At 31.4% G+C, this 60,926-nt stretch overlaps 1 protein-coding gene across 1 annotated transcript; it reads left to right on the forward strand.

Moving 5' to 3' along the window:
• The first annotated feature begins 17,978 nt into the window (after nucleotides 1–17,978).
• Nucleotides 17,979–33,954, forward strand: LOC139519407 (SKI family transcriptional corepressor 1 homolog-B-like). The gene is made up of 8 exons (XM_071311460.1): nucleotides 17,979–18,229; nucleotides 24,731–26,116; nucleotides 26,962–26,986; nucleotides 27,289–27,405; nucleotides 28,963–29,022; nucleotides 29,522–29,596; nucleotides 30,523–30,588; nucleotides 33,720–33,954. The coding sequence occupies exons 1-8, from the start codon at nucleotides 18,224–18,226 to the stop codon at nucleotides 33,785–33,787; spliced, it is 1,803 nt and encodes a 600-aa protein (XP_071167561.1). The 5' UTR covers nucleotides 17,979–18,223; the 3' UTR covers nucleotides 33,788–33,954.
• Nucleotides 33,955–60,926: the final 26,972 nt, after the last annotated feature.

Below are 60,926 nucleotides of genomic sequence, written 5' to 3' on the forward strand. Positions count from 1 at the left end.
TACTTTTGATAAGAGTCCATTTTATATTTAATTCCATTGGGATAGTTGTTTCCATGTAAAAGGTTAATTTATAGTGATCGAAAGACTAAACGCTGTACATTAACACGTTTTAACTAATTGTCATCCTTCCAGAAGGGTCATTAATTTGGACAAAAAAAATAATAGTTTCATATAGAATTATTTGTTGTAAGTTACTGGAGATTTAGTAATTGTACAAATAAATCTTATTGTTGACATTTTCTGTAAATACAGGTATTTATTTCATTGATATAATTGCAAATATTGACAGCTCTTGTTAATAACACAATGACATCTTGCTTTTTATTGTTCACATGTGATTTGCAATCAGTTCTAGAAAAAAAAACAAAGTAACGTAAAGGCTTTAGAAAGATAATAATGTATAAATATCTGTAAATGGATTCAATACAAAAAATCAAAAACAAAAGTACTTGATTGGAACCATCTCGCATGCTTATAGCATGAAACCAACATATAAAAAAATTGAATTGAAAGTCCATACCTCATATATGATCTAAAACAAACAAAACTCAGGCACTGATTTTTTTTAAGTATCCCGTTTGTTTATGGAAACATACCTTATTTGAAATATTTCAAAATATTAAGATCATATGAAACAGAAATCAAGATACTATCTGATTTATATCATTTGACAAAATGCTTCCTTTTCCTATATTTCGTTTCTTCTGCCAAACACATGGTCTTTTTTTTTCTTTTTTTTTTAACTTTAATACTTTTAATACAATTCAGACCAAATACAACCCTCATATCGATAGTTTTTTTTCCAAATGACATATCTAAGAAAATAAAGGGGTACTTCGCTAAAAAATGTGTTATCGGTGATGCTTGAAGTTAAAATATTTTAAAATTCGAAGCTTATAAAAGAATAAGTTGCTTGTGAACCAAAAGGGACATAGAGGTATAGCAAAAGATGAGCAATAATAACAAATAACTTCAAGCTACAACTACTGTTGCAAATATATATATAAAAAAGGAGAGTATTTATCAGTGCATTGAATCCTTTTTTAACAGCGTTTGAAGTTTAGTTTTAAGTACAGACACATCTTCAATATATTATTAATTATATGGAGAATATGTTTTTATTTACAAATATGTTAATGTTATCTGTTTCTATGTTTCTCTTCTCCATTTTCCAGGATCCAGCTTAGATGTAAGATGGATTTTTCAATTATATACATGTATGGTCTTGTATCTTAACTTTATAAAGTTATCTTTCATTTTGACAATCATTCTGTCTACAGTAAAAGAGGCATGCTAAATGTTGACTGATACCTACACAAAACGAACTATATTCAATATAAGCAATTTTGAATCAAAGGTACCAGGATTATAAATTAGTACGCGAGACGCGCATTTCGTCTACATAAGACTCATCAGTGACGCTCATATCAAAATATTTATAAAGCCAAACAAGTACAAATTTGAAGAGCATTGAGGATCCAAAATTCCTAAAAGTTGTGCCAAATACGGCTAAGGTAATCTATGCCTGGGATAAGAAAATCCTTAGTTTTTCTAAAAATTCAAAGTTTTGAATACCGGAAATTTATAAAAATGACCACATTATTGATATTGCATAAGATATAAGCACCCTCTCTGCTGTTTAATCCCCAAACAGCAGTGTCAGTAAATCCCCCAAAAGTACGAGAGGAAAATACATTTTTTACTTGTTTTGGGTCCTGCTAAATCTTACTTTTTAGCAAACCACGATCATAATAACCATCGTCTCCAAAAGATATCAATCTGCTGAATTTTTGGTCGCAAACATATTTTTAAGTATAAATATTTCAACAAATCAAGCAGAAATCATAAAACAATCTACCAAAACAAAAAGAAACGGCTTCTTGTCTTTTCAGTCGCTTTTTAAAGTCGTTATCTACATCTTCTCAATTTTTGTCAAAAGTTGATGGTAAACTTTTATATTCATTTCAAAATATATCTTCTTTGAAAAGTAGGTTTAATTCATATGCTGATAATGCTTAAAATGTCATAAATACGCATAGATGTATTTTGATATCTAGTTTGGAAAAACATTCTTCATTATTATTTTTTTTAGTTAGATTTTACTGGTCACCTTGAAATATTTCAAGATTACATGAAAGATACATACTACACAAAATTAAGAACCAATTTTATGCATGTAAGCTGTAATATAACTGTAATCAACATATAGAGTGCCCTAAAATAATTTGAAATTCTAACAATGTCCTCCTTGTTTACTTTATGTTTTTCACTTTATACGTATTGGCAGCTTTTTCTTCTAATGTGACCTAACATATTTGACCTATCGCCGTGTTTGTACTTACATGAGCAACATGATAGACGACACGTGAGGATGAAGATGTGCCTACCCTTTAGGAAAACCTGAGATCACCCCCAGTTTTTTGTGATTCGTGTTGCTTTGCCTTTAGTTTTCTATGTTTTGTTTTCTGTACTGCTGTTTGTATTTTTGTCTTTTTCATTTTTGTCATGGTGTAATCAGTTTATTTTCGATTTGGTATCCTTCATCTCTCTCTTATTTGCACTTTAAAGTGTTTTTAAGATAATGAACAATTTATTTCATGATTAATCTTTAATCTAGAAAGCATTTTCTCTCTTTTTTAAAGGCAAATATATCGTATAGAAATATACTCTGAGGAGTTTTTGACATGACTTACTCAAAAGCATTAAGCATTAAATGGCAAATGCAAGCTTTATATTTAAGTAAAAACCAGAATTTTTATTTTTTTTCGCTTTTTCTACACTTAATCATGTTATCAAATAGATCATGTACACTGTCCAATGTTATTATTAATACAATGTGGTATTAAAATAAAAAATCATATGTTTCCGTTGATTTTTCATTAATGTTGCAAAAAAATTACTTTACAACTCTGAAAATTACATTTTAATTGCAGCAATGATAAATAATTACGTACAAATCATGCATGAAGTCAATACTTCAAAGAGATCCTTCATTTTTGACCTTCCGACAAGTGAAATCAGGTATCAATTACCTCCTACTGATCAGAATAAAATGCTTCAACAGTTATTATTCCTGTTTCTTCCACTACCTTTTGAACAACATTAACAAGACAAAATTTTAAATTATTTCCAGGTTTTGCATATATCCTCTTTAATCATCGTTAAATTGACGCTTCAGTGTTAAAAACTTCTTTTGCCTATTCCAATTACTACCTAATTTCATTTCCAATAAGTTAGTTATTTATGATGTTTTGAAGTTGATTAGCACCCAAGACTTAATTTAACCGGAAAATTTAAAGATATTTTTCATAGATTTTAAACAATTTCTTTGATCAGAAATTTTGAATAATATAATGAAGGAGCTAGTTATATATATTGATTATAATTTAATTTAGCAAACATTTCTAAACGCTTAAATTATTGACAAACTTTTTAAAAGTCGAATATTCAATATTAACGAAATTTTTTATGTAATGAAGGTGTGACAAAGTAGTTATTTTGATAACCGTATGATTGTTGTATTCAATTATTTATGTCATAAAATACAAAGGTGGTAACTTATTCTTAACAATTAAAGTGTAAACGATGGGGTAATATCTAGACTAATGCATAAGAACTCGTAGGTTGAATCAGCTGTGTCGTTTAGTTAGTTTTTTCAAATTTACATCATAATTATCTTTAATATAACGTTTCTTTAAATTGCATGCTCAAGTTTAACTCTTCATTCGAAATATTCAAATGCTATTTTCACGCCTGCCTTATCATGAACTTCTTACAGGGAATAAATAAACTCATCATATATACCAAGATTAAAATTTTGTATTTGCACCAGACGCGCGTTTTGTCTACAAAAGACGACGCTCGAATAATTTTTTTTTATCAAAAAGCCCAAATAAAGTACTAAGCGAAAGAGCATTAAGGACCAAAAATCCCAATCTGTTAGGCCAAATACAGCTAATCTATTACTGAGGTAGTTTTTTGGTTTCAAAATCCAACATGACCGTGTTTGAAGCATAGAAGCAAATCTACTGCGCTTTGATCATTGAAATACATGGTCATCTTTTGAATATATTATTGTCATTCAAATAAATCAACAGAATTACCACACTGTTAGTCACGGACATCACCAGTAGAGGTAATTGCACCATCTTTACTTTGTGTTTTCTTAAAAAAAAAAAAAATTTTAAAAATGAGTTGTCGTATTTGTTAAGGTCTGTAATATGTTTTAAACCCAATTTAATATGTTTTTGCTGATGTTGTCACATTGTTTCAAACTGAAATAAATGTAAATATAAATATGTGTAACATTGAACAAATCTCAGATCTAACATAATCAAATAAAATGTAGGCTTAATTCAGAAAATTATATAGCTTTAAAACTGGATCAATTATTTAAAATATTAGTAAATGCTTTTACCAATGCTATTTAAGGAACATTCTGAAGCTATAAAGCCATCACAATATGTAATTAACTTTCAACATATTTAGCTAAATTGACGCATCATAATGTATTTATAATTACTTCTAATCGATTCAAAGATGACTCCTGGGGCCAGTTCTCGTGTCAACGGATCATCACCGTGGCTTCGTCATTTGCGATTTTCAGTGATCGCTGCAAGCTACTGAATAAATAACGAAAACTGATCATATCTAGTTCAGATGTAGTAATTGTTGAGAATTTGTTGCTTTAAACGTCGGTGCAGAAACAAATACCCGCAGGTCGAATTAAAACGCTTTGCTGGTTCAGGCCAGATTTGTGACAAGATTATTTAACGGAATTGCTTTACCGTTGTATTAAATGAATAAATGTACCCACTTAATCCACTGTAAATGAAGTTAAGCAAATATTTGTCAGACATTGTTGTGTACAGTTAATTTAGAAAACGACACATTAGCTGTAATTGAATGAGAATTTCACCCTAGACTATTTGCTTAATTTAAGTGAAATTTCCAAGCAGCTTGCCTCCCAAATTACTTTAATGATTTACAATTCACTTAATAATAAACTGGACTATGACTTCACAGTTGATCAATGTGTATGAAACAATTAAGATATTTTATTTCATATTTTGTTCCTGTAAGCTTCGGTGATTTTTAAAAGAATTAATGATCCAGGCTATACAAATTTACTTTTCTTTTCTATGATTTCGTTTTTGATTATACAATGTATTTATTCTTTCTGTCAATTGTTAATTAATTGTATTTTGCCTCCATGTTTTTTTGAAATCTAGTATGTATTGCATAAAATAGCAATGAATCGGTTTTTGTAATTTTTTACGTAAATTTCAGTTTGTACAAAACATGAGGTTAACTCCTCGTGTATAAATGTTGCCATCAGCGGTTTTACAGTTCTGTTCAGACCCTTTTGATTTCAATGATCTCAAAATGTTTTATAGATTTGGTTTGTCGAAAATTTGGTCAAGAAAGTAAGCGACGACGCACCAACGAACACTGTGCTGTCGCATATCATACGTTTATATTATTAACACTACTAAAATGAGACCTCGTTAAACAAGTCATGTTCAAATAAGTGTACACTGATACAAAAGCTGATCCATGAGGATAACGACATTACCAAACTTTTACTGCGATCAAGTGTCATATTCCTGACTTGGTACCGGCATTTTCTTATGTCGAAAACCACCGATTCAAATGTATTCTTAATATATGCATTCTTTGATATTCCTAGTGATATCAAAACATAAGATACGGATCCATACCTTCCCTATAGTGCATGTGTTTGATAGTTACTAGTAGTTTAGTTTTAAAGTTAAGAGTAGATATTCAAGTTTAATATAATATAACAATGGTTTCACTGTAATAGTAATAAGTGTAAACTTATCAATCGTTTGAATAAACTTATTCTTAAAGGTTATAAAATAATAAACACTGTACTAAGTATATAAATAATGTATTTAACGGTTGCTAAATAAACTCAGCATAGATATGAGGATTAAAATTGTTTACGCCAGACATGCGTTTCATTCAAAAAGGACTCATCAGTGGTGCCCGACTTAAAACAGTCAATAGGCAGAATAAAGTACGAAGTTGAGAAGTATTCAGGACCAACAATTATGGCGGGAGTAGTTTACCAATGTTTAAATCTCGATTACGAAGAGACAAATCCAGGTATAATAAAAACTAAGAAATTGAAAAGAAGCGAGACCAGTTACGTTTAAGGGTAAACATATACAACTATGCATGGATCACTCGCTTTACAAATCCACACTTCATCAAAACATCACAAGCGGGAATAAAACAAATTCGTACAATTTACAGAATATACGAATTTACTGGATCTAAGATCGCAAAACTTTTTGTAACAGAATTGAGACAACGACACATCGTATCGTTTATCAAATTCGTGATGTTCATCATTAAACTTCTGTTTTCATTCGTTCTTCCTCGTTACTCTGTTGGAGCAGTTTTTGTGTACTTATATCAAATTCCCTTAAGATATTGATGTAAATGTCATAATAACAATGATATTGCTTTTTCAAAGAGTAAAAAAAAGTTCAAACAGTATTCCTATTCAATTATTAATAAATATCGTTCATACATCCGGTTGTAACTTATATTTTGGCATTGCACAAAGTCAAGTTTTTCTTTTACTGTTTATGATGTCTTTATCCTTAATCTCTGAGATATATGCAGTCAGACATTCCGTTTTCAATATTCCTTGGAGTCTAGTATTTCTTTTGTAGTTTACTTTTTGAATCGGTTCTGTTTTCCTCTTTTTGTCTTTAAAACTTTTTGTCGCTCTGATGAGTGAAGCCTAATTTATTAAAACATTTTTCTATGTATGTTGCGTTATGTTGTTCTGCTATAACACTGTCCCAGGTGGATAATGTGGTTCAGAATGCAAAGTCTGTACGCGCGTCTGGCGTATATACAAAATATAGTCCCGGTATCTATGATGAGTTTATTTATTAGCAACACCTTCTATATGTACATGTCGCTTGTCAACAGCTTGTAATTCACGTTTGAATGGCCTCATGTCTGTTATTTTGTTCACACATCGTTTTTAACATAATGGAATTTGATGCGACTGTCATACAAGTGAGAGGATTAGCTAGCTATAAAACCATGTTTAATCCACCATTTACGACATGAAAAAATGCCTGTACCAAATCAGGAATATGACAGTTTTGTAATCTATTCATTCGATGAGTTTGACCTTTTGATTTTGCTATTTCATTAGGGACTTTCAGTTTCGAATTTTCCTCGGAGTTCAGTTTTATTGTGATTTGACTTTTTACATATTGTCTTGTGGGAGTTTAAAACTTACTACATTGTTGAAGGCCTTACTATGGTCAATAGCCGCTAACATCAACGTTATATGGTCTCATTGGCAATCATACCATATCCTCTAATTTTTTTCGCCCTGAACATGCATGAAATGTAAGCTGTTGTACTTTATCCAAACAATAATCAATCAATCAATATTATTTTCACATTTGTTTTTTACATTGAATCGCATTTAAATTTGAAAGACAGCATATATCTCTTGTTTTTTTTTCAATCTTTAATGGACTTTTTGTTATGTTAGTTGTTTATTGGTCGCTTTTCCTCTAGGTGGTATCGAAAAAAATCAGTTAAATGTTTTTTTTTATTAAGACCTTTGAATTGTCTTCCCCTGTTTTATAGTTTATAATTGAAATAGTTTACACTTTGATTTTATAAGATTCAATAAATGCTGTCATACCTTGTTGCAAAACCCTAATCGCACATTTAAAATACAAACGATCGTTTCCATCCACTAAAAATAAACTTTTTTTTATTGAAGATTGTCTTTATTTACTAAAGCAGTTACTATTCGAAAAAGAAAAATTGAATACAATAATTGTTGTTCAACTTCCAATGTTGGAGTACAAGGCTTGATTCTTATGGTCAAGGAAATAAGTTGAGAACTTTTAAATTGTTTAAATTATCATACTCTTCTGAACAATATTTGTTGCAAAATATACCTATTCGAAATCGCAGTGCATATGCTAAATTAAGATGTGGAGTAGCACCTTTAAAAATTGAAACTCAACTTACGAAAGATTAGATTAAGATAAAAGATAATGTTTCATTTGTGATGATTGGGAGGAGGAAAAACATGTACTGTTAACATGTCCATTATATGAAGATCTAAGACAGTCTTTATTCATTGATATAATTTCATCAACATAATAATATGTTTTTAACTTTATCAGATGATGAAAAAATTATATTTTTGTTCAAAAATGAAAATGTTTGTAGTTTTGTTTCCAAAACCTGTCATGATATTCTATTTCGACGAAATACTATCTTATACTGATGAAAAATTATCATATTATTTTTTTATGTACATGTATCAATTGTGCATGGTGATATTGCACTTTTATGTTTTGTGTAAATAACAAAATTATGTTTTATTCTGATGTTTTATAATTGTATATAACAGTCTCTCAAAGTTCTTTTAAGAATGGCACATACATTCTAAATTTTTATATTGTGTATTTAATATTATATTGTGTTTATACCTCTATGTATGTGGTGAGACTATAATAAACTATTGAATCTTGAATCTGTTAATTCAGGTTTAACTTAATTAAATGCATTATTAAATCATTAGAGGAAAATCAAAGTAATTTAAAAGTGTAAAAGTTTAACTATACATAATTAATGTGGATGATCATATGGGTTGAGCGTCATCTGGGATTTTTTAATATAAATTCCGTTACTTTTATATCACCATATCCCGTTAAATGTAACATACGACTTTCATATACTGTTCAAAAATTCTCTTTAGACATTGATGTTAATCAAAGCAAAGCCTAACTGTTAAAAGATAAAACCGTCAACCATCAAATATAGCAGAAGCTCTTGAATTAGTTATGCCTGCGATAATCGTTTGGAAGCTATAGTTGTTCAAGTGTAAGAAGCGTGCCTTAAAATGTTTAACAAAAAATTAATTGCAAGTTGATAAACCGTTTAACCATTACATTTTAAAACAAAATCTTAAAACGTGTGCTTTGATCTTTACAACATTTAAACATTGTTTCGTGGACTCTATAACATATGCTATCCAATTGATTGAATGGTGAGAGAGCTTAGGACTATATAATTGTTTAAGAAATGAACATGCTTGATATGGATTTGAACACTTGACTAGATAAAGTTGTGTACTTGGATGGCCTTTTTTAAATACTCTGAACATACATATTTTTGTATGTTTAAAAAACAATTAACCATTAAATAAGTTCTAGCGTTTAGTTTTGGGAAAATAATTTAAATATCATAACTTTTTTCTTCAAATTTTTAAGTATTGTTACTGTTTATTTCATTAAATTTCTCTCCAAGTTTAAGTACAAAATAATTAATTATTCATATGTGATCATTTGGTTTTGGAGCATCTCTCAAAACTTAAATAATTCATACATGCATTAATAACTGAATCTGTATTTTAATTCAAGGAGACATGTAAGAATTTATTATAACGGTAATTTTTTACTACCAATTTAAAACTTATGTTTTATCATTATTCTATAAATTTAAAATTATACTGAACATCAACTGTAAAGTGATTTTGATGCCATATCAATACAAAGCGATCACTTTATTTATAACTTCTCTCATCATCATCTTTCAATGTGTGTCTAAATTCTCCGTCAGATTTTCTTTTTATAATTTACAGAAAGATAAAATGACCGTGTAATAGTCACAGTCCATTTTCGTAAGAGTTATTAGCATAAATCTAAAAGCATCCGAAGAACGTTTAACCAAAACAATTTTCGAGAAACAGCAATTTTGGGTTTCGCGTGTGGTGTTTTTCTGTAACTTGATGTTATTTCTGAACGGCAACCGAATAAAGATAATTTCCAAAACATACGCATTTTTATTTTTACATGGATTAATAAAATATTGAATCCTGAATCCTGGATTTCAATAAAAAAATATTTCTCCCCATCGCAGATAAAATAACTCGAAATCTTTCACTACCAACTTTTGATTTTATATGCAAACTTTGGTACTATGCCCTTTCACGCACATTTTCAAAATTTGCTTTTAAAAAAATATAGAAGCACACCCAAACAAAAATATAATTCTTCTAAGGATCCTTTGAAACTGTTGCGTAAACATCGGTCATCTAAATATTATTTCTTCGGGAAAATATAGATTATGCCAGTACCCGATCAAGGATATAAATATACAACGAGATAATATTGATACAAAAAAGATTTATGACCACAATTTTTTATCAAGAACCCGAAGAAAAATATATGGTGTTGGCCAATTTGCTTGAAAGTCCTTATGTTTACCTCAACCGTTCTATAATCTTCTCCAATTTGCTAATCTTTGGAAATAAACTCATCATAGATACCTGGGGCCTGTTTATCGAAGCTCTCTTAGGATTAGGACGTGTCCTAAGACCAACTTAGGACACTACTTAGTCCTAAATGGGTTTATCAAACATGTTGCAACTTAGGAAAATCCTAGAAATTGTCCTAACTTTAGGATACCAATTTAGGTGTCTTAAGATGGTCTTAGGATGGTCCTAACTTTAGGATACATTCGAATTTCGTCTTTTGTTCATTTTCACGCGTCTTATTTTTAAAGCAGTAGAAAAAATAGTTGAAATTCTCCGTAATGATATGAATAATGCACGAGATTTGCATTTGAACTGTTAAAGAATGAAAATGTAACACTTCGAATTCAACTCACTCAAAAACATGTTATGATTTTTACGTATTATATATCTTGTTTACAGTTAGTTTGTTGATTTTTTATTTTTGTGTCATGTTTTGTTTCATACAGTTTAAATGTACAATTAGTTTGCAAAAAAATATTTATTACCTTTAATTTAAAACTACATATTAGTTATTAGATTCTAATTAACCATATTTGAAATAAAGTTATTGATAAAATATGATATCATAATTTTTTTTTTTCATATTCGGTTTGTATTTTCTTTTCCGCTAATACTTAGGACATCAGTTAGGACGTCCTAGCTAAGATATTCCTAAGATAGTTTCGGTGTGCATGCTGAGACGTGTCGTAAGTCGGTCCCAACTTTATCCTAACTTCTGTCCTAAGAATTTCTTAGGACCGATCTTAGGACAGTTTCGATAAACAGACCCCAGGATTGAAAATTTATATTTGACCCAGACGCGCGTTTCGTCTACAAAAGACTCATCAGTGGCGCTCGAATAAAAAAATGAGCTTCTACGGTTTTTTTTAAACTGTTGCTTTGAGATAGATAGACAAAATTATTATCAACCAAGTTGGAGATTTTTAGAATAAATATAAATGTAAAATGTTAAAAATAAATATTTAAAATAAAATATGGAAATGTATTAAAGTGATTCAGTAAAAGATTAGGGCAAACAAATAATTTTCCTTGAACTCGGTTGCATAAGAATGAAAGTTAATTCCTTCTTCACGTGTGATACGGTATTATTACCCATGCTAAGTGTTAATAATGACAAAAAACGAAATGTACTCTATAACAGTGAACATACAGTAAAATGGCAATAATATGCGATTTTTTCTTATTTATAATCAATAAGTAATTAATCGACACTGTACAAAACACAAATACATGTATATACTTTACATACTAAAGATTGTATTCATTCTTTTTTATATGGAATTCCTTATTTTTCTAATACTTAGATTTTTACAATAATGCAATAATTGGTAAAATACAAATCCGAAAAACGTGGAAGAAAATATGAACCGTTGTCTTTGTGTAAGCTTAAATTAGCAAGTATTAATTCAAATTTGTATCTAACGCAACACTTCACTCAAAGCAAGCAATCATCTATTGTTAAAAGTCAGTAATTATATTCAATTACAGGGATTTAACGGAAGCACCAACGTCCAAATTGATATTTTGAATGGCTTTCGAATATGATCCCATATGTTTGAGTGTATCACTGTGAGCGAAGAAAGACTGAGTGACAGTGATTAAAGCTTTCCAAACAACAATGAAATATAATTTAAGACTGAAGATTTGGTCCATCGTTATTTGTCGCATGAATAACAAACTACGTATGATAAAGTTCAGCTGTTTTAATGAAGCATCACTATAGAGAACGGATAGCTACTAATCTAGCTCTAATTGACTTCAATTTCTACCATCAATATCGTTTTTGCTCCTATTTTGATTTCATATTAAATATCTAAACATTGTTTTAATTGAAGAAGTATTTCATTCGGTAAAAGTGTTTATGAAAGTTTTCTATAAAGTGGATATGAATAAAATGTTCATTTGTTGTCGCTTTAGTATTTTAGAAAAGCTACGTGTCTTTTAAAGAAAATGTAAATAGATATAATGAGTTTAAGACGATCTGTAGAATAAGATGTTGCTTTAGATTAACAATTTTAAATGCATTATTAAAAAGTTTCCTTTCAATATATTCTTTTTTTATTTAATGCAACGAAATAAGTACGAAAGTGCTAAAGTATCACAGAACCGAGAAAAAAACTCACAGAAAAACAATCTTTTTTCTAAATTCCTTCTTTGGTTTTACATTTTCTATGAATGATATATATATATAAATTTGGAAGATGATTTGAAACATGAAATGTATTTGATCGCTTCAAAATTTGTGTAACAAAAAGTAACATCACAAAAATACTGAACTCCGAGGAAAATTCAGAAAAGAAAGTCCATAATCAAATGGCAAAATAAAAAGCTCATACGAAATGCTTGCTTGAATAAAGTATTAAAAGTTGCATGTGTATCAAGTCAGGAATATGATAGTTGTTATCCATTCGTTTGATGTGTCAAAGCTGTGTTCACAAAAAACATGTTCCTCTTGAGATTTTTTTTTTGGTTTATCTATCCAATAAATACCTTTATAGATTATCTATATACAAAAACAATGATGTTGGTTATTTAATATGATATAAAAAAAAACATTCTCACTCCAGGCATATTTGTGACATTGCAATCAAATACCCGAAACAAACTTTAAAGTTACCAAATTTCCGTACTATAACATATTATTCTAAAAAGTGAAATCACAAAAAAAAATCGAACTCTAAAGAACATTCACAACGGAAATTCCCTTATCATATGGCAAAATCAAAAGCTCAAACACATCAAACGAATGGATAACAACTGTCATATTCCTGACTTGGAATATGCATTTTTTATGCAGAAAATGGTGGATTAAACCGGGTTTTATAGCTAGCTAAACCTGTAATTTCTATGACAGTCACATAAAATTCCACTATATTGACAACGATGTGCGAACAAAAAAACCAGACACAACAGGCAAAATTGTGAAAATAGGGGTACAACAGTCAACATTTATAGTATAACTAATCGCCGTATTTGAATATCAAAAATAAGACAACGCGTGACCGAACGACGCATGGATTAAACGAGTGCGCAGCACGAGTTTAATCCATAGCGGCGTTTGGTCACAAGTTGTCTTATTTTTGATATTCAAATACGGCGATTAGTTATTCTTTTTATTACATTGGCAAAGGTTTTTTTTTTTTTATGAAATTAATGTAGAAAATGTAAGGAACTATATCTTTTTCCTACGCATTGACAATTTGTTTTGATCCGACGTTATCAACGTCTTGACAACGCCTATTGTTGTATGACGTCAGAGAGTGAAATAACCACGTTTATTTCACATGTGAAATTATCGGTTTTTATCTAACTGGGAAATCAATGTAATTCATTGCAACCAATGTAATAATGTGTTATAATATTAACCATCAAAATCAAACAAACATGTTATAAAGAAATCCAAAAAGGCATAGAGATAAAGCACACAAACAAAAATAAAAGACAAGAATACCAAAAAATACCATAGCACAATATCACAATGACGGGATGTATATAACTATTAATATCGAGCCATGTCAAATGGATATCACCAAGAATAGACCAAACAGTTAAAGTAATATTCAAAAAGACAAATATGAGAACACTATATATGTATACAACACATTATCAAGATGATAATGACGTCGGTACCTAGAATCTATACTTCAAGACCATCCAGTCATTTTTGTGAAGTTGAGACTGAATATTTATCAACAAGGTCTTGATATCTTCCAATGAACTTTTTTAGAAAAAGGACGAAACGCTCTTAGACATACACCTGGTTCATCAACTTTCTGCTCTGACACTGGTGACATTTTACAAAGTCTGAGTATATGCAAGCTCTTGGATACCGAATAACATGGTCTTGTTTTAAATAGAGTAATGGATATTCTTATTATATTAAGAACAGTATGAATATATATATGTGATCAAACAAAGATAAATGTACTTAGTATTTGTTTTCTTTAAAACATAAGAATATTTGAGTTGAAGATATTGCTGATTTTATTGTTAAGCAAAATTTTAGAACGACACAAATAGACAGTGTTTAACATTTGTAAATGTATCAAGTATATTTTCAAGCAATATTTATCGTACTAGTACAATTTCGGGGAATATTGCAAGGAATATGACAGTTGTTGTCAGGAATATGACAGTTGTTGTCCATTCGTTTAATGTGTTTTGTCATTTGATTTTGACATTTGATTAGGGACTTTACGATTGAATTTTCCTCGGAGTTCAGTATTTTTGTGATTTTACTGTTTGCACACTTGCATTTAGTTGGCTGCCTAACGTTGACTCACAAATCTTAAGACTGTAAATCGAAACCCAGAGCAAGATGAACTAACAAAAAAATGTCAAAAGTGACATGTTGAGACAAGCAAAACAAGACAACGGGTCATGATAATATTGACAAGTCAGTGTACAGACAAACAAGACTTGGCAACAGGTCATGTATACAGACAATCAAGACAAGTGACAAGTTAGGTATACAAAACAAAACCAATAAAAGGCAACAAGTCAAGTATATAGACAAACAAGACAAGACGACAAGTAGTGTGTTCACACAAACAAGACAAGACAGCTACCAAGTAAGGTGAAACGACAAACAAGACAAGACAGCTACCAGGTAAGGTGAAACGACAAACAAGACAAGACAGCTACCAAGTAAGGTGAAACGACAAACAAGACAAGACAGCTACCAGGTAAGGTGAACAGACAAACAAGAAGACAACAAATCGTGTTTACAGACAAACATGACAAGACAGATTTATTTAGACAAAAAGACAAGACAACAAGTCAAGTGCACAGACATACAAGACAGAACGTTTAACTAAAATAAATTGGGCAATGTAAATTCGCACTATAGAGCTGTCAAATACCTACCAGTAATTGCATAAAGATATAGAATGAAAATGTGGCTGGTTGCAATGAAAAAACTCTCCATCCAATTCATTATTTATAAAAGTAAACCATTATATATGAATAACATATTCAGCATTGGTATTTTATCGTTCCTGTTACACGAATGGTCCATTCGATGATACTCAAATTAAGTCAATAAAAGGATAAGAAGTACGTAGGAGAAGCAATTTACGCCATTCAATAACGTTGTCTAGTCTAATCCTGATATATGTACAGTATAACTTCTTGGGTTATTTTCGTTTCGAAACGCATTTTCATAGTAAATCCTGTCGTTTCATAAAATAAAACGAAATGAAATGAAATAAACTAGGATGAGATACAATGTGTCCTAACTTTGTTATTCAAATTTCAGAACTAATTTTAAATGCATTTTTTAATTAGTGACAAGCTTTCTCCTTCTACTTGTTGTAGTAGTAGTCACCAAAGAAAACTCACCGATATAGGTGAAACACCTTTGTCTGTGCATGTAATACAATCATTTGACAATCGTATAGTTTGACAGATAGTGAGATTAGAATAAAACAAAATTACATTTTCCTTATTTTGTCAATAAATTTAATTACTTTTATAATAATTGTTAGTATTAAATTGTTTTCCTCTTCCGAATTAAATGCATATTTTGCTTACGTTTATGTCAACCTGTGGTAATTATTGTAAATTGACGCAGCCAATAATTAATTGTGTCAGTTAGAAAAAAGATGTTAATTAATTAATGACTCATATATCAAATGATTTAAAGATGCGACCGCTATCATGTATGTAAGAACACATGTATATTTTTCTCTGCATTTACTGTCGTTGACTAGGAATGAGCTTCTATAAATATATATATATAAATTGTATTGGACATATTTAAATTTTTTTAATTACATGCATGATTGTGGTTTTGGATATTAATTACTGTTTATTAATGTCAATGGTTCAAAAAAGTAAAATTTGAATGACAAATAGAGGTTTGAATTAGAATACATACAGCGGAACATGACCTCTCTGTTGTAAACGGTAATCAGTCTTCTTCTTCTTTGTATTATTTATCTCACCATCTTATTACCATGCATTCATATTCACCAGTCTAAAAATAAGAAAACACAATTGAAAGAATTCTTCTGTATAATTATAGACTTAATTATCCCGTATTTTACATAAAAGTGTTTTGAAGTAATAGTTTTCTAACAAATATAAGACCACAAAACAATATCTTTAAAAAATTGAGTGAATGTCTCCTAAAACAAAACTTAGATAAAAGTATGGTTTGTGAAACAAGTGCCATATTGTTTTTGAAAAGAATTTGCATCGTATTAAAAATGGTGAATAATCTGTACTTGTACCCTTTAATAATACTTTATTTAGGAACATATGGAATGTCTTTTTCTTTCATAAAGATGCACTATCCGTTTCTTGATTAATATCAACATCATCTTCTTAATCCTCTTTTCTTTGACAATGATTGTCAGTAACTACATTATAGACATCTAAACAATAGATTATTTTATCCTTCGCTGAGATGAAAGACGGGACATACAAACCCATATTGACTCTGTGGTTTATCATGGTGAAAACAACAATGTCCTTAGAACTGTAAAAGGTATAATTTTCAATTAATAGGATTAGGGAAATTATATTTATTACAGATTTGTCATTTATAATTTTATGTGACAGAAGTTTTGCAAATGTCTTTACGAATCTTTATGTGTTTCGTTGTTTTCAAAAGGACGAGAGGTTCACAATTACAATTTATCATAGTGTCAACTCTATGTTTCCATTCATAATAATCTTGTTCATATATATGTATATAGATATAAGAAGATGAGGTATGAGTGCCAATGAGACAACTCTCCATCTAGGTCACAATTTATAAAAGTAAACCATTATAGGTCAAAATTGAAATAATGAGCTTGTATATATCTCTCTCTTCAGTTGATGCTAACTGACTTTTACTTTTATAATGATAAATTTCAGGTTCATTTATTGCTAGTGCAGAATTTCTAAGTAATTGATACTAATGCCACAATAACTGTATTGCAATAAATATATATATGTTTTGCAACATTCAGTAAAGAAACAGAAGTTAATATATAACCTTGATACGATATATACAATATGATATTAAAGGGACGTTACTGTGACTCATTTCTCAACGGCACGTAGCTGTAAATAATTGAATATTTAATGGTATAAAAATAATCCAATTTTTCACCAATTTCAATCAAAATGGAAATTTACTCTTTTTCAGTTTTATATAAAACTTGATCTTATTGTTCCTAAATTTTGTGATAGAAATTTTGTCTTTCATCTCCTACCTCATATATTCGATGCGTTCTTTTTCAATGAATTTTAGTTATACTTTAAACACTTATTTTACGGTAATAAATTGTTTAAAAGACTTAATGGCTACAGTGGAAAAGTTTTATTTACTCTTATGAACGAAAGTAATTTATTTTCTGAAAAATATTGGAATATAACTGATCAAACGAAAGTGTAAATAAATGTCTTTGTCCATTATCAAAACTGAAAACAAGTCAAATTCACGGAATGTAAAGTATTTAAATTTTTTATCCATAAAGTAGCAAAATTACAGTATAAATTTAAACACATTCACATCAACGTTTACCGAAGTCATCCTGAGCGACAGTTTGATTGGTAATTGTCAGGAATAATCAACCAATGAACCATCACATTTGGAATATGATTAAACATCATCCCGCCCTCATCTGTTCCAGTCTATAGTGTTTGGACTATAATCAAGGCCTTTCCATTCCTAACAGAATATGATAATCATAACATTTACATCTGATCGCTTCCCATATGTTCGTGTATAATTGAACTGTCATTAATTATGCTACAGCAGCCATATAAATAACGGAAGACACGCTACACCTGTAAATTACAGGTGATTCTGTCACAAATAACAATATCAGTGTTAAACAGAGGATTTTATGCATTTTAAATCAAAATAACAGAAGAAACAAGAAAGACAAGAAGATGCTGGTATGAAATTTATATTTATATTATTTATATTTGTATTTTTTCATTTTATAAATACAAGTTAAGTTTGACCTCCATTTTTTAATAAAGAAATTATAACAGATTCGTCATCTAAAGGGTTAAAAAGTCAACCTAATATTTCTAGACATGCAGTACATTGAATATTTATTAATTAAGCAGAATTTTAATTACTCTTTCTATGTCCTACCTATCGGACAAAATACCTACAGTTACAACCTACAGGTACACCATGCAGGTACGTATATTATATTTGTTTAAAGTAATAGCAATACAAACTATAACGTTAGCACACTTTTAATATTGACAAATTAATTTATGTTTGATGCGTTTGAGCTTTTGATTTTGCCATTTGATTAAGGACTTTCCGTTATGAATTTCCCTCGGAGTTCAGTATTTTTGGGATTTTACTTGATATTTTTATGAAAATGTTAAGAAATTCACTGCTAGTAGATCATACAATTTTAAGAATCGAATACTTCTTTTAAAAATCATGTTCTGGTATAAAAAAAGTGGACTGGCTCATATTTTGCACGAAGTGCTTACTTAAAAATTGAGGAAAAGGAGATATGGTATGACTGTCAATGAGACAAATATCCACTTCAGACCTTTAATAGTTAGCTATAGGAAACCATGGCATGACAAAATTTGTTTCGATTCACGGGAAACCCTACGTTTTATGCGCAAAACACTATATTTATCTAAAAACTTATAATAACTTGTTTTTGCTTCAACTACGAAATTACGACTTAAATCACATTTTGTATGTTTTCTAATGGGTTGTTTCAAAATTGTCATGGATAGCACATGTAGTAATGGGTGCCGTAGTAATGAATGTTGGATTTTATTGAAAAACTTAACTGTGGAATGCCAATGTGATTGTTGTCTACCCTTCAAAATTAAGGAATCTTATACAATATCTTTTTTGAAGTATTATATTGTGAAATGATATTTCCAGCTGTTTTAAACGTAAAATCGGTACTACAATAACTGCTTGTGGAGTTTTTAAAGTCCATTTGTTTTAATAAATAGATATAACGCTGCATGAGTAATTTTTTAGAACTCTTGTCTTATCTTTAACTTTCTCAAATTTTGCTCTTGGTGAAGGTAAATTCAAAAAAGCATCAAACACAACAGAAAAAGTATACATGTACAGTTCATTTAACTTAATTTTGTTTAGGAGTTAATAAATGTCATTTCAGACGTATAATTTTTCATTATTATTATTTTGTTGATTATTTCCTAATCATGTCAATGATAAAACCAAATCAAATAGTTATGTTCAATTAATGTCTTTATAATATTGCATTGAATACCAATATTTGATTTTTTTCCACCTAATTCTAAGAAAAAAATCGTAAATATTATTATGCATGATATTTATTATTTAAGAATTTCTGTGAACTGTAATATATATATTTTTTTAATTTGAATACATATACTGCTTCATTTAATTCAATACACATACAATAAAATTGTCTTGTTACAAAACTGTCTTTCTATATTGACTTTAAAATATGGTTCGGATTTCAGGAAACACTATTCATAATTAAAAAGTAAAGTCACAAAAATACTGACCTCAGAGGAAAATCAATTCGGAAAGTCCATAATCACATGGCAAAATCAAATAACAAAACGCATCAAAAAAGAATGGACAAGAACCAAGGAATTAATTTGATTCTTAAAAATTTAAAAACATACTTTTATAGAAATTGACATTAATTTCTTTGTCTAAAAATATCAAAAAATATTTCCAACAGTCTTTGGTTTTACCAGGAAGACTATTTAAAAGAAGAACATCATTGACGTAATCCATATTTTTTTTTCTAAGGACACCGTTATTTTAGTCACAAAATTTATCCTAAAGATTCGTCAAGGAATATAGCCTTCCCTTCTGTTTCCAATCGATTATATTCATTTTTAATGCCATCTTATACTTTTTAGTTTTGCCTTCATATCGCTTATTGTCATCTTTTTTCTCAAGTATTCCCAAATAAAACCGTTACGATACATTAAGGAAATAATTTTTGAACAGATATGTAGCGAATAAATTGCTACATTAAATTCAATTATGTTTTCTTTGATTATTGACCAAACCATTCAAGCTTCATAATATGAATAATATTAAAAAGATACGTTTTTCTTTCTTTTCTGTTTTATTTGATTCATTCTCCTAGCTAATTCGTTGTCAATTTTTTTTCTTTCAAAAACTCCCGAATTTTTAAAGTTTATGAAAGCTTTAGACTGTTAGAGTTTGCTGAATAGTATTGAAGAGGGAAAGGATATGTTATGATATTCTAAGTTTTATAAAAAGCAAACCAATCTTATCTATTATTTACAGATGAAAGTCAGACAAATAAAACTTTTCAAGGTGTGCTTTGACGTTAAATTAGAATTTGCATCAACTTTGCGCATTTTGTAAATCATTCATACGATTTTTTTTATCTTTTCTTAGTACTTGCTGTCAATATTATAGAAAACAAAATGAGTGTTTATTTCATAATTGTTGACCGTAATTCTTAAATGATTAGGTTTTTAATATTAATGTGAAGATTGCATGAATAGCTTTACCTTAATTATAAGTCACTATTAGTTTTTCAATATCGATATGCATTTTGTTTTGAATTATGTAATAACTTCTAAGATCTCAGTCCTTAGGGTCATGTTAAAATCTATACTATAGAACATGAATTTCGTCTAGAAATGCGTCCAATGTTCCGGCGGAATAATTTAAATACTGAATAGGCAAACCACAACAAAATTTTCTTCAACTTTATATAAAATAGTTACGCATTAATAAAAATTAAATTGAGAATGGAAACGTGAAGTCTTTTCGACCAAATAGCAGAAAACAGCCCAAGGCCAAAAAAACATTGATATAATATACATATATGAGCAGCGTAGAATTGAAATCGACCATATGCAAGCTCGCGTACATATGTACGTGTACAAGACATTGATTGATTTAAGAACATTCAAATACGTAATAAAAGACAAATTATTGTCAGTTTTGTATAGGGTTCTCATAACAACTCAATTTTCAAACAGTTACAAACCTTTTCATAGATTTTGTTTTCAACCCGAAAAAAAGGTTAACACACGTATTGATATTATTATCGTTCATGACCGGTAGTCTATCGAAATATATAATTCCTATGTCGCATCATATCGAGCTGTAATTCCATTAGCTTTTAATGTGTTTGTATGGAGTTTTCAAATGTTAATATTTCACGTTTATTATTTAGAATTCTTTGAGTTCTTATTTTGAATTTCTAAAATAACGGTACAAAAGGATGTACTTCTTTACTTCCTCTATCGAACAGAAGCATGGTTTATATGCAGCATCCTCCTTACAGGACATTCTATCTTTCTACCTAAAGTTTTTATTCACGGTTTATGTAGATGTTCGATATCCTCCTTATCCATCCTTTTATCCTGTTACATGGTGTATGTAGCGGGTCGGCATTCACCTCGAAGGCCACTCAATCCTAATACCTAAAGTATCGCATCGTCCGTATAGGCCCTTTTCCCAATTACTCAAAGTAACATGGTCTATGTAGCATCCACCACGAAGGCCATTTATTCTCTTGTATTACATAAAGCATGGCTAATTAGCATAGATATTTCTAGACCAGTTCTTTTTTTATCTTATCTGTATAGGTCCAAATGCATTTGTCACTTAATGTGGATGCGATGCATATTTTCATAATAATTTTTACAGCGGTTGCCACTCAATTAAAAGAGTATCTATAAGCCTCAAGTCTATTACATACTCGTTTTGTTTTAACTCCGTTTTTTTCTCTTGCATAATAATTTTGAAATGTTTATTTGTTTGCGTACAAAACGCCGAGTAGTTTAAAATCTTCAGACGGTAGAATTAGATGTACGAAACAAATAAACTTACAGAAAGAATCATGTCTTCATTATTTTTAATAAAACAATCATTTATTTCGGTTAGTCGTTTGAAGCAGATTATGCCAAAGTAGGGTGAATTTGTATACACGCTGACGGGGTTATTTGTAAATGCTATTTATAGTACTATCTCAAAAAGGTAAGGATGTTCCGAGAATTAACATGCGACTTACAACAAAAATACCATAAAGATATAAATCATTTTGAAACATGAATGAAATATTTTTAAATTACTTTATAATGATCTTAATGGAAAAGAAAGAATATTACTAGGTGATATGGAAAAAAGGTAAAGGAATAAAAAAAAAATCAGTCTTTTATAATACAAATAAAAAATTATTTCTCTGTAGCATGAATAGTTTACGGTATTAGTGCACTCATGTTTCTCCAAACAATGCAACGGATCGCAATGTTAAATAATGTATATCATTATGGAAAGTAGTGTTACACGTCTATGATCTTTCTTGAATAATTATTTCTAAAAGTTATAAATGAATTGTTCAATTTTAATAAGTTTTAAATTCTATTGAAATTCAATCCTTGACGCGGCTTTGGGTTAAGGTTAAGCATATGTAGATTCACTAAACATGTACACATAGTACTGAACGACATATGTGAACTGTCTACTAAGATTGTTCCTGTACAGTAAAATTAAACCTTTAATTAAAGCATTGACGACTTGAAGTTTTATTTCCTAACGAACGTTTCAATCCATCTTCTGAATAATGGCGTCGAGATGAAGTAAAATGTAAGCATGCAATACGTTAATGATACTTTGCATAATTATCAACCTTCAGAAGATGTTGATCGGAATTATAAAACCTCAGAAGATGTTAATCGGAACTGACGTGAAAGGAACAAATGATTAGTTGTATAAATGTGATTAATATGATGGAAATAAGGAAAATAAGCTACGTTTATAAAGCTTTACATATCTTTTATGTTTTTACTCTATTGTTTAACTAACGTGTTTCACGCTACCGGGCCTTTATAAATATTCTAGAAAGGCTAGCAGTTTCTTTCCAGAGGGATTTCATACGATTGTCTTTTTGTGAATTAATTCAGTTTGAAATCTTCATAGCGGACTGTCTATTATATTTAAGGCGAATTCGTCAGAATATTGAAAGACATCAGAGATCTTCTCTCAGAAAAGATACATTTCCTATATTATGACTATTTAATCTGCTATTCTATTGGTATAATCTTGCTGATAAATAGCCCTCACGCAAACTAATCAATTGGTATTCATACCCAAGATGTTTTGCATCTACTTTGTAAAATTTTGATTTAACAATTCTTTTGATAAAGCCGTAAATCACCTTGTAAATTGAATAGATGTCATAAGTGAATTCAAACAGTACCGGATTTATCATAATGCTCATCAGACCTCAACAATACCGATGATTAGAGTTCGTATTTCATCCGACAACAACTAGTGTTTCCGTTGAGGATTGGGATAACCATTGATTTAAAAAGATTTAGTTAGACTATCCAGTGATCTCCGTTCGGAATTAATTAAGTAATCGGTACTGATGCTTTACACAGAGGTAAACAACTGTAATTTCCGGACGGAAGACTTTATCCTTTACAGGAAATAATCAGTTTCCAAACAATGCCATCAAATTTACATTTAACGATATCATCATTTAACGCCACCCGAGGTGAAATGTAAAAGCTATTTGTCAATTAATTATTGATAATATGGGGTTTTCATGATAAATGGCTAGCGTTTTGTTTTAATGCTGTAGTTTATATAATGAATACAGAATAAGGACACTTTGGATGATTCATTCCACATTCATTATAGAAAGTAGTGTCGGAATATTGCAAAACTTCCTGTCAGCCAAAAAGGCCAGAGGAAAGTTTATTTTGTACCACTAAAGTTAAATGGGGTACTAGTGGATGTTAGCAATTGTAGACAATAGTACATCATTTAACAAATTCAGATATTTTGCATCCTCCGTAACATAAAATCAAAAATATATAAATGATTAAACCTCTCCTGATTTATTAATGTTTGTATTTTTCAGAATACAAAGTCTCGATAATTTTCTTTTTGTGTAAATCATTCTGATTTGGTTCTGACTATGATAGACAAAATACTAAATTATGAAAAAAGTGAGGCCATGTCCATTTTTTTTAAAAATGTCTTGAGTCTTTGAAATAAATCCATTTCATCATCACAAGAGGTAGACAAACAAGCAACGTTATGGCAAACATTTAAGTAATATATAAGTTGCAGCTTAGAAAGTTAAGGAATAAAAGAAAGATTTGAAGACAAATTAAAACACACAGCTTATACAAATAAAAAAACACCGACAACACCAGCTATAAACAGATAAAAAAAAAACACCAACACATTCATGTTTAAGTCCATGCATATTCAAAAAAAGGCAACAGTGAATGAAAATTTTGTCGGAATAAAATTCAGACATTTTACATTCTTCATAACATTAACTTTAACAAATGTTTCAGAAAGATGCGCTATTTATGATTAAATAAATGACTCTAAATAGTACAGTATTACATTACATTATACATCTGATTGATTTTTTTATTTGATTTTATTTCCAGAACGAGAGCAGTCGAGATCTTACTCAAATTCCACCGACTCCTCAAAAGAGAACAAAACCAGTGATGTATGTCCGTAATAATCACGTGACAACAGTTATGTTACATGGTGTATCCATTGTATGTCTTACAATCGAGAACAAAGAAAGATTGTGTCTTGCACAGATATCCAATACGCTGCTTAAAAGTTACAGCTATAACGAAATCCATAACCGTCGGGTAGCTTTAGGAATTACGTGTGTCCAGTGCACGCCAGTTCAGCTCGAAATTCTACGACGAGCGGGAGCGATGCCTATATCATCCAGAAGATGTGGAATGATAACGAAACGTGAAGCTGAAAGACTTGTTAAATCATTTTTAGAAGATAATTCCCCTCCAAAACTACCTGAAAATTTCAGTTTTGATGTTTATCACGAATGTGGATGGGGAGGGCGAGGAAAGTTTGAACCATCTAGATATAACAGTTCAAGAGCAAAATGTATCAAATGTATCTATTGCAACATGTACTTTTCTCCAAATAAATTTATTTTTCATTTTCATAAAACTCCCGAATCCAAATACAATCACCCAGACGCCGCTAATTTCAATTCATGGCGCCGCCATCTTAAACTAGTCGACTTTGACGCAGACGATGTTGTGCATGCCTGGGAGGATGTCAAAGCTATGTTTAATGGCGGAAGCAGAAAAAGATTATTGTCGTCTGCTATAAGAGGACCGTCACAAAGTCAGACAAATCACAGTCAAAGCAGCGTTAAAAAACCACGTGTTAATGTAAGCAGTGGAGAAAACATTGATTCATGTCAAAATTCGTATCCGCCCTTCCCTTTCTTATCCGTCCCCGGAAAATCGTATCCAATAAGTCCGTTTAACCACTCGCCTCCATTTGGCATTGGATTGCATTTGAATAAGGACAATTTTGATGCTAAAACGTCATCTGGATTCCAGACAGGATGGGGACTACCAAGTTTTATGCCTTCCTATGGTATGATGTGGAATCATGGTCTCATTAATCCAAATCGTCTCCCAGTTACTAACAATAATTGCTATTCCTCAAAAGTAACGAACAATGACAAAACAAGACAAGCATGCGAGAAAGAACACGGCAGTCCTTCATCACTTGAAAGTAGTCCATCTTATTGTGACAAAAACGAAAGATTTTCCGCTTTCAGACCAGTCGGTCGCAATGTTACTTGTCGTAGTACTCCAGATTCTACCAAGTCTGATGATAAAATATCTTGCGATGAAGAAAATGATGAAATCAACATTACAGATGAAATAGTTGAAACTGAAGGAGACGAAAAAGAAGAACCCTTACCAACCACAAGGGAGACCAAGAAGGGACCGTTATCTCCTTTTATTTCCTTTGATGGCCAGTCATCTACTGAACATGTAAGTTTGTTTTTAATTACATTAATTTAAATCTATAGGTCTTCAATCGTTATAGAAAGCATACGATGTAATGAGATTTAATATTGTATTTAGTCATTTTCCGAAGACTGATATTAAATTGTGTCATGCATGTCACTGTTTATTATCAGTTGATAGCTCTCTTGGTATGTGTTTTATACAAATTATTTGTTTTACATTTATATTTTCAAAATATGAATTGTATTCGTTTATCTATCTATGTGTCTTCTTTTATTAGATAACAAATGGCTATTGAGGAAGTTCATCACATTTTCATTACATTTATTGTATAATGTTTAATTAAGTGTTCTGACAGATTTCAATTTTAACTAATGAATAACATGAATTATTTATCCTTATACTATTTTATAATTTTAAGTATCACAAGTTTTGAAAAATGGTCCCAAAAGTTCGTATTATTTTTCCTATTTTCATGAATATTTCAAACGAAATGTAAATTTAGCACAAACAGCAAATAAAATATTTAACTGGTACTTAATAATTTTGACGCTTTGCAAACAATCGTGTCGTGATATTGATGGCTGGTTTCAGTCTAATTACATTAGCAAATTTGGCGATGAAATTAATGCTTCACAGTGAAATATTGCAGCATTCATATTTCCCTGCAGCTAACGAATAAACCAACTTAAGAATGTTTCTACTGGCATATAAAGTAAATTAATATAGAATAAACATGAAATTAGTGTCACCTAACATCATGACGTAGAACGCAGAAGTAAAATATGCTAGGTTTTATATTCAAACCAGTTTTTGTCATACCAAACCATTTATGGAAATTTAATTGAATGTACTATATTTATTTCCAGGATAAAGAAAAGAAAGATTTGAATGGTGAGTAAATAACATTTTTCTTCATTGACTAATAAAATTAAGAATGGAAAAAGGGAATATGTCAAAGAAACCAACAAACCCGACCAAAGAACAGAAAACAGCCGAAGGTCACTAGTAGATCTTCAATACAGCGAGAAAATCCAGCACCCGGAGGCGTGCTTCAGCTGGCCCCTATATACTTATATATATTAAAATTTTAAGTTCGTTTTAAATGTTTTTAATAGATCCCCTGTAAGTGAGTATGCATACGTTAACTTTTAGATTTTTGTGTATGTCTAATTGAGCTATCGCATTGTTTTTAGGTATATCGACAACTACAGAAAAAAGAACAGACAAGATGTCTCCAAACACAGAAGAAAATAAAACAGAGACGGACTTGCCGAGTGAAAAGAAACAAGATATACCAGAACAAGCACTTGGTGAGTAGATTATCATTTTTCAGATGATTACAATTTTTCATTACAGACTCTTTTGATAGTCCGGGTGATTTCACGCTTGTTTTATTTTCGTGGATATCTAGAGCTAGACGTATTGTAAAGACGTCAATCTATGTTTCTAAGCCCGAAAGTTGTTCGCATGTGTCTTTTTTGTAATTGTAATTTCGACTGTATTCGAGTAAGGTTATGATGAGAGAAAAATAGCAGCAAAATATTCATGTGCTTTCCCTCAAACCATCTCCCTTGCCATGACTTACTTCTGTTAATTGTACCAATCTGACACAGATATATACTAGTACTAGCCTAAGGTAAGGAAACTGCAACGTTTTTATCGTCTCCCCTTCATAACCACTGTAATTATATTGGATTATCTAAATACAAATAGTTAAACATTTATTGTAATAAAAGAAAGGAAGTATATATTTTTTTGAATCTTGATAAAATATTCAGATTTTTGCAATGTTTCATAGTATGGAATGAACCTGTTTAGTGCACATGGCTCTTATTTTATGTGTGAATAATTACATTAGATGTAGGTTTCATTATAATACGTTATTCTGATTGGCTAACTGCACATCACATGTTATTCCGTAAACAATTGCATTAGACAATAAAATTTATCATGCATGATGACACGAGGTCCCGCAATAAAGTGCACAGGCGAATTAAATAAAACTTGATAAAAATCGTGTTTTCATGATCCTAGCTAAAAAATGTAATTATAAGTATTGAATGCTTCTTTTTGTAACTTTATAGGGTTGTAAAAGCGTTGACCGTGTGTACATTTTTAGAATGAATTCCGCGCTTCATACAAAATGTACTTCGGTCAACGCTTTTACACCCCAATACATTTACAAAAAGAAGCATTCAATTCTTAAATATATAATTTGTAAATGTTTTGTAAGAGGTGAGACTTATATAAAAAAAGTGCCTTGTTTTGTTTATATAACTTTTCAATTTTTATAACAAGTTATTTAATTTATGGTTGTTTGTGGTATTTAATGTATGCCATGATTCATTTACAAAAGCTATCTTAAATCAATAAAGATTTAATTTTATGAGCTGCAAGTAATGAAAGATGCATGATCACATTAATTACTTAATATTTATACACAGAGAAGATTGACTTATTATTGATTTAAATGTTTCAAAATTTTAGATAATAACAATAAATGTTATTTTGAATTTTTCAATTTGATCTATGTATGACACCGTAATATTGACTGTAATGAAAGACTTGTATCTAAATCGTTTGGTTTAATTGCATAATTAGAAAAAAATAATTCATGGTACAAGACGGAAAAATGAAACTGTAGACATCGATGGCAACACGACGGCAGTAAATTTTTATTTTGAAATACGTATGGACTCAAACGCGGAAGTGTCTATATGTATATTGTACTTTATTAAATCAATTACCTTATTAAATCATTTGATTTCGAGTGACTTGCATGGCCATACATCATTTTCCATGTTAATTAACATATTTAATGGGATAGTTAGTCGTTAATGCTTACATGTAGGTTTTCCTTGTTGCAGATCTCTGTTGTAAATCATCACTCCACCAAAGCGCCGAGGATGTCGTTCAGCTGTCAAAAGGTTTGTAATAAGCAAATCATAACAATTTTCTGCGTGTTATAAAAACTTATAATTCTTGACATTGAATGTTTGTGACATTTAACCAATGAAACTTTTAACACAATCTTCTTTTGATATTTGAATGTAAATATTGTTTTAAGAGGGTGGAGTTTATTAAATTGCAATAAGTCTTTAAATCAATTATCATATACTGACCAACAAAACTGTGTTTGATTACATTGCAATAGTATTTGATGGTACTTTATCCTAATAATGAAACTAGTTGCTTAACGAATGAAACGCAAACAGCAAGTATCCACTTTAATATATACTAGCAGAGACTTTTACAGACATATTCTACTCTTTTCAATTTAAAGCACAACTAGACGTACTTACTTGAAAAACGCTTTCCTGGAACAAAATTTAAAAAGAAGGCTTACTGCTAAATTTTGAAAGCTTTATAAATACATGGAGGGCTTTGAGTTAAAGTATATTAAAGTTGTTTATTTTATGATTTTAGAAGATTTACAAGATCAATTGAAGAAGGAGATGGATCTAAGACGTCAAATAGAAAAAGAAATTATGGATATAAAAGGTATAAAATAATTCGCTCTATAAATACCATACCGCATGCGCATGCGTTTTCTTTGAGACAGACAGCTTTATTAATCAATAATTACATTAGATGTATGTTTCATTACAATACGTTATTCTGATTGGCTAACTAGCATTCTCGTGATATTCCTTAATCAATTGAATTACACAATCAGATGACACGAGGCCCCACAATAAAGTGCACAGGTAAATGAAATAAAGACTTGATAATAGGCGTGTTTTCATGATACTATAGGTAAAAATGTAATTATAAGTATTGAATGCTCTTTTTTGTAACTTTATAGGGTTGTAAAAGCGTTGACCGTGCGCACATTTTTAGTATGAAGCGCTTCCGCGCTTCATACAAAATGTACTTCGGTCAACGCTTTTACACCCCGATAAATTTACAAAAAAGAGCATTCAATACTTAATTAAAAGTGACTAGATAAAGCTAAAGCTATAAGACATACGCTATAGGCTATACGCTATAGGCTATACGCTATAGGCTATACGCTATAGGCTATACGCTTTAGGCTATTAAATTAACAATACAAATGTGAAGCAACGATACAGGTGCCAAACCTAAAAAATGGAAGAAAAACCTCAAAATCCATCCACAAAATAGAAGCATAACCCAATTAAAACATAGCTATGCGTAGAGAGAACACAAATCTTATCTTTTTAAAAAGCGAACTACGATGTGTTCTGAAATAACTACCGTCCTGTGACTAGTGCTATTTCGTTAACATTCTTGATAAAACGACGTAGTGTTGAATTGAATGAGAGTATGTATAAATTAATTTAGGTTCTCCAGCTATGCATTTTCTAATTTAAATAACAAGCATCTAAAATAATATTTAGAAATTAAATCAACCATTTAATTCTATTAAAGTTATAGAGAAGTAAGACTATTTGTTTTTATTTTAGATGCTTTGTCACATGAGCTGCTTCAAGAAAGACATGTTAGACTAACTCTTCATCAAAAACTCAAAGGTAGGAACTAACGTAATAAGACATCAAGTCTTGTGCTCTGAATCAGCATCTTTAAAATAAGGAGATGTGATATGCTTTCAAATGGGACAACTATCCAAAAGTGTCGAAATTAAGCGGGTTTAAGCAATTATAAGTCATCGTTCTGCATTCGGTAATAAACAAGACCTAGATGAGTATTTCATATAATCAACCATAAAAAATTCCAACATGACAACATGTGAATCAATTCAAACCCGAAAAAAAAATCATCATACATTAATATTTCTTATATAATGTACTTGGACAGTATCGCTGCTGATGAACTTTCAATCTTTTATGGTACTATCAGATCAACTGTCGATTCCTTATGGTACTATACGATAAACTATCGATCCTTTATAATACTAAACGATCAACTATCAATTCCTTATGATAATATACGATAAACTATCGATCCCTAATAGTACTAAACGATCAACTATCAATTCCTTATGGTACTATACGATAAACTATCGATCCCTTATGGTACTATACGATGAACTATCGATCCCTTATGGTACTATACAATCAACTATCAATCCCTAATGGTACTATACGATAAACTATCGATCCCTTATGGTACTATACGATCAACTATCAATCCCTTATGGTACTATACGATAAACTATCGATCCCTTATGGTACTATACTATCAACTATCAATCCCTTATGGTACTTTACGATAAACTATCGATCCGTTATAGTACTAAACGATCAACTATCAACCCTTTATGGTACTATACGATAAACTATCGATCCCTTATGGTACTATACGATAAACTATCAATCCCTTATGTTACTATATGTTCAACTATTCATCCTTTATAATACTATACGATCACATATCAATCCCTTATGGTACTTAACGATCACATATCAATCCCTTATGGTACTTAACGATCAACTATCAATCCCTTATGGTACTTTACGATAAACTATCGATCCCTTATCGTACTAAACGATCAACTATCAATCCGTTATGTTACTATACGACAAACTGTCGATTCCTTATGGTACTATACGATTAACTATCAATCCCTTATGGTACTATACGATAAACTATCGATCCCTTATGGTACTAAACGATCAACTGTCGATTCCTTATGGTACTATACGATCAACTATCGATCCCTTATGGTACTAAACGATCAACTATCAATCCTTTATGGTACTTTACGATAAACTGTCGATTCCTTATGGTACTATAAGATCAACTATCAATCCCTTATGGTACTATACGATCAACTATCCATCCTTTATGGTACTATATAATAACTATCGATCCCTTATAGTACTATACGATAAACTATCGATCCCTTATGGTACTATTCCATCAACTATCAATCTTTTATGGTACTATACGATAAACTATCGATCCCTAATGGTACTAAACGATCAACTGTCGATTTCTTATGGAACTAAACGATCAACTATCGATCCCTTATGGTACTAAACGATCAAATATCAATCCTTTATGGTACTATACGATCAACTATCAATCCCTTATGGTACTATACGTTCAACTGTCGATTCCTTATGGCACTACACGGACAACTATTAATCCCTTATGGTACTATACGATCAACTAGCAATCCCTTCTGGTACTATACGATACACTATCGATCCCTTATGGTACTATACGATGAACTATCGATTCCTTATGGTACTATACGTTCAACTGTCGATTCCTTATGGTACTACACGATCAACTATCAATCCCTTATGGTACTATACGATCAACTAGCAATCCCATATGGTACTATACGATGAACTATCGATCCCTTATGGTACTATACGTTCAACTGTCGATTCCTTATGGTACTACACGATCAACTATCTATCCATTATGGTTCTATACGATCAACTAGCAATCCCATATGGTACTATACGATAAACTAGCAATCCCTTATGGTACTACACGATCAGCTAGCAATCCCTTATGGTACTATACGATAAACTATCGATCCCTTCTGGTACTAAACGATCAATTGTCGATTCCTTATGGTACTATACGATCATCTATCGATCCCTTATGGTACTAAACGATCAACTATCAATCCTTTATGGTACTATACGATAAACTGTCGATTCCTTATGGTACTATACGATAAACTAGCAATCCCTTATGGTACTACACGATCAACTAGCAATCCCTTATGGTACTATTCGACAAACTAGCAATCCCTTATGTTACTATTCGACAAACTAGCAATCCCTTATTGTGCTATTCGACAAACTAGCAATCCCGTATGGTACTATTCGACAAACTAGCAATCCCTTATGGTACTATTCGACAAACTAGCAATCCCTTATGGTACTATACGATAAACTAACAATACCTTGTGGTACTATACGATAAACTAACAATCCCTTATGGTACTATACGATAAACTAACAATCCCTTATGGTACTATACGATCATTCGCCAATCAGTACTGGAATGCTATACGGATTCAGTAAGCAAGCAACAATATACTACAATATGGTAGATACTCCATCATACAACCCACGGTAGACTAGCTTCTTTGCATAGGCTTCTATCTCTTTAACCTATATTTGGAGCACTGATATCGGTATAAATGTCATTACTATCCGTTGATACCGCCGCAGAAAGACGACTGTTCTTTATGCATCATTGTCATAACTTCATCGAAAGCGCCACTGAAATATAACTGTTCAATGTTTTATTGCAATTTCTAAATCGGTTCCGCCTCCGAAAGACAACATTTCTTTATATATCATTGTTTAAACCATGTTGTTACCGCCATAGATAGACAACTGTCCACTATTTATCATTGTCATTATTACGTCAGTCGATACCGCAGCCGAAATATAACTGTTCACTACATCTATTATTAATACGTTGGAACCGCCGCAGAAAGTCCACTGTGTATCATGGTAAATACTACGCATCGCTCCGAAACACAAAGATATATATTAGTCTTTGTTGCGTCGGTACCGCCACAGAGACGAGAGTTCACCTTGTTTCATTTTTAGTCCTGTGGGAATACCACCGAAAAAAGACAACAGTTCACTTTGTATCATTGTAAGAACTATGTCGGTTCCAACGCAAAAAGCCATTCATATAAAGACTTGTATGTTTTATTTTACAGAGGCTCATGAGGCATTAAGCAAGTTTTCTAACAGCATAACGTCAACAAAGGCGGATTTGAACTATTGACCTCAAATTCTGCATGGTCAAGATTTTGCGACAACAGGAGAAGATATTAGTGCTACAGACAATATTTTTATGTGTTTAAATTAATGTTAGAAATAATGGACTGTGATAAATGTAGTACTTAATCCAGTTTGAAAACCCCAAGCTATTTTTTTCATTTAATTTGTTTATTATTCATTATTTGTCTTTTTATGTAAATAAAATTAATAAAGAATTAATAAATCGTTATAGATATGATGGTTCTAATTTATAGTGTATTTAATTTGTTTTAATGAATCATATATTTAGTTGTCTTTTTTTATGAACTTAATATGATGGATGGAAGTTTGTTTCTTGTTGACTTTAATATATACAAATAACAAGAGTGCACACGCTGAATTGTCTCCCCTGCTTTACTTCTCATGGTTGAATTTTATATCATACACCAAATATAGTTGGACTATTGCTACTAAAATCTGAAAACAGACCTAATTACTTAAATATAACATTGAACCATATAGATAAGGTCAAGGTCAGATTGACCCTACCAGATAACACCAACAGCATGCAATCATCCCATACACCGAATATAGTTTATTCATTGCTTATAGTATATGAAAAACGGAAATAATCATGACAAATTAATGTAGACTAATATACCTTGAACATGAGGTGAAGGTGAGATGAACACTGTCAGACAGACATGTTCACCTTCCAGTCCTTACATAACCCAATTATAGTTGATATATTGATTATAAAGTGAAGTAGCTGAACCTGGTACTATTTGATGAACATTAACCATGAAAACTTAACATTGACCAATGAACCATGAAAATGAGGTCAAGGTCACATGCTTGACATACATATACACCTTACAAGCATTCCATTTACCAAACACAGCTGATATATTGCTTATAGTTTCTGAGAAACAAGACTCATCAGCGAAAACTTATCATTGGCCAATGAACCATCAACATGAGGTCAAGGTCAGATGAAACCTATCAGTCTGACATGTCCACGAAACGAAATCTTGTTAACGAATACATGAAATGAAGTCGAGGACATGTGAATCCTATTAGACGGACATGTAAACCTTGTATGAATCCAATATATCAATTATAGTTACTATTTTACTCATTACACGTGAGTTTGTCACATGAGAACAATTTTTAAAGAAAAACATCATCCAGGCATGAAAATGTTCTCCAAAAAAAATGGACAAATAGCACATGAAACCTTTGTAATAATGGACATCTGTATACAAGGTATGAAACATCTAGGGTCATATGCCCTGAAATGTAAAGCTTTATACAAATAGCTTAAAGAAAACAGAGACGCCATTAGTACTTCGATATTATCGTTATGTTGAGGTTTCCCATTTTTTGTATGATGTGTACACACCAAGCGATACACTAGGGAAAACCTTTCCGTAGGTATCCTTTTCTTTGGCAGTAAATATATATGTAAAGAAAAAAAAAATGTAAAATTTAAGACATCTCTCCAAATGTACATAGCCCATTATATTTTCTCTGATATGTTAAGGGGTTCAGGAGCAGTTTCGGATATTCAAACGTGCTGGAAGGACAAACATAGAAAAGGACTTCCCATTACTTAAAACACAATATTCAGAAAGCCATGTGCCTATAATAAGGAACTCTATAGCAACCCCTATAAAACACGAGGATTCTAGTAATGAATTCGATGATATTCATTTTGTCTAAAGTTTCACCCTATCTACTATAGTTTCCGCAAAATTCGCGAAAAAAAAAGATGAGGATAACTCGTGTATAATTTGCAAACTTCCTGTAAGAAATAAGTCTAGAAATGATTTCCGCCATGTTGACTTGATTGTAGATCTTGTTCTGTTGGTCATGTTGCTGTTCAAGGTTTTTCTCTTTCTGGTATAGTAAAAACGCAAAACATGGATAAAGAACAACACATCCTTATTCAAGAGTATTACTTCTATAAGAATTAGAAGGACCATTCAGTTATGTTGACTTATTTGTAGATCTATTCATGCTGATAATATTTTGCAATTAAGAACTCTATCTATAATAGTTTTTGCGATAATATTCACATAAATGGTAAAAAAAAAACCTTTTTCTAAGGTCAATAATTCTGATAAGAAGTCGGCTGACCATTTCGTGCATTTGTAGATCTCTTGTGTTGAAAAACATCAGTTCATGGCAATAACTCTTATACAAGGTGGAGTCTAATAATTTTGGTCGTTAGACTTAAGAGATCTTTTTGTTTTGTTTGACTATTTAAACGTTTCTCTCTGAAACTTTGAAAATTAGGTAGACCTTAATTTGACATTCTAAATATCTTTGCATTGTCAGCTTTTCTCTGTCTGTATTATGCCCGCGTCACACTGTCCCGATTTTTACGCCGATGGCAACACGATAATGGAAATTTTCAAAATCGGGACTGATCGTATCCAGATCGGGCTATTTGTAGTGCCATCTTTAACCATCGTAGAACCATCGGCCACTTTTTCTAGCCTTCGGGGACAACTTCGGGAAGGGTTCTAAATTTTTTAACATGTTAAAAAATCCCCGAAGGTGCGTCCGATGTTGAGGGTTCGTATTGAGTTCGTATCACCATCCTCACCATCGTAATGTCACCGGGAATGTATCTTTGCACATCGTATTGCATTCGTGTTTCCATCGTTTCCATCGGACAGTTTTGACATTACGATGTCTACACGAATGAATCACGAAGATACCCGAAGGTCTTACGATGGGAACACGACTTCGTGAAGACCTCGTAATCCCGTCGTGTTGCCATCGAATAAAAGTACGTAGGCGACAAGATGGAACTACAACGGCAATAAATCCAGCTAAATGTAAGTTAATTTTCGCGCTAAAATACATTTAAGTGCCATGCGCGATATACACTGGTCAGTCTAATACGACAGTTAAGAAAGACCTTCACAAAACACGGAGCTCATATCATATGATTCTATGAGAACAAGAAAGGCGACAGAGTTGTTTCTATTAATTCAAATGGAACAAGAAGAGCAGCTATTACAGGCTCAGGATTTACTTTTACAAGTAAAATATTATTTTTTGTCAATTTTTCATATCAAGTAACATAATGAAAATCATAAACGCGCCTCGTACACCAACACTGCAGGTACACGTATATAGGGAAAACAACTTTTTCTTCATTATTCTGATTTTTTATGTATCGTCTGAGTTGTTGTCACACGAATGTTTACTCCATAACCATTTTGTTTTCTATATGTCATATTTTGCCGCGTTTGTTGCTTTCCCCACATCCTTCCTTTTGTCTATATTATTATGATATTCTCCTGGAAAGAGCTCTTTTTGAATAAAAGGGATCAACGAACCCATTACCTTACCTTTAAGATAGATCAGTGAACATGGGCATAATTATGGGTGATTATTCAGACTAGTGCACACATTTTACAGTTCAAACAAGGCAATGCCGAGCGTGGCATCCCCTCGTATGTAACATATTGGGGACAAATATGGACACTATATTTGTATATGACACATGCAGAAAATGGTAAATTGAATATGCATATTTGATACATAAACTATTTTTTTAGAAATCAACCAAAACATTCAGTAGCTGGAAATACCTTTAATATTGTCTTTAGAACCAGCAGGTAAAAAAATGAGCAACCAATTTCCTGTGTATTATGCTATTTCAAGGAGAAAAAACAAGTCCATCTGCATGACCTTGACCTTTGGCCTGGAACGTAAAAAATGTCAGATCATTTATACAAGGAGGAACAATATACCAAATGTGGTTAAAATCTTTTGAAGCATGTTGGTTTTAGAGTGTCCACAAGGGTGATATTGCCTTGTATTACAACTGCCACTGTGACCTTGACCTTTGAACTTTAAAGTCAATAGCGCTTAAGATATTCTTAACGAGTAACACCATACCAAGTTTTGAGCATTTTGGTTCTAGAGTGTCCATAACAATTTTATCTACACGCAACTTAAATGTAGTAGGCGAGGGGATAATAAACTAAGTTTTATAAGAATTAGACAAAAAGATCGATTTCCCGCCATGCATGGCAGACTTGTACAGAAACGATATGTTGTCGAAATTCTGTTCGTATCTTTTAGACATCGTATGGCCATCGCGCCATCATCGTAATCCATCGTGTAGCCTTCGTAATCCATCGTGACCCTTCGTGTAGGCTTCGGCTGAGATATGAAGCCTAAATACCCGTCTTCGGTTAACCTTCGTATGTCCATCTTTTGCTATCATATATAATTTCGGCACCATCGTATAGACTTCGTTATTCCTCGTACTTGCTTCGGTCACTTTTTGGTATTTTAACGAGATCGGGACCAACTTCGTACGAACTTTCAATTTTCGCATTCGGGTGTCCATCGTATATAAAAATCGGGACAGTGTGACGCGGGCATAATAACGGTTTTTATATATAAGATTACCCTAATAATCCAGTCGTTATATTACGCTCACAATCGATCACTACATTACATTAACCTCGAAAGGTGGGGGAATCGGAGACGGTAAGGGCTTGAATTATTCGAGTTAGATATATAAAACAATACTTGTATTTTACCCTTATTTTACATTTAGCCATAGTGTCATTTTGTCTCTTGCGGAGAGTTGTCCCTTTGGCAATCATACCACATCTTCTTTTTTTATCAACCGACCTTTTTGGACAACTTCACGGTTTCTGAGCTCAATCGAAAAGAAATATATGTAGCATTCACAACGACCTTCTGATTCCAACAAAACATGTAAAAATAGACATCATATTTCTTATGTCAAACCCAGGCACTTTCTGAAAAAAGTAGATACTTGGTATCGGCTAAGGGGTCCTAATATGTAACTAAATAATTATAGACAAATACGATTTGTTTCATACATTTGACATATTATGATTTAAATATAAAATCAAATTTACTGGTATAATTATTGTTTCGTCAAGGATATCTGAAAGAAAAAACAGAAACATTTAATTGTAAATCATTATAATGGCGGAATACGGATTCAAAAGTGAAATTGAATATAATTTAATTTATGTTCAAGTAAATCTAAAATGATGTATGATACCCATAAGTCATAATCAATGATCGATTTATTTGCAGTTTATCTTAATACGCGATATACTAACTTTTGTACTTTGATTTATAATCATAATAGTGTTGTGTAATTGATTGATTGATTATCTTTATTTCCTCCATATATGAAGATTTTACAATTTATATTATGATAACAGAATCAAGAACATAACCCTCACATATTTACATATTCTAAACAACATCAAAGTATATAAACAGCAATAAAAAAAAGTCTATATAGGTAATTACATAATTACATATGAAATAGACTCTATTTAATAGAGTCGAAAACAAAACGTCTATAATTCACCAATTTCATACAAGAACAACATTAGTTAAGATCAAATATGTGACTATAAAGATCATAATTGAAGACCTGATATAGTTTATACATATAATCTGCTATGTGGCACATCAAGAGGCTCCATACATCAGCATTTATAGTTTGCATGGTATGATTCATACTTCCAAGTAACGACTCGACAATTTCGTCATCATCTTGATTAATGCCCGCGTCACACTGTCCCGATTTTTATATACGATGGACACACGAATGCGAAAATTGTAAGTTCGTACGAAGTTGGTCCCGATCTCGTTAAAATACCAAAAAGTGACCGAAGCAAGTACGATGAATAACGAAGTCTATACGATGGTGCCGAAATTATATACGATAACAAAAGATGGACAAACGAAGGTTAACCGAAGACGGGTATTTAAGTTTCATATCTCAGCCGAAGCCTACACGATGGATCACGAAGGTTACACGATGGATTACAAAGGCTACACGATGGATTACGATGATGGCGCGATGGCCATAAAAGATACGAACAGAATTTCGACAACAAGTTGTTTCTGTACAAGTCTGCCATGCATGGCGGGAAATCGATCTTTTTGTCTAATTCTTATAAAACTGAGTTTATTATCCCCTCGTCTTCTACATGTAAGTTGCGTGTAGATAAAATTGTTATGGACACTCTAGAACCAAAATGCTCAAAACTTGGTATGGTGTTACTCGTTAAGAATATCTTAAGCGCTATTGACTTTAAAGTTCAAAGGTCAAGGTCACAGTGGCAGTTGTAATACAAGGCAATATCACCCTTGTGGACACTCTAAAACCAATATGCTTCAAAAGATTTTAACCACATTTGGTATATAATAATTGTTCCTCCTTGTAATGATCTGACATTTTTTACGTTCAAGGCCAAAGGTCAAGGTCATGCAGATGGACTTGTTTTTTCTCCTTGAAATAGCATAATACACAGGAAATTGGTTGCTCATTTTTTTACCTGCTGGTTCTAAAGACAATATTAAAGGTATTTCCAGTTACTGAATGTTATAGTTGCTTTCTAAAAAAATTAGTTTATGTATCAAATATGCATATCCAATTTACCATTTTCTGCATGTGTCATATACAAATATAGTGTCCATATTTGTCCCCAATATGTTGCATACGAGGGGATGCCATGCTCGGCATTGCCTTGTTTGAACTGTAAAATGTGTGCACTAGTCTGAATGATCACCCATAAGTATGCCCATGTTTACTGGTCTATCTTAAAGGTAAGGTAATTGGTTCGTTGGTCCCTTTTATTCAAAAAGAGCTCTTTCCAGGAGAATATCATAATACTATAGACAAAAGGAAGGATGTGGGGAAAGCAACAAATGCGGCAAAATATGATATATAGAAAACAAAATGGTTATGGAGTAAACATTCGTGTGACAACAACTCAGACGATACATAAAAAATCAGAATAATAAAGAAAAGGTTGGTTTCTCTATATACGTGTACCTGCAGTGTTGGTGTACAAGGCGCGTTAATGATTTTCATTATGTAACTTGATATGAAAAATTGACAAAAATAATTTTTACTTGTAAAAGTAAATCCTGAGCCTGTAATAGCTGCTCATTTGAATTAATAGAAACAACACTGTCGCCTTTCTTGTTCTCATAGAATCAAAAAAAAAAAAAAAAAAAAATATTCTATGATATGAGCTCCATGTTTTGTGAACGTCTTTCTTAACTGTCGTATTAGACTGACCAGTGCATATCGCGCATGGCACTTTAAATGTATTTTAGCGCGAAAATTAACTTACATTTAGCTGGATTTATTGCCGTCGTAGTTCCATCTTAACGCCTTCGTACTTTTATTCGATGGCAACACGACGGGATCACGAGGTCTTCACGAAGTCGTGTTGACATCGTAAGACCTTCGGGTATCTTCGTGATTCATTCGTGTAGACATCGTAATGTCAAAACTGCCCGATGGAAACGATGGAAACACGAATGCAATACGATGTGCAAAGATGCATTCCCGGTGACATTACGATGGTGAGAATGATGAAACGAACTCAATACGAACCCTCAACATCGGACGCACCTTCGGGGATTTTTTAACATGTTAAAAAATTTAGAACCCTTCCCGAAGTTGTCCCCGATTGCTAGGAAAGGTGACCGATGGTTCTACGATGGTTAAAGATGGCACTACGAATAGCCCGATCTGGATACGATCAGTCCCGATTTTGAAAATTTCCATTATCGTGTTGCCATCGACGTAAAAATCGGGACAGTGTGACGCGGGCATAAAGAAACGAACGGAATCTTCTACGTCAAGAATATCAACAATTTTGTAGAACATTTCTGTCCGAATATGTAAAAGAGATGTACAGCAAAGTATATAATGCATAAGTATATCCGTATTATATAAGTTACACAAGGAGCATTTGCCTGTTTGTATAGCTATGGATCCTAATTTCACAAGCGTCATAAATTTTGAAGTTTCCCCTTCTATACTAAGCAACTCTAATAACGCAACAACTCCAGTTGTTTGTTGTTGTTTTTTATTTGCAAAACACTAGCCGATTTTCAGCAAAACTTTGGTCCGTGGTCAATGGCATAATGATATACACATATTTTAATTTTTGCAATAAACTTGAATTACATTTTTACGATACGAGTAGACAAGTACAATCGCGTAGCTTGTGCAAAATTTATCAGAATGTCATTTCGTCTGTAAAAATATTTTCGGATTATAAACAAACTAGAGGCTCTCAAGAGCCTGTGTCGCTCACCTGTTACGGTATTTACTGATGTCGGGTCATTAGACACTTTTTTAAAATAAATACCCTTGTAATGATTGTGGCCAAGTTTGGTTAAATTTGGCCCATAGTTTTAGAAAAGATGATTTTTGTACAAGTTACAAAAATGACGAAAAGTTGTTCAATATTGACTATAAAGGACAATAACTCCTTAAGGAGTTCTCTGACAATTTTGATCATGTTGACTCATTTTTAAATCTTTTAAAATCAAAATGAGTACAATTTGTGACGTCATAATGAAACGCAGAAACGTAAAATTTTTAACAAAATGGCTTATATCCTATCTAGTCAATGTATTAGCTATAATTTATCGTGATATTGATCAATAAATCTGAATTTGAAATTTACGCTAAAAAAGGGGGCCATTTTAGGACCTTATCGAACATACTTTTTTTTCTTTCCTTAAAATTATCAATTCAGGGGCAGCAATCCAACAACAAGTTGTCCGATCCATCTTAAAATTTCAGGGCAGATAGATCTTGAGCTGATAACAATTAAACTCTGTCAGATTTGCTCTAAATGCTTTGGTTTTTGAGTTATAAGTCAAAACTGCATTTTCCCTTTATGTTCTATTTTTAGCTGTGGCGGCCATCTTGGTTGGATGGCCGGGTCAGCGGACACATTTTTGAAACTAGATACCCTAAAGATGATTGTTGCCATATTGGTTAAATTTGGCCCAGAAGTTTCAGAGGAGAAGATTTTTGTAAAAGATTACTAAGATTTACGAAAAATGGTTAAAAAATGACTATAAAGGACAATAACTCCTAAAGGGGTCAAGTGATCATTTTAGTCATGTTGACTCATTTGTAAATCTTACTTTGCTGAACATTATTGCTGTTAACAGTTTATCTTTATCTATAATAATATTCAAGATAATAACCAAAAACAGCAAAATTTCCTTGAAATTACCAATTCAGGGGCAGCAACCCAACAACAGGTTGTCTGATTCATCTGAAAATTTCAGGGCAGATAGATCTTCACCTGATAAACAATTTAGCTCATGTCAGATTTGCTCTAAATGCTTTGGTTTTTGAGTTATAAGCCAAAAACTGAATTTTACCCCTATGTTCTATGTTTAGCCATGGCGGCCATCTTGGTTGGTTGGCCGGGTCACCGGACACATTTTTTAAACTAGATACCCCAATGATGATTGTGGCCAAGTTTGGTTAAATTTGGCCCAGTAGTTTCAGAGGAGAAGATTTTGTAAAAGTTTACGGACGCCGGACGACGGGCGCCAAGTGATGAGAAAAGCTCACTTGACCTTCAGGTCAGCTGAGCTAAAAAAACGGACCAGAAAACCGGTCTTTAACGAACTTTGACATGATAATGACCGATGGGGCGTGGTTTCAGTCTGATAATGACCGTTGGGGTGGGGTTTCCGTCTGATAATGACTGTTGGGGCGTGATTTCTCTGTTAATGACCGGTGGGGTGTGGTTTCTCTGTTTAGAGATAAACTCATCATAGATACCAGGACTAAATTTTATATATAGGCCAGACGCGCGTTTCGTCTACAAAAGACTCATAGTGAATTATAAAATTAAAGATAACTCGCCTTCAGCTCAGTCATTATCACTATCTTATTCAATACCACTGTCCTGTGGGCAGTCCATATATCACGACACTGACCAGTTTTTCAAGAACTATTATATAATTACAGTTTATCTCTATCTATAACAAGAGGTTCTCAAGAGCCTGAATCGCTCACCTTAATTTTTTTGGTTAAATCTCTCATCAATGATTATTTTGGCTTTTCAGTTTATTTAAATGTTCTTTGAATCGTCCTATTTTCTTCAAAAGCAAAAAAAAATCATTTTCTCCTATGTTCTATTTTAGCCATAGGAGCTATGTTTCTTGACATACAAGGAAATAACATATAAGATTTATACTAGATACTCTGAAACTCATTTAGCCTAAGTTTGGCTGAAATTGATACAGCAGTTTCAAAGGAGGAAAATTTTAAAAGTAAGTCAACATGATGAACAAATTGTGAAAAAAGTCTTTAAAGGGCAATAACTCCTTAAGGGGTCAATTGACAATTTTGTAGATCTTAAATGCTTAACAACAGTTTATCTGTATCTATAATAATATTCAAGATAATAACCAAAAACTGCAAAATTTCTTCAAAATCATCAATTCAGGGGCATTATACCTGAAAAACCAGTTACCCAATTCGGTGGAAAATTTCAGGACAGGTAGACCTTGACCTAATAAATACTTTAACTTCTTGTCTTATTTGCTCTAAATCCTTTTTTTGAGTTTTTGAGATATAAGCCAAAAACTGCATTTTACCCTGTGTTCTATTTTTAGCCATGACGACCATGTTTTTTGACGAAATAGAAAATAAAACACAAAATTTATTTTATACACCCTACTGATCATTCAGTTGAAGTTTGGTTGAATTTGGTTGAGTAGTTTTAGAGGAGAAGATTTTTTAAAGTTAGCAAATATGATGAACAAATTGTGAAAAATTGTCATTAAAGGACAATAACCCCTTAAGGGGTCAATTGATAATTTTGGTCATATAAACTTATTTGTAGATCTTACTTTGCTGATCATTTTTTGCTGTTTACAGTTTATCTTTATCTATAATAATATTCAAGATAATGACCAAGAACTGCAAAATTTCCTTAAAATTACCAATTAAGTGGCAAAGTGGGTTGTTTGATTCATCTGAAAATAGATCTTGACCTAATGAACATCTTTACCCCATGTCAGATTTGCTCTAAATGCTTTCGTTTTTGAGATATATATAAGCCAAAAACTGCATTTTACCTCCATGTTCTATTTTTAGCCATGGCGGCCATGTTTTTTCACAAAATGGAAAATAAAACACAATCTTTATTCTAGATACCCTAAGGATCATTCAGCTAAAGTTTGGTTGTAATTGGTTCAGTAGTTTCAGAGGAGAAGATCTTTGAAATAGTTTACGACGACAACGACGACGGACGACGACGACGGACGGACGACGACGGTCGCCAAGTGATAACAAAAGCTCACATTTCCTTTTAGGAAAGGTGAGCTAAAAATTCAATTAAACATTGTTGCCTATAAATTTTGTTTCAGTGAGGTTAAATACATAGGGGTAATCAAAATTTGTTTATTTTTTATTCTTTTATAAATAGTTTGAAAACGCAATAAGTCAAAAATATCCAAATCTTATATTTTAAAGTTTTTAGTTATGTTATAGGCCTACATACTTGAATGATTTATACAGTCAAAAATAAGGAATTAATAAATAACCTCAATAAATCTTATTTGAATAAAACAATGATTTAGTTTCATGTCATATCATTTATAAGAAAATTGTAGGACAGGTTAACATACATGTGAGTAATAAAAAATCAGATTGCTGTCCAAGCAAATTGACAAAACGTTTGCAATATCTATTTCTAAATATTTCTAAATATCTGTTTTCGCACTTTTATTTTTGTCAGAATAGAGATAGCAGTATCGCATTAAAGTTTGCTTCTTTTTTTTTTTTACAGTAAATTCATTATGATCCTAATTCAAGTTTCCCCTAACAAACCGATAGAGGTCGACGAAATTGTCAATTTCTAGTAAAATCCACGATTCATTTTTGCAAAATCGAAATATCGGGCCTTTTTACTCACAACGACAAACAGAATGTGGCAGGTAAATATTATAGATATGTAGGACTCAAATCTATGGTGGGTTCCAAATCTATGGCAGATTCCTAATCTATGGTAAATGTGACGTCATGCCATCCCAAATCTATGGCAAGTTTTGTAATTTCCTAATCTATGGCGGATTTATGTTGTTTCCAAATCTATGGCAAATTTTGTGCAAATGAAAAACAATGCAGAAACTTTTCGACCAATGACTTGGTTTTTTTTCTTCAAAGCAAGTGGAAATATATATACGACAACGGGACCATGTCTATAAACATTTGTGAAATAAACATTCCATAATGGTAAACCAAAAAAAAAAAAAAAAATTGGTAAAAAGGTATACCTTAATAGACTTCAAGATAAAAATAATAATCTCTTTTAAAAAAATAGATATTTTTTAATCTGTGCATGGTACCTGCTTAACCCATTCATTAAACCAACTAATAAGTCCTTTAACAAACAAGAAGGCCACTATTTATAAATAAAAAAGTAAAAAAAGTAACAAATAAAAATGAAGTTTGAATCATAGATAATGTTTATTTCAGCGATATTGATAATACATCTTTTTTATTTGATGACGATTGAAATCAAATTTGTATCGGGTAATTTGATATTGCACTTTATAAACTTTGCCAGCCGTAGACAGTAAACTACTACTAAATAGATATAGGAAGAGTTTTGGGGGCCCTTTATAGCTTGCTGTTCGGTGTGAACCAAGGCTCCGTGTTGAAGACCACACTTGGACCTATAATGGTTTACTTTTATAAATTGTGACTTGGATGGAGAGTTGTCCCATTGACACTCATACCACATCTTTTTATATCTATATATGAATAGATTTGTTACAATTCTTTTTTTTTCACTGGACAAGAGACATCTTATATTTTTCACTGGACAGGAGATACGGGTTGTACCAAACACAAAGCGGACATGGACCTCGTAAATAAATAAGAACATTTTATTTCACATTTTTTTGTTGTTACCAATTATCAGAAAGTGAACTTTAAATCAGATATTCTGTAATAAATTATTTCATTGCAATAAAAAGGCAGTAAACAAGTCAATAATGAATTTGAAATTGACAAACATAAAGCGGGATACCTTTTGTAATTAATTATAAAAATGTGAATTAAAAAGGTGTCCAAAGGTGACACCGTCAAACGTAGCACTTAATCATAGATATGGAAATAAATGTTGACAACTCCTGGTACTGAAGACGCTACACAAGTGTTAAGCAACATCAGATCAAAGGTACCAGTGTTTGATTATACATAATAACGTAAAACTTAGAGAACATCAAATGGAAAAGATGCTGTATAATTTATCTGTTTATCAAAAACTTAATTAGATCCTTTTCTTTATTTATTTCTAAGCTTTGTGAATAAGATAAATCTTATAAATAAATTATTGAAACACCAAAAATAAATTGTCAGATAATGCTTTAAACGAAGATTTTTTTCTCTCTTCCTCGAACCGTGAAACAATTATCTGATTAATTATAGTAAATACAATTTTGATTGTTCATAATGCTTTTGTGTCTGTATAATTACATTGTACAATATCTAAGATGAACATAATATCAAATTTTTATTTTTTGGCGAATTTTCCCTTTAAGATTATGATAATTCATGTTTATATGTCAAGCTTAACGTTTTACATATAATTTCGAGAGGTAATATTTTTATAAAAGAAGGTCGAAAGATATCAGAGGGACATTCAAACTTATAGATAAAAAACAAACTGACAACGCAATGGCTAAAAAAAAAGAAAAAGTCAAACAGACAAACAATAGTACACAAGACACATCACAGAAAACTAAAGCCAAGGCAACACGAACCCTCCAAAAAACTGGGGGTGTCTCCGGTACTCCGGAAGAGTATAAGTTGCACCATTTTTACTGTGAAATCGGTAATGACATTTTATTTGAATTTGACGGTGGTTTATATTTATTGTACTGAATACTACCACTCTGCTATTTTTCTTTCACGTCTTTCTATAGTACTATAATATAATGTAATACATTCTAAATTCAACATGTGTGATAGATTGATTGATTTTTGTTTGTTTTACCGTGTGTGATAGACACATTTGAATTATATCTATTTTGAAAACATATGAGGGGTCTACCATTGGATTTTAATGGGGGGAGGGGGCTTGAATAAAAAAAAATTATTCATTTATATTTATTCTTTCCTTCGAAGAACGAGTCGACATGAAACAAAAAATCGAAGATCGATGGGATAACAGTTTGATATGGTTCTTTATCCATGTAACAAAATCTGAGTATTTTCTAACAATAATGAAAATAAAATAAAATTGATTATTCTTAATTAAATGTGTAGTGACAGATGCACAGCTTGTGGGGAACAACTCCCGACACGTGTTTGTTAGAAATACGCATCTTTTCACATAGTTCAGTTAAAAGTTTCATAAAATCATATTCTTGATGTCTTTTTTCATTGCTAGTTATTTAATACCATTAATAACTATGTGATTGTTTACATTTTAATAAAAGCAGTGACGGACTGTTTGAGTAATTAAGTAAAATAACTGCACTTTAATTTATTTACATAAAAATGAAGCATAAAACGGTAAAAAACATTAGCAGCAAATTATTATTTCAACTAAACATTCAAATAGTAACAATTGGATTTCTATTAAAGACTGATCATAAAATAACCGAGTTATTATTTTATATTTAATGGTGCGTTAAATGAGAAAAAGAAAAATGTTTCAAAACTTATTTATGGTAATTACACATTTTCCCGTTATCCATATGGTCGAGTGACGAATTGGACATAGACGGATATGGGCCATAAGTTACCCTTCTTGTCACCGTCTTCGACTCACAGTTATGTACACTTTTACCGAAGTCCAACTGACAAATTTTTCTTTTAATATCTTTAATAATTTACAGTTTAATAGCTTTGAAGAAAAGTTATTTGTTCTCAAATAAACAACACATGTGATTTTCATGGTCTGAATTTTATCTTCAGAAAAATATCATAAACGGCTTAAGCGTTATCATTTTTGTTTAAGAAATTAAACCTGTATTCACAATTTGAATATAAATACAAATTAAAAGACTACAGCTTTAAAAACTTACACATTCACACTACCACAGACATACTAGTACATGTATACTACATCCTATATGTATTTTACACCACCATAAAAGCGTGGATACTTATATGGCTATATAAAAGTAGATATACAAGGAACTCTGTCATGCAACTTTTCGTAGTACTTTTTAAGTCACCCTCAGACTAAAATGATAATTTTTATTTTCATCAAGTTGCATTTTGTAAACTGTTGTTTTATGAGAATACATATACAATATAAATATGCAGTGCCAGAAACTTGAAATCTATGTAATTTAATTGTACTAGCTTCAAAAACAGGACGAAAATCGAGGCTTGCGGAGTTTCTGTCCTGTTACGTAGCGAGTACACACAAATGTTATGTTAGTCTCAGAGAGAATTAGATCTTGACATATGATTGACGATTGTTTTTTTGGGTTTTTTTAGAAGATGGAAATGAACATAATTATTTAGGAGATAACTGTATTGTATTTTAAACTCAGACGGCATCACTTGGTAATTGATAGTCGCAAATTAAGTTTACTGGCGACGCGTTAGCGGAAACAGTAAACGGGTATTTGCGACCACCAAATCACCAATTGATGCCGTCGGAGCTGAAAATACAATGTTGGTTTTCTCCATTCTAATAAAACTGACATTAAACAACGTTAAATCATACTTTAAAATCTGTCATACGTCGTCTGCGCTTGCGCGTAAGTTTTCATTGAAATTGTGAACTGATGTCATGAAAATTTGTGACGTTACCCAATCAAAATGAACGTTACAAACGATGTTGCATTAGAATGGTCGTTAGACGACTTAAAAAAAATATTGGTCTTCGTGTCGTTAGATTGTTGTCTTATTACTGTTAAACCGCATCGGTGCTGTCGTTGTAGCGTACTCCCCCTGAGCTGTGTTCGGGTAAGTTAACATGAGACATTGTGATCTAGCACGTTAAAAATCTGGCTCATGCAGTGTATTGGTCTGGTAACCGACAGGTATAACGCATGGTTAATTTTAATATCACATTGGCATGTTCACGTATTGAATATGCATATATTTTGTCACTGGACAATAAATGACCATCCATCCATTGTTGCTGAAAGGTCAAAATCTAGTCTCTCTTTTCCGAAAACCACTAATATGCTGGAGATATAAATCTTATCATCCCTTTAAAATTAAATTGCAAAGAATGAATATATATATAACTTTAGTTCCAAAAATTATAAATCATACTTTTGTTTGATGCTTTAATCTATCTTCAGGTATCTTTAATGTGGTCACATAAAATTGAGAATGGAAATGGGGAATGTGCCAAAGAGACAACAACCCGACCATAGAAAAAAACAACAGCAGAAGGTCACCAACAGGTCTTCAATGTAGCGAGAAATTCCCGCACCCGGAGGCGTTCTTCAACTGGCCCCTAAACAAATATATACTAGTTCAGTGATAATGAACGCCATACTAATTTCCAAATTGTACACAAGAAACTAAAATTAAAATAATACAAGACTAACAAAGGCCAGAGGCTCCTGACTTGGGACAGGCGCAAAAATACGGCGGGGTTAAACATGTTTGTGAGATCTCAACCCTCCCCCTATACCTCTAGCCAATGTAGAAAAGTAAACGTATAACAATACGCACATTAAAATTCAGTTCAAGAGAAGTCCGAGTCTGATGTCAGAAGATGTAACCAAAGAAAATAAACAAAATGACAATAATACATAAATAACAACAGACCACTAGCAGTTAACTGACATGCCAGCTCCAGACTTCAATTAAACTGACTGAAAGATTATGATTTCATCATATGAACATCAGGCACAATCCTTCCCGTTAGGGGTTTAGTATCATACCATCATAACATATATGAGAAGAACATAACCCGTGTCATGCCATTAACTGGTTTTTGAATAAATGTGTTTAGTTCCGATGCAAACACCCTATAAGTGAATCAATATTAACGCCAAAATATGCAATCTTTAATAACCTGACAACAGTATCGTAACTATATCCCTTCTTAATAAGTCTATTCAAAGGTTTTGTTAGTTTTTGAGGTGAATACTGACACCTTTGTGCTTTATAAAGAATATTTCCATAAAAAATTGGATGTGAAATACCTGAACGTATAAGACGTCTGCATGTTGAGCAATATTTATGAATGATGTCCTTATACCGATGATAAAATTTAGTAAATGTTTTGACTAGTCTGTGATATCGAAAACCCTGGTGTAATAATTTTTCAGTAATACATAAATTTCTTTCGTTAAAATCTAAAACATTGTTACATACACGAGCGAATCGTACAAGTTGAGATATATAAACACCGTAAGATGGTGACAAGGGAACGTCACCATCTAAAAATGGATAATTAACGATAGGAAATGAAAAATCATCTCTTTTATCATAAATTTAAGTATTCAGCTTTCCGTTAGTGATATAGATATCAAGATCGAGGAAAGGGCAGTGGTCATTGTTAGTATTAGCTTTATTTAAAGTAAGTTCAACAGGATAAATTTCTTTAATATACATACTGAAGTCGTCATTATTGAGAGCCAAAATATCATCCAAATATCTAAAAGTATTATTAAATTTGTTTATCAGATGTTGTTTCGATGGGTCTTTGCTTATTTTTGTCATAAATTGTAACTCATAGCAATACAAAAACAGGTCCGCAATAAGTGGTGCACAATTAGTCCCCATTGGAATTCCGATAATCTGACGATATACGGAATCCCCAAAGCGAACAAAAATGTTATCTAGTAAAAATTCAAGGGCATATATAGTATCAAAGCATGTCCAATTGACATAGTTTTTTTTGTTTATTTCTACTAAAAAATGACCTAAAAGAGTTTGAACATATATATTCACATTCTGACTTTTTAAATGCCCATTTAATTAGGTGTGTGAATTTTTTCTTAATGAGAATGTAAGGCAATGTGGTATACAGGGTAGAAAAATCAAAACTTTGAACAGATTTAAAATCACCAATATAAGCATGCAATTTATCAAGTACTTCCAACGAGTTCTTGACACTCCAAAAGTAATTAATTCCACTATTTTCGAAGGCCTTTTTTGAACAATTTATTATCAGGTTTTTAATTGTACCAAGTGTGCTGGTAAGAAGAATAGACAATTTAGTAGTGAAACAATGGCTTGAAGACGAAATAAATCTATATTTGTAAGGTGTTTTGTGTAGCTTCGGAAGCCAGTTCATAGTTGGGACTTTCATTGTATTTGGTTCTGCTTGTAAAGCGGTAGCTAAAAGTTTGTTACAGATGTCGTTTTCTGAAAATGGAGTCAGTTGGAATGTTGGTGAATTGGTGATTTCGTTTTTTCAGACCCTCAATGTAAAATTTACGTCAAACAATAATAATATTATTATGTTTATTATGAGGTCAAGTTGTTGATTAAACCTCGAAGTAGAAACATATAAAAATGCGATTCTTTAAATTTTGGCGTGGATATATATAGTAATAACACTTTTTGATAATGGTCGTGGCAAATAATTTCCGGGAAGGTTCACTCTCACCTTATTAAACTATTTAATATAAATAATTAAATAACACATAACGAAATTTGTTCACCTCATATCAGATTCTATTGTAGTTTTTTCCCCATTTGTTTTTTATTTTGACATATACAAGACAATAATGATTTGAATCTCATCGCCCTGTTTAACACACTGTTAATTAAAAATATTCTTTCGTTCAAAATATCTAATGGCTAAAAACGATTCAGATTACATTTACAGGTATTCTCAGGTGTAATTTGGGAATCATTTTGCTGGTGTTAATCAAGCTTAGCTTGAACAGAATGCTTGTAATTAATATAACAATATCTTTGTACAATGCATTTAATGATAACTCAAGGCTGCAATAAGAGGATCGCTACACCAGCTACATATTAAAGATTAAAAATTCATTTTTAATTATTTTGAAAAGGAGCAGATAATAAAAAATGCTTTCTGATGAAATTGAAGTTTAAAATAAATTGCAAAGGTATCGATACTCTGTGGATATACTAAAATACGGAAATGCAAACTATTATAGACATTTTAGATTAAAACAAATTATAAAATAGAATGAAAGAGCCAAGAGTTTATGGGTAAAGACACATTATACAGTTACAGCTGTTTAAAACAAAAGACCATTTCACCAAAAAGTCTCAAAGGGTAAACTTTGGTATACTATGTTATAAAGATACACTAATCTAAAATACTGTTCGACAACACAATCCTGCTTAAAGGGGGCGTGCGTTTGGTTGTGTGGTATAGGTATAAATACACATTCCCGGCAGTATAGGATAGTTCAACGTTCTCTGCTAGATAAAGAGAAGGATTTTGCAACAACAGCTTACATGATCAGCAAGTAGTCTGTTACAAGGCAACATGTCACCAGAAACAATGTATTCAGACGTATAACAAAAGTGTTGTTATAACAGATAAATACAGCATACGCTATCAACATTTGTCACAATGTAGACGTATAACAAAAGTGTCGTTATAACAGATAAGTACAGCATACGCTATCAACATTTGTCACAATGTAGACGTATAACAAAAGTGTTGTTATAACAGATAAGTAAAGCATACGCTATCAACATTTGTCACAATGTAGACGTATAACAAAAGTGTTGTTATAACAGATAAGTACAGCATACGCTATCAACATTTGTCACAATGTAGACGTATAACAAAAGTGTTGTTATAACAGATAAGTACAGCATACGCTATCAACATTTGTCACAATGTAGACGTATAACAAAAGTGTTGTTATAACAGATAAGTACAGCATACGCTATCAACATTTGTCACAATGTAGACGTATAACAAAAGTGTTGTTATAACAGATAAGTAAAGCATACGCTATCAACATTTGTCACAATGTAGACGTATAACAAAAGTGTTGTTATTACATATAAGTAAAGCATACGCTATCAGCATTTGTCTCCCCTCAGATTCTACAATATCCATTTGTATCATATTTTATTAATGTGGGCAAATTTAAAGACCACTAAAGACTCATGTACAAAGTAAAATCACAAAAATACCGAACTTCGAGGACAATTCAAAACGAAAAATCAAATGTCAAAATAAAAAGATCAAACACATCAAACGAATGGACACCAACTGTCATATTCCTGACTTGGTACAGGAATGTTCTTAGCTAGCTAAACCTCTCACTTGTATTACAGTCGTATAAAATCCATTACATCGACAACGATGCGTGAACAAAACAAACAGACATAATGGTCATAATGTCAACAAATAGGGGTACAGCAGTCAAGGTTGTTTTAATATTATCTTCATCACTATAAAAAACAACAGTTTTTATTGACTTGTATCCTTTTTTAATTAACCTTGGATTTCAGTATATTTTTTTTTCTCGTACTCATCTATATATTGAGTGAAGCCAATTACACTTTAGTTTACCATTAGTTCTTATCTTGATCAGTTACACCACTGTCCGGGATTATGGGAAGAGAAGAGTGCTCACAATCATAACTAACCAAGTCACAAATTTATGAACCTGTCCCAAGGCAGAAGCCTGTGGTTCAGTGATTTTCGTTGGTTCATGTTTGCCATATGTGTTTTGTATAAAGTGAATTGTTTTATTATAAATTAGCTATAGGCCGTTAGTGTTTACATTGATTCGCATTTTTCATGTTGGGGCTTTATATAGCCGCCTATACGGTATGAATTTCTCATTGTTGAGCTGCCAACGCAACCTTTTGGTCTGGTATGGAGAATACCAAATGAAGGTTGTTCTAGAAGTACATGTCGTATGCAATGTAATCGGTTTAAATTTATATCGATACCGGTTTGATTTCTGTCTGTGTACAGATCTTATTATTCAGTAAATGTATTTGTTATTACAGTAATGAATGCATAAGGAATAAAATAAATCAAATTGGATAAAACTCAATCGAGTGTATCTTCTACTGTGGAACATTTGTTTATTAAGTTAACTGTTTTATTACAGTTACATGAAATCAACATCTTTTAACATTGTCTTAGACGCACGACTGATTTCCAATTTAAAGTGAAACAAAATTACCGACTGGTAGTGTTTGTGTTATTTCTGTACAAATTAACTTTCAATTTGACAAAATTAACAACGAAGTCACAACTGTATGAATTCGGCTATGGTCTTGATGCTGTAGGCGAAACAGCATAAATAAATCCAGTAAAATTAAAACGTTTGAATTGATCATAATTTTTACATGAGAAGACATAACCATCAGTTATACAGGACCAACTTTCTAAACGTTTAATGCATAACATTAAAAAATAAACATGTTAATTAAGAACTCCAATGAAGGGACAATAGATTCAATTTGATCAGTTGCTAAGGGTATAATTCGGATCAAACGGTGAACTCGAATCCTTTAATCATATTTAGTATGTTAATATTCAATTTCTGTCGCGTAATCAGTTTTGCATTAAATTAAATGTTGAGTTAATATACTTGGCGAAGATATGGTTACGGGAAATTGGAAAATAAACTTCATTAATTGAGCAAATATTTATTAAATGTGTACTCCCCGGGCGTTTCTAATATGATGCGGCTGCAATCTCCATACAAATATATAGTTAATGAAACAGTAACACCGCTAAATCAACGATGAACGATTTAATGTAAATAAATGTCGTCCTCAGAATTGTTGATTATTTATAAGCTGCAGTAATTAATCTGTGATTAAACCATTCCAGTGATAAAACATGGAACATAATGAATGGTTGATGTAGGAAACAATAAAAAGAGCATCTACCTTTTATGAATATTTAAAATAACAATAGGTATAATATATCTTGATATTTCACTTGCAATATATGTAATAAATATCCAAATCAGAAAAACGAATTCATCGATAGTTATTGACAACCTAGACTGCTTGTATTTTTTATTGGTATTGACGACCAAAACGTCCAAACTTGGTTTAAGCTCACTAATGTTTAGGTAAATAAAATATTCAGCGTCGCTCTATTTTGCAGCTTCATGATTACATGAGCTATGATGGGAAGGCATTTATGATATACAGATTAGTTGCAATAGCTCAGTTTAAATTCTTGTCTACCAAATTGATATCAAACTCTCAAACTTTTGTCCTGTTACTCTTAAACGTAAACCTGAATTATAAAAATTCCATAGCTAGCAATGTTTCGAATCGAAATAAAATATCAAAATTTAGGGACTATACCGTTGGTATAACCTCCGAACATTACCGATGGACTTATGAATTAGATGTAAATATAATTAGATAAAGATAATAAGTGTGGGTAATTGTTGAATTATTTATGTAAGTAAGTTTGGCAGAGTAATTACGAGATAATGTATTGGTTATGCCCCCTCTAGATATTGATGAGCCATTTCTGAGTTGTTCTGTATTGAACTGTGTTCAACTGTGACTAGTTCATCAAAAGCTCAAAATTGGCGTTGTGCAAGGTTCGATATAAGTTTTTTTGTGACAACTTGCTGTTTTTGTAAGATACCATTATATATGACTATGTGAAAGAGAGAACATATTCTGAAATTTTGTTTTTACTGATGAAATGTTTTTTCTACCATTTACAGATGAAAAATGATGTAAAATTATAACTTTCTGTTTTTCTACGGTTAATCTTATGACAGATCAATTTCATTTTTTTTAACATTTTAAAAACTTTAACATAGTTCAGTATATGTATGGACAATCAAACTGTGATTGAGGTCAGATTGTATGTCTTTGCATAATGATACATACAGGGGTATGATTTTTGTGTAACAAAACAATTCTTTCATGCATATATTTGAAGAAAAAAACGTAACTTTATTTTTTTTTTAACTTATACTGTCAAAGTGATAGCTTATGCCAATTGTATGCATCTGCAAAATATTAATAGTCAAGAAAGATAGGTGAACTGATTGACAGTTCGGAAAACGATTCGTTGTTTGTTATCTAAAAATAACTGTAGTGATATAAAGATATATATTTTTTATATGTAATAATTTAGATTTACTTTCTCTTTTGTGTGCTATTTGGGAACACAATATTCAGTGAGAAAGGATACATTTTTCTTTTCAGGAAAAAAATGAAAAATATATTAATGTGTATAAGCTAGGTATAAGTAAGAACAACTCATAACTTGATGGCTTTAAAATATTGTTTTCTCAAAACAACAACCGGTTGATGGATGCTTTTAATTTATATATATGTTTAAAAATACCAATATTTGTAATATTGTTGCCAAAACCTGCAATAACATTTTAACAAGGAGAAACAGTATTTTATATCATTAACTACTGTATTTGTAGTATTTTATAAAATGAATAAGTATCATTTGTATTTTAATAGTCTCTCATAATTCTTTTAAGAATGGCACATACATGTATTAATTGTTTTAACTATGTTTACTGTATAATTAATTTTATATTTGTATCTTGTTTTAATCATGTTGTATGTGGTGAGACTTTAACAAACTATTGAATCTGAATCTGCTTGATTATCACTTAAAGGATGATGTACTGAAACTCAAATCATTACAACAATAAACAGAACCTAAAATGGAAAGTGAAAATTAGGGAAATTGCTCTGCATAAAATATTTCTTTTGTAACAAAGTATAGTAAATTGAAACATAGATTCAAAGCATGAATAGAAATATAGTAGAAATGATTGACAAGTAACTAGAATCATATTCTTTATTATGTGAAAAAACAATGTGAATTTTTACGGTGTGTTATATGAACAATGATAAAATCACACAACCATTTCAATAATTCAAACAAATTTACAATGATTTTAATATGACGTTCTTTTGATGTGATCGAGTTACAATCATTTATTTAGTGTATTTTAAACTGTACAAAGGATTAATGTTTGATTGTATTCATCAAGTTGTTATCAATGCAGTATCAGTAACTACAGTGAGATGTAAATTATGTAAAATAAGCAGGATTTTCTTAAAGAAGTCACATGTTTAAATAGTGCATTGAATGCGTGGAAGTGAATGGTACCAATAATCATTGAAAACTAAATTGGAGTAAAAATCGTTAAAAGTTGTATTGATAATTAAGGATGTCATTAGGAGGATATCATTTTTCAAATAATTGCATTCCATTAAGTTGTAAAATAGCACCGTATGTCCATTTTTTCATTATTTTACTATGTTTGATCGCATCATGTAATTAATTTCTAACTTTTTAATAGAAATGTAAAAAGTAAAACTTTTTATTGGTAAACCAATACTTGATTTTAATCCCCTAAATGCTTTTATAACAAACACTGATATGATCAAGATTAACATGCTGCTACAGGGGCACACTGTTCGTTGTCGTCACTATTTTCGTCGTCACGTGTCAAAACAAGACCTCCAGGGATGCGTTCGACTAGACAGTTGACACCCATATGCTCACCACCTGGTCAGAGAGTTTTATTGTTAAACAAGTGATGTCTTTATAAAATTGAATTTGATTTTACAAATCAAGGTATCCGAAACATTGAATGAAAAGAATAGTCTACAATGCATTACTGGTACATGTGGTACGGGCTTATCAAAAGTAATGGTAATGTTCTTTAGTGGCATATAAATGTTTAAAATTTAGTTGGCCACTATAATTAAATCAAAAATTTGTAAGCAATCGTGATGACTCACAAGAAGAAATTATGACGGTACTTGCACGATTTCATAAAATGTTTAGCATCAAACACAATTAAATGATCAGTTTGATACAAATTATTTTTCTACATATCCAAATGATTAATTAAACATTTTCACGAAAACTGGTACCCCTTTAGACGTGAAGTTTAAAAGACCATGGAATAAATATCAGTATTTGAGTTTGATATGTAGACAAAATATTTGTATCAAACTGATTATTCAATTGTAATCAATGTTAAACATTCAATGGAAAATATTTCATGCACATTAATTTAACTTGACAAAATAACTATATTTTTTGTTTGATATAAATCAGTAATATTACGATGGCATATGAAGTCTAACTACATAAGCCCCCAAAATTAAAAGAATGCAGAAATGTATAAACTGAGAGTTTTAAAATGATGATTTTTCCTATTCATTTACATATTTATTGTGGAGTTCATAAAAGATTTATCAGTTCTTATACCTTTTATTCGTATTTGACATGATTTACATTGAACGTTAATTTTACTCCTTTTTTCCTGCTTATTATCATGATTATATTTATCTAAATTTGTTCCAAATTTTAAAATTCTGGAAAATAACATTTAAAAAAAAAGAAAAATATCAAAAATACAGAACTCCAAGGATAATTTAAAACGGAAAAACCCTTAACTATAGTGGCAAAAGCTCAAACACATCAAACGAAATGAAAAAAAATTGCCATGTTCCTGAATTGATTTGTTTGGCAGATTTTGAGTATTTATTCAAAAGTAATATCACAAAAATATTGAAAATTTAAAAATGAAAGTCCCTAGTCCAATGGCAAAATCCAAAGCTTAAACACCAGCGAATGGATAACAACGCCAAAAATGTCAAAAATAGGGGTACAGCATTCAAAATATATTTGTTAGTTATTATTCGTGTGTTTCTCTGTCCTATATGTCCTCCCATTTATTAGTATTGTAGTCCTGTCATGTAATGTTGTCATTTTAATGGGTGTTTTTTAACATTGCCATAAAAACGAGAGGTTTGGCATGTCACAAAACCAGGTTCAACCCGACATTTTGTTTTTAATGTCCTGTACAAAGTCAGGAAAATGCCCATTGTTATATTATAGTTCGTTATAGTTCGTTTCTGTGTGTGTTACATTTTAATGTTGTGTTTCTATTGTGTCGTAGATCCTCTCTGTTGCCTTTATTTAGTAAAACTCGGATGTAGTTATTTTTATTTTTTCTTTATTTTAAACAAATTGTTATGATTTAGAGAGATGAACTTTCCAAACCAGTATATTTATATCATAAAGGGGTATTCGCTGACAAATACATTTAACATCGATTTAACTTCAATTCTCAAAGAAGTAGGTCCGGTAAGGACCGATTTTGGCCTAAAATTTCAGGTTCATCTGACGAAAGATTTTGACCACTTTTTAAACACTTAAGTGTCTATTTTATTTGAATTAATTAGTTTATGTGAAAGATTTTAACAGATTTAGTAATTAAAAACGACCCGATTCAAGCTCAAATATGAAAAATCTACCTAATATGCCGAAAAATGTCACTTTTCAGATGTTTTTTTGGTAAAAATGAAAGTGGCCGCATCCGTGTTCATCCTCAACCTTTATATATGTTATGTTATATCATAAAATACAACTTATATTTCAATATTAAGGATAAACACGAATGCGGCCACTTTCGTTTTACACGAAAACCGTCTAAAATTTAACTAAAATGCTAGAACTATGAGGATTTCAGTAATTTAGCATGACTTAATGGTGCTAGTACCGGATATATGTGCATTGTATTGTCAAAAACAGCCCATATGTATGTAGCAGAAGCATTCTACTGTCCAATAAATAACTAAAGGTTTACATTTTAACAATATTGTAAAACTGCTATATTTTGGGGCCAAAAAGGGGTCTTACTGAACCTACTCCTTTAATTTATAACATACTAAAACGTATAGCCAAATTACAAAAAATCTAAAATAAACAATTAACAATGCATAGACTCGATGATATGTATAGGCATTTCTTGTGTATTACAGTCTAAAAATGCAATCTTATATCCATTTAAAATGACATCTGAAGACTGCCGACAGTCAAACACAAATATGACTATTTTCTTAGTCTTTTTGATTACAGGATTTAGTTTTAAAAATGGGTTTGATCATCTTTTTTGTCTGTATAAGAATGATTTAATTGTAAATCGAATCTGTCAACTCAATGGTTCACCTTTGTTTTGCTTTCAAAGTCTTTTTCGTTGAACAGCTGAGGTAGTAATAACACATCAGCGATCTTTTTGGGGAATTGTTTAACAGATGTGAGGCCAACTTAATTACTGCTTATATCGAAATATTATTTCAAATTGCCGTCCTTTTTCGTACTTTAAACAATTGAATTGTTTTCTATTTTTACTCTTAATCGTACATAAAGCACTTTTAACTTTCTAGTAATCGCTTTCGTACTTTTAAAGAAAATAGTCAATGTTACTTTAGAATGAACAATGAGTCTAAGAGCGATAACTCTAATACAACTACAGTAAAAATAGAAAAGTGTCTTCATATGAAATTTTCAAACAAGATGTTAAAGCTTCAATATGGATTTTTTTCGCAATACTAAATTATCATCAGGATAGTAAAATATAGTGTTTAATTTATACGG

The sequence above is a fragment of the Mytilus edulis genome, chromosome 4, assembly GCF_963676685.1.
Source record: "Mytilus edulis chromosome 4, xbMytEdul2.2, whole genome shotgun sequence".
Lineage (NCBI taxonomy): Eukaryota > Metazoa > Mollusca > Bivalvia > Mytilida > Mytilidae > Mytilus > Mytilus edulis.

What these genes read in the sequence shown, in the direction of transcription:
- LOC139519407 (XM_071311460.1), top strand. An exon ending in AGAAAAGAAAGATTTGAATG is followed by an intron (nt 26,987 to 27,288) that starts GTGAGTAAATAA and finishes CATTGTTTTTAG; the next exon opens with GTATATCGACAACTACAGAA. An exon ending in TGTCGTTCAGCTGTCAAAAG is followed by an intron (nt 29,023 to 29,521) that starts GTTTGTAATAAG and finishes TTATGATTTTAG; the next exon opens with AAGATTTACAAGATCAATTG.